The sequence below is a fragment of the Pecten maximus genome, chromosome 13, assembly GCF_902652985.1.
Source record: "Pecten maximus chromosome 13, xPecMax1.1, whole genome shotgun sequence".
NCBI lineage: Eukaryota > Metazoa > Mollusca > Bivalvia > Pectinida > Pectinidae > Pecten > Pecten maximus.
Window position 1 is genome coordinate 14,289,684 of NC_047027.1, and position 72,089 is coordinate 14,361,772.

Here is a 72,089-nt window from a genome sequence, read left to right on the forward strand (position 1 = left end):
ATCATTTCAGTAGATAGCATTCAAATATTTAATATTTTTGATTGTAAAACAATAACCAGTCTTGCTTATTCTTTTATCAATTAAATTTAATTTAATTTAGGGAAAGGGCTTAATATAAGTTTGATAACTTGTGCCCAATTCCCATGTATATATTAAGATACAATAAAATATGTTTAAATCAAATTAAAAAGAGATTCAAGGGAGAGAAATGAATGGGAAATCCATGTTAATTATCTCCCTTTGAGAGTAAAACCAGTGACAGTGGAGCATGTTACCGTTCCGATAGATATGGTAGGACGATACAGAATGTTGTTTAAATAACCTGTCAAGGGAGATCACTCTACCTAGATTTCTAAAAATTCAATTGGTGTTATTGAAAGTCAGTGGTCCTGAACACAAATTTCATTGTAAAATTATATTGATCTGATAACCTCAACAGTAACAGCCATCGTTTATATATAAAACTTAAATGCATTAAACAAGGCCATCAGTAGGCAACAGGGTCTTCTTCAAATTCAACTTTGTTAAGTACAGAAGTGAACCTGTGTTTGAAGAATGTATCAAAATTGTTGATAATTTTTTTTGTGTAACATGAAAATCAAAAATGAGAGACAAATGCTTCAGACAAATTCTTCTCAGTCATTCTGATCTGGAAGTTCTCCAAAGAAAAATTTGATGACAGACAATCATATACATTTCTTGTGAGGTGGCAATTAGCTACTATTTAATGTATAAAAAAAATCAGTAAAGGTAATGATGTTAACTCTACTTTGAACATCTAAATTTCAAAAGAGAATTACTTTGAACATTTTTTAAAACATAATTGGACAATCTGACATACCTTATATACCTTACAAATCAGTCATAAAAACAGGTATGTCATTATTTTGTACTGACAAATTAATTCAAATCCAGTCTTCAGACCACATGGAATAGAAAATGGTAATTTTCTGGTACCAATAGAAATTATTTCAATTTTGACAAGCATATTTTAAGTTTTCTTAAATATCATGAAGCAAGTTATAATTCTTCAATTAGAGAAAAATCTAAAGTATGGCCAAGGAGGCATAACCTGCATGCCCTATATCCTTTGTATAATTTGCCATTAAAACATTACCCAGTTACTGAAGGTTTGTCACCGAGTCCAAAAAACAAGTATCAAATTTCCTAAACTTACAGGACAAAATCATATTAGATCCATCAACTGTATTATAACATCTTGAAAAGAATAATAAGAGACTAGATTTAATATCATAATTTTGTTTTGGTTGGATTACAGCTCTATAAATTATATTACGAAGAGCAATATCCGAGAATGTTTACCTTATGTTTTTGGTTCTTACACGATGATCACTTATAAAATCATACATCTATGATATTGAACAAAAAATATGCCTCCAGTTCTCAAAACGACTCTCCGGTTAAATGAATGAATTTGAAAAATACCTTACATTGTGTTGTTTTTACTGTCATAATCCTATTCCTAATCATTAAAAGATATTTTGACAATTGATTTCTGCCAATTTTCAACATACAAAACTTGCATTTCTTGCATGATATTCAAGGTAAAAGAAAGTTTGATACATTTTTTTCTTCATTACACATTTTATTGTAAATGAATAAATTAAAATAGACAATTTTGTTTGAGGAAACATTGTGTTCAAATACATATTTATGTGTTTAAATAGTATATGGTATAGTGTTGGGTTGGAATTCCCAAAACAAATTACCGTATTTGACCTAATAAGGGCGCCTGCCCTAATAAGGGCGCCCCTACCTTTTTTCAAGGAAATAAATCTTTGACTGAGTGTCAAAATGGTGTTCAAAAGTAATAATTCATGTGAAATATTTTGCTACTTTATGTGTTCAATTTTCTTCAGCAAATTAAGTAACTGGAACACATGTTTTCGCCACATTTTGTGTATTCCTACAGGCTACAGATGACATGTCAGTGCAAAGAGCACCCAAAACTAAACACACATACAAATAATAACTTACCATCTTTATTTGAAGATAAAGTAAAGACTTCATTCTTGTTGATAAATAACTTTTGTTCAGAACAGAAAGCTGGTAAAAGACATTGTAAATCAATTATGAGGTCAAAGAAAACGATGTCTGATATGATCTGGGAAATCCCCTGTTTCTATAAATAGAACACAAAAGAGTTCCATTTGAACATAAATGGTGGAACACACGTTCTCTGGTCTAAAGATCAGCTGGCATGGTTTACAAGTTTACAGGAGTATTCAAGTGATGTTTAAGCTTAATATATGATAATGAATAGATATCTTCATCTGGAATATTTTTATGACTGAATATTTTACCGTTTCCACAACCTTGGGTATTCTGCTATAAGGTATAGTCTGTTTCATAAAACTTCAGAATAACTAATCTTAATAAGGGCGCCCCCACTGTCAATTACCCGCGCCCTGCGCCCTTATTAGGTCAAATACGGTATGTGATTTATAAAATGAATTGGCTTTTATATGTCTGTGTTAAGCACTTGATTTGTGAATTTTACTATTAAGTTCTTTATATATAGGATTGACATCATTATTTTTATGGTTGTGAGTTGTTTTTTAATTCACAAAGTTATGATGTGAAAACATTTTTGACAAAAATATTTCCAAAACCTAGAAATTTCTGCAGTATTGCTAATGGAACAAAGAACATATTGTACTGGAGACAAACGAAGGTTTTTCCCAGAACTATCTGTTGGGTAGGAGTGAGAGGCACTCGCATTAAAATTTGATGGGTGATGAGGGTAAATCCTGATTTTTCTAGAATACCTTATGCTAATTATATGTTTCAATATTTGATGGATGGGTAGAGGTCTCTGAGGTCTCTTTGATTTTTGTTTAACCCTTTCACCCCTACTGACCATATTGGACTTCAAATGATGAATGAATGGCCGAGTCCACTAACGTTTCTTAGGGTTGAAAGGGTTAAAATGACTTTAACTGCAAAATCACCATGGGAAAATATTACCAGGCATAATATTTTTCAAAATACATCATTAACTTAAGATTTTCCCACAGCTATGAAAATTTAAAGTATTTGCAATTCCGTTTTGTACCTAAATCAGTACAAACAACCATTCAGCAGGTCCTACATCATGCATGTTACTGCTCATAAATAGAAACCAGAACAACCATTCAGCAGGTCCTACATCATGCATGTTACCGCTCATAAATAGAAACCAGAACAACCATTCAGCAGGTCCTACATCATGCATGTTACCGCTCATAAACAGAAACCAGTGCAGACTCATCACTTGCATCCCTGTTACATTCTTAACAAATGTCAACCAAGATAAACTGTTTAAAAGACATCAACATACATTAATAAAATGTTTTTAATGGTACAGACTTGTGTATCATTATATCTTAAACCTACTTCACGTTATAGGAAGAAATCTACACTTAATGAGCATGAAATCCAGTCATAGTGGCTTTAAAGAAAAGCCAATTTAATCATTTTAACAAATCTGAAGAAAAAATATTGACCGACATCTAAAGCTAAATATTTCTTCACCCATATATAGAATCACAGCTTGTCACAATGATGATCCACGAACACTACCCAAGTGAAGAGGAATCACTTTCTAATAATTTATCATCTTCCTCTCGATTATCATCTGAGTTTTCATCATCAGCATCACTGTCTATTTTCAAGGAAGATCGTGAGTCCTGTTCGTTTTGTGTAGTTTCACTGTTGCCATGGAGATTACTGTTAGAATTTAACACCAGACTATCACTTGTCACTGTAAACAAAGAAAATAAATATTTATACCACAACTTAATATTACTCATTACACAATATTACATCCTGTGTCTCACCTGGTTTCATAGATATGATTTCAATATATTCTTTTTTACAAAAGGCAAAACCTGTACTCATTTACAAAATTATATTTTGCCATCCTGGTCTCGTAGAACATTTTTATAATAAACAGCGCTAGCTCACACTTAAACAGAAATGAAGCTAAAATGTAGTGTTTTCTGATTTGATTACATGTTTCAATATCAACATCTCGGCCAATTCTGTCACAGCTTGGAACACAATTAATGTCCTTTTAAAATACAATATTGAAAATCATCAATGGGTCTTTTGCACCTTCCCACCCAGATTTTAGTATTTCATTTGATCTTTTTCAAGTTTTGTATTGGGTTGCCTCCTATTATCAACACTTAGGCATTAACATCAATGGCATGATCTAGAAGGTCGAAACAGATATATGGTGCAGTCTGTTTGGGGTGGGTTTACTGTATCTATCACTAAATTTATTTTGAAACGTGTTAATATCTTGTGGCTTAAAATCCCTGCAACCAATCCTTAAATGGGAAATTGATTTACTTATATAAGTAGAAATTGCTACATTTTCTTCATTCACCATATTGAATATAGCAAATACATTTGAAAGCCATTAGTTTACCACCAATTCACCTTTTTATTGATTTACTGTTTGTACAAAAGAGGTCCACAGGGCCTGCATAGCTCACCTGGATATTTCTGAAATCATGGCTAAATACTTCCATTTATGTTATATTACAATCATTTTCCTACTTTTTTTAAATGCCTCTCCCAACAATGGGTTTACACCAGATGTGGTCCAAATATTGTCATTCTTCAAGAAGAAGAATTTTAGAGGTTTTTATTTTTAAAAGTTTCCCCTATTGGGACCCGACTCATTCCAGTCCCAAGGCAGACACACCCTCAATTTGTACAACATTATATATAATTAGATCTCCTTCACCCATCCTCAAATGACCCTGGCTACTGTTAGGAGGTTCAACCCGAAACAAATAAACCAATAAAACTTACAGGAATCGTTAAAGACTTGTTGAAGTTGACTTTCTGAAGTTATCTCCTCTTTGGTTTGTGGAGCACCAGCTGGGAACTGAGGCTGGATGTTGGCGATACTGTCTGGCCAGAATCTTTGCTGAACTGGCCGGTGTTGGGTCTTTGGCTTTTTGGCCTTTCCTTGTTCGGGATTACTGGCATCCAACATAGGCTGTAAGATTCTTCTTCTTGCATTAATGAACCTAGAATGTAAAGTTACAATTTAGATACTGTACAATTTGTCATATCCAAGAGCTCAGATTGCAAGAGATTGTGACAAGGGGATCTTAACATGAGGGGTAAGGTTCTTAACACAACACAAGGCTTTTCAACTAATGTTGTAATTAGATATGTACAATTTGTCATATCCAAGAGCTCAGATTATAAGAGATTGTGACAAGGGGATCTTAACATGAGGGGTAAGGTTCTTAACACAACACAAGGCTTTTCAACTAATGTTGTAATTAGATATGTACAATTTGTCATATCCAAGAGCTCAGATTGTAAGAGATTGGGATAAGGGGATCTTAACATGAGGGGTCAGGTTCTTAACTTGTCCAACACAAGGCTTTTAAGTAATGTTACAATTAGATACTGTACAATGTGTCATCCAAGGGCTCAGGTTTTCTGATTTTCAAGAATAAAAACAAGATTGTAAGAGACTGGGATGAGCAGATCATAACATGAGGGGTAAATAACCTTTAAAGATTGTCAAATTGCTAAACACAAGGCTTTTCAAGTGTTAGGCAGTTTGAGAATCTTACACCAAGGTCGAGATCTCCCTGTCTCACTCCCAAGGGGGTCAATGATAATTTTGTTCTGTTATCCTGTTTACCCTTTCATGTATCTAGTATTGACATTACATCAGTGCAAGACCATGACGACATGGGGTGATTAAATTGTCATCATACAATTGAGAACATGTAAAGAGTATGTGTAGCTTGTCTCAACCCTAGATAGAAAATCTCCCATAATGAATATATCCCTCTCCAGGGTAAATAAGAAAATGATATCTGTACATGTGTAGCTTAATTTCAACACATTACAAGACTCATAGAGCAAAAAAAAAATCAATAAAAAAAATCTGATGAATACATACAACTCCTCCAATATAGTGTTTGTTTTGTTTAACGTCCTATTAACAGCCAGGGTCATTTAAGGACGTGCCAGGTTTTGGAGGTGGAGGAAAGCCAGAGTACCTGGAGAAAAATCACCGGCCTACAGTAAGTACCTGGCAACACCCCACGTAGGTTTCGAACTCGCAACCCAGAGGTGGAGGGCTAGTGGTAAAGTATCGGGACACCTTAACCACTCGGCCACCGCAGCCCCATTATTGTGTCCCATGATATTTAATTGATATTTAATGTTGCCGTCTCTGTCTACTGTCTAAAAATTCTTATTTACTGATTGACATTTACCAGTTGTTAACTTGTAGCAGGGTCAGGTTTGTCTGTGCTGCTATCTGTCGCTTTTCATCCTCTGTTGGGTACGGATGCTGCAAAACAGGATTGATTCATACAAAATAATAATTTGGAGTTTTACATAGTGCTGTATATCACAACAACATAGTCATCCCAAAGTGCCTCACAAATCATCATCCGTTGTTACTGGGCCTTTAGCAATCAGCCATTGCTTTCTTAACTCACTAGGGAGCATGTAGCTGGAGATGATATTTCTGCACTAACAACATACACACATTTCTTGCACTGCCACATACTCATTTACAGCCAAGTTGACAGGAACACAACAGAGTATAATAGTATCTTGTTCAAGGATAGAATCGTGTGCTAGCGTCCTTCGGTCAAATAGTAGCCCTGCATCCTATCACTAGACCAATGTGTCTCAGCAAATTCCCCCGGTTTAGATAACCATGTACAGTCTACCCTCGTTATACCGCCACCTTTTGTTCTTGTTGTAATTGGCGGTATAAAGAGGGTGGCGGTAGTATCGAATTTGACAAAAACAAAACTTTGTAGGAATCCAATGTCTTTTATTGTGATCAAATCAGAAAACACAAACATTTCAATTTCAGGTACTGAACAGTAAAAGTGTCTAAACATGATTATTGTATTTGTAGTTTGGTAAAAAAAATCACTGATAGGCTTTTGTCGCATGTCTGTGATAATTTCCGATATTTTTTTTTTAATCATTCTGCAAGAGTCTATTTCTAATTATATTGTTTTGTCCGACGTTTCTAGAAATCGCATTACCGTTTCTATAGTGGCTTTTGCCTCTGTTCCGCTCGGAATATGTTGTGGTTCGTCATCGTCATCGTCAGTGTTAAGGTCCGTTTCACTGTCGTCAAAACTTGTAACGGAGTCAATAATGTCGCTTTCTGTCTGCACTTCGGTAATTTCTGTCTGTTTGTCGGCGTCAACAAATTGTCGGACAGTCAGTCTTACACATACACAATGTGAGTAGAATTCATAACTTATTTTATTACAAAACAAACATTCCTCTTGTTAATACCGATGACGATTTGATCAGCGAATAGAATCACTGAAGCGTAACTTCACCTGTGCTTGAATGGGGAAGTACGTATACCAGTTTCTAAAAATAGGACACTAAAGCGTTCCACGGCGATAAAAACATGGTGGTGAAATCGAGGGATATATACAGTGATTCGGCACATTTTTTCTTGAAAGCATATGGCGGATGGCGGTATGCGAGGGTGGCGGACTTAACGTGGGAATTAAAGAGTGCAAAAATCCGTTCTAGGGGACAAGGTGGCGGTATTATCGAGTGGCGATAGGTCGAGGGATTACTGTACATAAAGACAAGAATTCAATCGTGACTTTAAATGAAGTTTTTCACAAGAGACCAATTACCTTATATTTAGGGCAGTTCTAAAATTACCTGAGGCTGGAGGCATATTTGCAGAGACTCCCACCACTGAACAAATATCAAAACATATTCAGTGTAGGGAATACACCCATCAAATTATAGCAAAATGGGGCTTTACCCCACCACCTACCAAATTATAATACAAGTCCTTCATATCCCTTCCGCACAATAGAATAGCCTTCATAACATCAATTTTCAAAGATATCTTGCCTAACCAAATCTTATCAGGTGCTCATAGAATTCTGAGGGAACTCACAGAATTTCTGGAAATAGTTAAATTTCACATTATGGGACTCATTGTTTTCAGCAATACAGTTGAGAAGAACTCATTAAAATAAATTGTAGATTCATTACTGCAGTTTAATGTTGATGTGTTGTACAGCTGTTTGCCCCTGATCTGGATGAACTGGAGCTTAATACAAGTCTTTTACCAAAACCCCAAAATATGTTTATTGTAGTTTTTAATTAAACTTTAACTTTAATTGGTCCCGAGGTGCTCAATCTGTTGTTTCGAAAATAATTTTACATATAACAAATAATGACCTTGAACTTCATACATGAAAAGCAATCAAAAGAAAAGGTGTATGATTTTCAATTAAATTCAACGACAAGCCAACACTGATCTCTCTATGAGGACTTAATCAGGTCAAACAGAAATGACAGAAAACCAGCAGGATTGCCACCTCACACATCCTCGGTGGGAGACTCACGATATTCAAAGCTTTCTCCCACGAAGACCTCTCTAATGCAAATTATATGTCCTTAAAATTTTGTCATACTAAATCTCCCACTTCGAACACTCCCTTGGTGGGAGATCTTCCACTTGGGCATCTCTAGAGGGAGGCAACCCTGAAAACTTTGTGATCACTCACTGCTGTATATCCACTTTACCCTATACATACATATCTAGAACTTACCACTATATGTTGAAAAAGCCAGGATTTCATTATTTGCGTTGCTGATTTTGGTAAAACTCCACGTTTATTTTTCTTCTTTCCAAGAATGTCGTCTCCATCAGAATCACTTAGTAATGCTGACTGCATTGATGACTGTTGTGAAGAAACTGTCACAAAATATAAGTTGAATTCAAAATGTTAAAACATAATTTGGTTCTATTATTAATGATGGGACGATGATCGATTATATACTAATTGTTTAATACCAACTGATCCAATAACAGTAAACTTATTATAAATTTTCGGTTGATTGATATTTTCTTGTTTTAGATTAAACAAATATCATTGCCTAGAATACATATTCTACCATGTTTACTATGCAACGACAGTTTTGATTGGTTTAAAACCATGTATTATTTTCCAATAATACACGCTCGTGTCAATAATACACACTCGTGAGTCACGGCTGTTACAATCTTTCCCCTCTGAAATTGTGCATTTGTAAAGAAACATGGCGGCACCAAAACGTTTGGACTTCGGAGACCGTGTATTTTACAACGGAGAAATTTAGCAGATTGTTAATTTCTATCCACCCAGAGCACTTTGCTTAACAATATGTTGTAAGGTCTATTTCCACAGGCAACCTTTGGAGAGCATTTCTACATGAGTTGCTTGCCGACATCCCCGAAAGTTATCGAAATGGCTTGGAATTGACGTCAGCTTTTGAATATTAATTAGCACGAGTGCCTTATCGTTTCCTGTGAATTGTAACAGCCATGTAGCGATACATTTCCCGGGGTTTTGCCGTTTTTCTATTAGGCAGAGGTAGATCTCAGAACTTAACAGTACATGGTAGAATAGAAATATTCAACTTTGACTCGTGTATTGTTGCAGGATATACAACTCGGACTCGGATATTTTGCAATTTTAATTAATGACTCAGGCCTGCGGCTTTCGTTATTAATTTAATTGCAAAATATCCTCGTCCTCGTTGTATATCCTGCAACAACACATGAATCATCGTTGATTATTTCTTAAATAAAGATGTCAACGCATGATTCCCACAAGGGCTCAAAGTGAATATTTTTACCAGCAGCCTATAGGACCTTAAGTCATACAAGAGGCCCATGGGCCTTAACGGTCACCTGATTTTTGAAATATTTCAGTAAATTTGAATGAAAGAATGAATTTCAAAACAAATAAAACAAATGATAGTCAAAAATGTGATTTCCCTATAACTATAGTAAAGTTTATCCCCTCCCATGGGGCAAACGCGAGACCCCAGGGCTAAGAAATTCACAATTATGGTAAAGCACCTTAAGACCCTTCGATCTGTGAAGAGTATTTAATTCTACCGTACTTGGGCTATAATAAGAAGATTTTTAAAATTTCTGTTAATTTGACCCTTTTTGACCCCGCCCATCAGCCCCTGGGGGTCAGTCAGGGCCAACATGTACATACCATCAAACTGTCATCCCAAGCTGATATGTTAACGAAGTTAGAATGAATTCCAATAAAAATTCAACAAGTAATGGTCAAAAATGTGATTTCCCTATATACACTATAGTAAAGTTTACCCCCTCCCCAGGGGCAAACATGAGACCCCAGGGTCATGAAATTCACAATTTTGGTAAAGCACCTTAAGATCCTTCCATCTATGTAGAGTATTTGATTCTACCATATCTAAGAGTAGAGAAGAAGATTTTTGAAATTTTTGTCAATTTGACCCTTTTTGGCCCCGCCCACCAGCCCTTGGGGGTCAACTAGGGCCAACATGTACATACCATCAAAGTGTCATCCCATGCTGATAATTTGATACAAGTTAGAATGAATTCCAATACAAATCCAACAAATAATAGTCAAAAATGTGATTTCCCTATATAAACTATAGTAAAGTTTACCCCCTCCCCAGGGGCAAACGTGAGACCCCAGGGTCATGAAATTCACAATTTTGGTAAAGCACCTTAAGATCCTTCCATCTATGAAGAGTATTTGATTCAACCATATCTAAGACTAGAGAAGAAGATTTTTGAAATTTTTGTAAATTTTACCCTTTTTGGCCCCGCCCCTTAGGCCCCTGGGGGTCAACTAGGGCCAACAGGTACATACCATCAAAGTGTCATCCCATGCTGATAATTTGATACAAGTTAGAATGAATTCCAATACAAATCCAACAAATAATAGTCAAAAATGTGATTTCCCTATATAAACTATAGTAAAGTTTACCCCCTCCCCAGGGGCAAACGTGAGACCCCAGGGTCATGAAATTCACAATTTTGGTAAAGCACCTTAAGACCCTTCCATCTATGAAGAGTATTTGATTCTACCATATCTGAGAGTAGAGAAGAAGATTTTTGAAGTTTTAGTCAATTTTACCCTTTTTGGCCCCGCCCACCAGCCCCTGGGGGACAACTAGGGCCAACATGTACATACCATCAAAGTGTCATCCCATGCTGATAATTTGATACAAGTTAGAATGAATTCCAATACAAATCCAACAAATAATAGTCAAAAATGTGATTTCCCTATATAAACTATAGTAAAGTTTACCCCCTCCCCAGGGGCAAACATGAGACCCCAGGGTCATGAAATTCACAATTTTGGTAAAGCACCTTAAGACCCTTCCATCTATGAAGAGTATTTGATTCTACCATATCTGAGAGTAGAGAAGAAGATTTTTGAAGTTTCAGTCAATTTTACCCTTTTTGGCCCCGCCCCGCAGGCCATTGGGCGGTGGGGACCATATAATTCACAATTTTGGTTCACCCTCAGCCATGGAAGCTTCCTGTAAAATTTCATTGAATTTAGTTCAGCAGTTTTTGAAAAGAAGTTGAAAATGTAAATTGTTTACGACACACGACGCACGACGCCGGACAAAAGGCGATTGCAATAGGTCAACTGAGACTTCGTCTCAGGTGACCTAAAAATCTAGGCACCAATTATAAAAGTTAGTTGCCTGGCCTAGTTGTCTTAAAGTGTCTTTTTCATAAATTTATTTGTAAGCCACCAGAGCCCAGTTGTTCAAAAAGGTGATTAAGCTAATCAAAGTTTAACAACAATTTTATAATCCTGATAAAATCATTTCTGGAAAAACTAACTTGAGAAATTTTCATGAAATTGTAACACTAGCCTAGCTATTTTAAAGAATATACACTCAGAGGTTTTGAAGTAAAGGCAAAAGGAGATTTTCACTTATCAAGTGATTCAGCTAATCAACTTTCGAACAACTGGGCCCAGGTGTTTTACTGTCTTCATATATATTCTTAACAAGATTTAGAACTGACACATTTCTCCGACTGATCAACTAAAATCTATAAACAGTTGACAAGGTGTTGCGCAACTTTCAAACATGTGAACACCTTATTGAAATCTATTCTTATTTCTGTACAAATATCATGTAGGTAAATATCTTGATGATGTTGATGATGACAGAAATGCCATATGGTGAGTCCACATTAAAATTTTGTATTTATCCATTTTTATTAAAACTCAGGTTTCATATGATAAGAAATAAAGAATCAACGGAAGCCAGTGATTGGTTCCTTGATCAATTGACATGTTAAATATGTATACATAATGATTATTAAACATACAGTGTTCGAAAGTAAAGGTGGTCCGATGGTCCGAGGCTATAGAAAACCTGGTCAGTCTATGTAAAATTTCAAAGTGTTGGCCCCATTGGCTATGAAAAGTTTGAGCCCTGACATACATTACAATTCATGAAAATAACATTCCAATATTTTCTGACAATTGATCATATGAAATCAGAGCTTACAATAGAGTTTATTTTACCCATAACAGCGTGTTATTACTGGATGATGCCAGTGACATTTGCGTGACAGTTATGCTACTTTCAACAATGTTTTAAAAAATTGGTCTATGGAAAAATGACTTAGGCTATGGGATTTCAATTTTCTGTAGACATATTGTCTAAGGAATTTTCATATATAATTTCATACACTGAGTTACATATGATCTCCTTGGCATGCTCAGTATACTTGGTTTAGATGTATGATAATAATGGATTGACAATTATGACTTGCATTATATAATGCAAAATGAGCCAAAGAGTATCTTGTTTGAATTGTATTGAATTACAGCTTTACATCAGTTGCTGATGATTTTACTAAAATTGTACTTTAAGGATACAGACTCAACACGTTGTTTTTGCACATTTATATTTAGTTTAAATCTCCTATACAGTTTAGAACAAATGTTATGTAATATACATGTTTATATTGTCCTGTGGGCTGGAGGTCTTCGATATTAAAAAAGATGATCATTATAACTTCACAGCAAAACGCTGATGATTCTTTGATTATTTATAGGGTTACCCCCCTTATACCACTCTAATGGCCAAAAGGAACAGTCTGTGGTCCAATCCATTTAGTTTCTCAATAAAATTGTTTGAAATGATATTGAAATACCTGTCTGTGCCTGAGTGACCGGCGAACTGACCAGTCCTATCTGTGATAGGGGTGTGCTGCCATGGATGACCGGAGTGGCAGTGATTTGTGGTTGTACAGGAGCTGTATGGATCTAAAAAGACACTTCATTATAATAGGTGCATAATCAACACTATATATATATAATATATATATTTTGTTCAAATTAAATAAGCTTTTCTATTGATATTACATATATCAATTAATCTCATCATGACACTACATATCCAAGCACATTTCCATTGAGACTTAAACTCTTTCTCTTTAACTTGATTATTGAAGTAGTGTTCCTGCTGGATTTCAGATGTTGGAGTGCATGATTTTCAGGATTGTGTACCCTCAGACAGCCTAGAAAATTGAGGGTACATTGTACAAGGCCTATAAGCACTTATGTGTAAAATTCTTGACAGGGTTTCTAGGCACTTTCCCAAGTTGCAAAATCTACTCTATATTTTCTGGCATTTTAGTGGAAGAGGCACACCTGACCACTGTCCAGAAAAAAATCTTTATTTTTCTTTGACCTCACCTGACCACTGCCCAGAAAGAAGATATGTTTTCCATTTTTGCCTTTTCCAATAGAGTAATACACACTTTGATCACTGATTAAGACTTCCATACCTGTATAGGCTGTGCTACCAGTCCTTGCGGCGTCTGTACCATCTGATAAACTGTCCCTCCTGACACTATTTGACCTTGATTCAAGGTGGCCATGGCAGGTTGTGCCATACCAGGTTGTATCATTGTTAAATTATTTGCAGAGTTCACAACCCCGGAAGACATCACTTGCTGCATAGCCACTGGGGCCTGGCTAGGGGGAGACAACTCCTCCGGTGGAGGGTCATCAAAGTCTGAGTCAATGCGTAGTAACTGTTCACTCTGTAGTTTGCCTTTTAAGCAAGCTATGTATCGATTACAGAAGTCTTTACACAGTTCAGTAACTTTCTCCAACTCCAGAAGATGGATCCTTAATACCTGTATTGCCTTCACCATCTGAAACATGCATTAAACATCTTGTATCTTATCTGAAGCAAATATCAAAAAATATACATCAAGTAGCACATCAAATATCATACCTTGAGCAAGAGTCAAAACATCATATACTTCACCTAAAACACATGCTACAGGTGCTGCATCTCTGATCAAGAGTAATTAAGATCGACTGAAAACAATAGGCTGTCATATAAATATTTATGTATGCAACACACACATTAACAGGAAAATAGCGGGGTTTTTTTCCTGCCTATTTACTGATAACTGGATGTGAAAAACGACCCCACCCCCCAATGCTTATTCAAGGTGTTAAGCTAGAATTTGCACTGAATTATAAAATAGGTCAACATGTTACTCATAAAACGATTATAAGCATGCAAATTTTAAACATAAATGATATGTCAAATATTCCCCAATATGGTCAATTGAATTTTTCCAAAATACCCTTAATGGATACAAATTTGAATATACACTGTATATCAGTTCACATTATCATCAATTATCTTTTATAGTAATAGTACTTTCAGGCTGTTCTTACATACCAGGGTATGTCTCTTCCCAAAATGAGGCCATAACAGTGAATCACAACCATATAACATAATACTAACCAGAGCATCGAGTTCTGGATCCTCGCTAAAGAAAGGTTTACGGTCCTTTTCCTGGTGGTGAACAAATGCTTGAATATCAACATCAAAGCTATCTGAACTGGGACAGTCGGACGTCTGAGAAGCTTGCTCACACTTCTCAAACAACAAAGCCATCAGAGGAAACAATGGATGCCTGCAATATGAAAACAATCACATTAAAAAGAACATCATTCTGTAGTTTTCTGATTACATTAAACCAGTTGAGTTAGTAAAATCTGTACAATAAAGATACAATAAAAATTTCACTGATACATGTTGTTAAAACAGTTTCAGTCGTGTCAGGGACAGATCTTTTAAGGAATGAATGAATGAATCTTTATTCCCTCCTCAGATGGAGATTTTTTCTACAAAAACATTTACATATACAAATCAATACATATTAAGAGGTATAGAAAAAAACATTTACATATACAAATCAGTACATATTAAGAGATAAAGAAATTCACATATATGGACAAGGATTTACAAACATAATCTATAATAAAGCGAAATGAACTTCAACTGTAGTTTACATACTTATTTGCTTTTAAAGTGTTTTTAGATTTGATATACATCGGCATGATAAGCTTTGCTATATTAAGTATTATATTAAGCCACGCCTGACTGTTAATTTTTTCTGTAATTTCATTGACATTACCGAGCATAAATGCTAAAATATCAGAATCATCTTGGTCAAAAGACTTTACAACTGATTGTTTTTTTGTATTTACCCATAGATTGCTCGTTTTTCTTCCTCCGAGTTGATATCCCCTTCCTTAGAAATAACAGTGGGCCTGTTCATGAAAAGAAAACAAATATTATTAATATACATGTATACATTAAATATTATTTCAGTATTGCATTCCTTATACATGCCTCATGTTTAATCCCTTTTGACAATTCTTCACTATAATAATTTTCTATATAAGAATATTTTTTTTATATTTGTTGTGTATACAATAAAATATTTTGAAATCAATATTATATTCATCCAGTATTAAGCCCAGAGATCCAACATATAAACTTTTACCTCAGTAGACTACTACTAGGGGTTAAGCTTATTACCTGACGCAATATAACATTCAATGAAATAATTAATATTATTAGTAAATCATACTGGGTTGTCTTATTACTCAGCATCGCCTTATAACTGGATTTCAGATAAATATATTGCCTTATTCTGATTTTTGGGACTCTTACCAATATATTATAATATCTGAATCCTGCTTTTCCTATTTGACTAACAGAAATATGCATATAAATCTATTGATTAATATGAGACTCAGCAGAATTTTGAAATGGTTTCCAGACTCTTCCGAAAAATCCTTAAAAACATAATACTGTCAAGTTACTTACGTATTATCTGAAGGAGCGGAGGAAACAATTGTGCCGAGAACCTGAACGTCGGTGAAGGCAGGCACCAGTCCTGGCTGTACAACAGACATGGCTCCTCACACAGGCATCCCACTCTCTGTAGAACAATACAAAAGATGTTGTTTGTATAATAAGGTTGTATATCTAGTTGTGTATTAAGACTTTCTCATCATCAAACAGTGTTATTCAACTATAATGAAGATACAGGCCAGTATGGCAAAGGATATCATGTATGTATATCACTGTTATTAAATACCAGGCATATTATGATGAACCAACAAAGTTTCTTTCAACTGAAAAGTATTCTATATATTCAACGTACAGTACAACTAGTCTACGACAGGAAATCAAATCTTCACCTTCGGATCGATCACCAACACAAAGTCAGGAATTATTTTGGGTTACCAAATGGATGGGTCATTTTCAAGAAAAAGGCCTATCTCAGTATCTGTAATACAATTTATGGGCCATCTATAGACATTTAAAGGATTTTTCTGAATCATGTGGGTCATTTGCATAAATTGTGGGCCAATGGCCCCCTCCAAAATGATCCCTGCAAAGTGCATATGATACATTGTGCTAATTATTTGATAAATGACATAGTAACACAACTGGGCCCAGTTGTTCAAAAGGTGATTAGGCTAATCACATTTTAACAACATTTTTCAAATCCTGATATAATAATTTCTCGTAGAACTAACTTGACAAAACTTGACGAAATTCTGGAATTCTTAATTCTCTTTCAACTGGCTTAATTTAAAGACGATATACTCACAGGTTTTTCAACAAATGAGAAATGAAATTTTCACTAATCAAGTGATTAAGCTAATCACCTTTTGAACAACTGGGTCCTGATGATTAAGGAAGACAACTTATGAATTGTGCCCATGACCAGACCTCAACCTCAGATCTGCTGCACCTTACCGCCCAGACAGAAATACCTCCAGCTTATACCTCTGCGCCACATCGGTGTTCTTAAAAAGGAACGTTTCAATGGCGCAGTGATGGTCGGCTTGATATCATGATATGATCATAGCAGAAGTCTTCTATTAGATTGGTAATTTCGTAATTGAATAACTATTGACACTATAGGCCACTAAAAGCAAACCTTTTTTTCAGAATGTTAATGATCAAGAGGTACAGACCCAGGCTTATACATTGCTGACAATGTGTAATTATGATTGAAAACAAAAATAAGCTGTTATATATTTTCATCTGGTTTCAAAGTAAAAGTTGGGAGTTTCTCTTTTTATCATTCAAATTTTAAGTATTAAATAATCAATGGCACCCTGAAGAAACTCTGCCCTGTCTCTATATCTGGTATGTAATTTAAATTTTTCAGTCTCATGACATCTTGCAATCGTGGTGGTGAAAGTTGCTACTAAAAAAAAAAAGATTATCACTACAGGCTTCTGGAATAGCGGTGTAGGACTTGTGTTTTCTGACATGTTTCTGATAACATGCCAGAAAAATAAGGATGACAGTCGGGGAAATCTTTTATTTTTAAACAGTAATCAGCATTCACTAAAGTTATAGACAGAATCTTGAAAACAAGTTCTTCCTTGAAAATGGTCAAACAAAATTCAGGGTACTTCTTTTAAAGGGGCACTCCATGGTTTGAAGAAAGTTTCGGCTGTCAAAATTAAACTTACCAGAAAATCTCTCAAGATAAACCAAAGTTCTTTGAGTATAAGTCCTGAAAATCCTTAATTCGACCCAAAGTATCACTTATTACAGCAAAGACAAACAGTATTTTTATACGATACGCCTTTTTGTATATTTCGGCTTTCATTACATATATATATCAACACAGACACTCATATAATCATCATTCGGACATAGATTTCATTAATAGAAATTGTGCATGTTTCAGATGTCCGAACGAAGGAATGCCCCTTTAATGCATTTTTTATATTATAATTATAATTTAACATATGTAATTTGTGATTTTCTCTTAAGCTGGTGAAATAATTTGAGAAGGTCAGTGTCGAAGAAACAACCATCAACCTGTTTTGTTAATTTAATTGAGCTCAATCTTTTTTTAAATGCATTGTTACAAAGACAGCTTTGATGTAAGTAAATGTATTTATGTAATATTAATAGTAGGTCTGGTAAAGAAACAATTAATTGTCAACCTATTTAACCTATTTTTTTAATTCAATTTAAAATTTGTTCATTTTTTTTTTTAAATGTTATGTTATTATTAAGACAGACTAAGTAAATGTATTCAAGCTAGGAGAGAGCTCAACAAAGCAGTTAGAATTGTGTATAATCCATTAATTTTGTCATTTTCAAAGCAATAAAAACCAAAAGCACCGATATGCTAATTAACTATGCTATTTGTTTTCAATTTATTTAGTGCAGTGCATAAATATAGCAGTAATACCTGAAAAGTAATAATTAAATATATATATAATTATTAATCAACACCTACAAAGGAATAAAGGATTAATATTTTAATTGACATGACCCAATTATACTTTGGTTGCAAGAATGCATACACTTATCTATAAATATGATACAAGCAGAGACATATATATATATATATACAGGGACGTATAATAAGAATGTCCCTGATATATATAGCTTGCTATTGAATATTATAAATATATAAATGTACGTACAGCTAGGTATTATCTAAGGACTGGACGCCACGGTCGTAAACAATAAATCACAACAGGAAATAGAGAGGAAATCGACAGAATAATCAAAACAAACATGATCTTCGACTGAAAGTAGTTCACTAGGTCAACTCCAGCACCTCGTGGTCCCAACTATGCACAGTACGGTGTATATAGGCCATTGTAAGCAAAGCGCATCGATAAACCTAGTTGTAATATAAACCTACAATGTATGGTAAATTCATTGTTTTGGGGCGTAATGAAAGCCTTCACATCACACGCCGACGGCATCAATCGCGTACCACAACAAGTCTCATTTGGGGATGTGCCAATATCCAGCAGGATCGCCCCGTCGGATTCTGAACCCATCAATTTACAAACGGAAGTCTAATTCAACTAGAAAAATTTCACCACGAATCGAGTCATAAATTAGTTTCTAAAATGTCATAGAATTACAACACACCATTTCATATATCCTGTCATTATCGTATTGGGGAGTAAATCTAAGATTCGAATATGCATATCCTGGCATATTTGTTTCCCGTCAAACCGTGTAGACACGTTATTGACAGCTTACCTTGCTCGCCGACAGTGTCACTCTTCGTCAAAATGGCGGGCATCAATTAGGAATACTGCCCACCCAGTCACGTGAGTTATGACGTCACTAAGCGTACAGCTTGCAAGGTGCGAGCTGGTAATGCGATAATTTAAGCAGTTTTTAGCTGCAAGTTCTTAATTTGATCGAGCATATCGTTAATGCAACAATAAATGAAGGCGGCAGACTGTTTATTTATTGTTCACCACTGCTAATTGCTCCGCATTCGGACGAAAAGCTTCGATAATTTCTGGCGGGAGACCGATCGTTGTGTCCTGCCCCTGAACTTTGACAGTTCACCGATCACCTGACGAGACGTGAGATAGACATTTCTTTCTGCCGACAGAGTGGGGGCGAAATGGGTCGGGAACTGGGGAGTTTTATCAAACACGTTGGTATAGCGGATGTTGATTAGCAAAGACATATTTTGGGAGATTAAAAAACTATTCACTTTTTCATTAATTCACTGGCGAGTACACAGTTGATTCGCCGAGGAGGGTACCAGCCCATTGATTTATGACAAATGATGACAATATGATCGATCAAGAGACTGCCCTATTTTTTGAGGCCCTCAATTGGGGAAACTTTCAGCAAACTCTGAAGGGCCGTCGTGTTTATAATAACAATGTATACAAATATATAAATTTACAAATGTACGATCCACCATTAACCAGAGACTTGATATCAGGTCTGGTATATAGGTCTCTGGATTAACTAATAATTTTAATTCAATAAATATCGATATGTTAAAAAAAAGATGTGATTTGTGTAATTCGATCGGCTGTCTAATACCCTATTTATATTGTATTGCATTCACTATTATAAATCCTGAAAATAGATTTTTTTAAATCGTCTGTTTTCATAGTTTTAATTGAATTAATGTTCCCATGTTTTTATAATTCTTATTTTTTTTTTTTTAATAAATTGAATGCACACTTGCACTGAAATAATGAATATGGTAAAATTATACAGATTGATTGATATTAAACAGAATCTATAGTACATAATGTATCTTCGCTAATAAATTAAAAGCAAATTCAGATTTTAATAATTTTCATCCCTAACTTAATTTTAATGAACTTTTTCATGTAAGACTCCTAAACTTTAGAAGGAAAAATCTGTCTATAAAGAACATGCTTTATAATTATGTTTCTGGTATATGTATATATAAGCATTTTAGTCATTATTAAGGACTTTCTGGTATATGTATATATAAGCATTTTAGTCATTATTAAGGACATGAAAAATAATCAATATCTTATTGCAAAATTTGTATTGAATTCACAAAAGGTGTTATAATTGTATTATGTGATTTCCATTGCCTCCACATTAATGTTTCTTGGAACATTTTGAGGGTCTCAGAAATTAATTAATATATCTAAACTAGACTGACATCAACATCATATGTTCCTTTGTATAGTTCCTTCGAATAGTTTACCAAAATAGCAATTACTTCCTGCAGTGCAGATATGGTTTGAGAGCTGTAAAATGATAACTTACCAGAAAAAAATGCATGTACATGTGTATAAAACACATCAAATTTCACTTGTAAATTCAGTTAGTTTCTTTTTCAGAGAAAAAAGGTTCAAAGAACTGAATTTGAGAAAGCATGGAAAATATGTTTGTAACCCTTCATTCATACAAAATAATATGAGAAGTAAAGTTAACATATTTTCCTTTTAGAAGATGTTATTGAGTATTTTAACAAATTCAATGGGTTTACTATATCCATGGGTCAACAATAATAACAGTAAGCAGGGCAGCCCTAGGCCTGCAATACCACAAACTTGGTTTGGTTGTAAGGACCTGTTTTACAGGCTTACATAAATTCCAAAAGTTTGCTAAAGTTTTCTGCATAAACTTCAAATACATTAGGATTATTATCCAAATTTTAGAGATAATTGTCAGAAAACACAAAATGATGCAAGAACTAATTTTATGCTTAGAATTCCCAAGAATACAGGAAATTTCTAATTTGGACCTTTGGTTTAATGCAGAGCACGGTGTGGGCCTCCAGACACTTACAGCAGGACTGTCTCATTTCAAAATAAGGTGATTCAATGGTCTGCCAAGGCATTACAGTAAGTAGTGTCAACCCCTTGTATCAGGTAACAGGCTGACACCGATTCCTCTCCCTTGATAAAGAATAATATATCTGAGGTTATTCTAAGACTGCTGACTTTGCTGGATTTACCTCCCCAGCCAGGAGGTGGAATCTCCTTGTAGTAGCTGGTGGCTACCTCAGTAAACAAATACAGGAAGCCATTGCAAGCCCAAGGACCCAAGGACCCAATCACAACAGGAAAGTGCCACAGGAAACTCGGGCTTAACAGGATTGAACAATACGTTATATTGTCTGATATATAATTCCTACTGATTACCATACTCCTCTATCTCTGGGTTAAATGACAGGTACACATTTGAAAAGACAACAACACAATAATTTTGTTTAGATAATTTAAATATGATTTGGTAATGCATCTGTTACACAGATTTTCGTCGGTATATACATGTATATATACAAACATCATGCTGATCGTGACAATGAAAAAAGTCCAGTAAATTTCTTTCAACAACAAATTCACAAAATTAATCACATCCACATAACTCCAGAATTGCTCTCTGTCTCCAAATATCTGCAAAGGAAAAAATTAAAACACATAATTTCACAAAACAAAATAATTTCAGTTTACTGTTGAATATTAACTATTGAGATAGAGAGTTGAAACAAATGTTTTAGTTAAAACAGCAGCATTCACCAAGGGAAAATGGTAAATAAATCAATATCTAGATTTTCTATCTTTTATGATGATCACTAAAACCACACAACCTGCTTAGGTCTGTAATTATACAACCCCACTCTTAGTCCCCGGTGAGCTAATCAACTCATTTACAAGGAAGCCCACACAAAATTTATCCTTCATTAAGGGCAGGAGGCCAATACATGACCTCTTACTCAAAGACAGGGACTTATAACAGGACAAAGAAATAACATTTGAGTAATTCTAATTGGACAACAATAGATAAGGTTCAGCTTAGTAATTAGTATAGGCTTGTGCTTATTGTCTGATATATATGGAGGGTGGGTTGAAACTTTAAAATAAAATCTTTGTATTGCAAGTACTAGGTACATGTATATATAAATGTGTGTACCAACATAACACTTAAGTCAAGAGATTACATTGATTCAAAGGACCTTACATAATTATTTTTTTTTCTGAATGCATAAAAATGTATGTGTGCAGACAACATAGTGCCTGTATCTGCTATATCTGGGATTGATTAATATTAACATTGTTAATCAACTAACAAATCATTTCAAAAAGAAAAAGATTTACCGTATGGAAACCTGGTTTATGTACCAAACTACCAGTTAACTACCTAATCCTATACAAATTCTCCAACGATTTCAGGTCAAACCTCCCCTAGTTTATGTACCTACCTAACAGTCTTGACATTCTAAACAAATCCTCTGTCCTTTCTAGTCTGTATGACATATTCTTCATACACCAACCTCTGTCTAATCCTCATTAATTCATGTGTCCTTTAGTTCATGAACCAGCCTGTCTAATCCTAAATAAATCTTCCGTCCTTTAATTTCTGTATAACATCTAGTCTGTATACCCACCTAACAATGTAGTCCTATACAAATCCTCCGTCCTTTAGTTTCTGTATAACATCTAGTCTGTATACCCACCTAATAATGTAGTCCTATACAAATCCTCCCTCCTTTAGTTTCCTGTATAACATCTAGTCTGTATACCCACCTAACAATGTAGTCCTATACAAATCCTCCCTCCTTTAGTTTCTGTATAACATCTAGTCTGTATACCCACCTAACAATGTAGTCCTATACAAATCCTCCGTCCTTGAGTTTCTGTACTAAGTCTTCTACACTCTCCACTTTCTGACCGGCCTCCCTGGTAGGGGGATCTTCCACTGAGAGGACTTCCTGACGTGGACTTACATCAACTCCATAGTCTGCCACTGACTTGACTGCCATAGGTTTCTTTTTAGCTTTCTGTTGTCACAAATAAGAAATAAAACCATAGAAATTGTTTCAAAAAACAAACAAACAGAAAATATGAAAATAAAGGACCAAATATTCTAAACAAATTTTAACATTATCAAATACTGCTACTGTAAAGATAATATTTTCAAGTGGTTTTTATTTTCCTCTATATTGAAGTACTATATATTTTAATATCCACAAAAAACCCTGCCCACAAATTTTCATTTTTGCTGAATCATCAATTTTAAAATGGTAAAGGGAAAGCTAGTGGTTCATAATTTAAATGTGGCTCACAAACTTTTATTCTAAATTTTTACACTCAGTCTCAGGGACATGGACAAGCTGTTTTGAGGACAAACATTGTTCAACTTTTGGTAAATGCAAAATCAAACAAGAGGCCCATGGGCCTTAAGGGTCACCTGAGATTTGAAATATTTCAGTTAACTAAATTGACCCTTTTTGGCATCAACCATCATTTCCTGGGGGTCGGTCAAGGCAAACATGAGCACACCATCAAACTGTCATCGCATGCTGGTAATGTTATCCAAATTATAATTAATTCCAATAGAAATCAAACAAATCATAGTCAAAAATGTGATTTCCTGATATAAACTATAGTAAAGTTCACCCCCTCCCCAGGCCAAGGGGCAAACGTGAAACCCCAAGGTCATGAAATTCACAATTTTGGTAAAGCACCTCAAGACCCTTCCATCTATGAAGAGTATTTGATTCTACCTTATTGGGTCTTGAGAAGAAGATTCTTGAAATTTCAGTCAATTTGACCCTTTTTAGCCCCGCCCATCAGCCCCTGGGGTGTGGGGACCATATAATTTACAATTTTGGTTGACTTTTAGTCATACAAGCTTCCTGCCATATTTCATTGAATTTGGTATATGGATTTTGGAGAAGATGTCGAAAATATAAATTGTTTACGGACGCACGACGGACAAAAGGCGATTAGAATAGGTCACTTGAGACTTTGTCTCATGAGACCTAAAAACACATAAATTCTATCCAAAACCGTTTTAATTAAATCAATTTTGATAATTTCTGTACACCACTAACTTACCATTATATTAGGCAGTGTGGCATATCGTGGTTCATTGAGTCGGAGATCAGCTGTTAGTACAGCAGGAATGGACACTTTTACTGTTTCTAAGCCGCCATCAATTTCTCGTAAAATATTCAATTTGTTGTCCACTTTTTCCACATTTGAGGCAAATGTTCCCTGCAACAAAGATGAGGATATGTAAAGAAATCATGTCAATTTTGTTAGTCTCTGTAGGGGTGTAAAAAATCCACTGGTCCAACATTCGGGACTACCAAATTTTCAACTTGGGCTAGTGAAAATTACAGCCATACTAGCCCAGGGCTAGTGACATTCCCATTACGTTTCAGCAGAAAGAGAAACATTTAAATTGATATCTGTTCACAGGGGTCCAAAACACACTTTAAAACCTAAAACCTAAAAATTCTTAGCAACGATCTTACCTAACTGTAACTGAATAATATGGAGTCTTTTGTGCCAAATTTATCATGCAATATCTCGTACAACATACAGTTTAGACTCGAGGTCAGTCTACAATATAATAGGGCCAATCAACACAACGTTTACACAGTATCAGGATATATACTTGTGACTGATCTGACAGCAAAACAAGCCAACGATATACAGTCAACAACAAGTACATAAAACTTGCAACATATCCGAGGCCAGTCTGATATCATGATATTTACACAGTTAGCTAATGTCATATGACAAGCTTACGTCACAGTTAGCTAATGTCATATGACAAGCTTACGTCACAGTTAACTAATGTCATATGACAAGCATACGTCACAGTTAACTAATGTCATGACAAGCTTATGGCAACCGACTAAAAGTAACACAGCCAGTGACATACACATGTAGGCTGATCTGACAGACAAATAATTATTATTATTGTCATACCACAAACTTACAACATACCTGAGGCCAATCTAAAAGACCAGCGGTCATCTGTCCAGTTTGGTTACAATCATCATCAATAGCCTGAAAATATTAAATAATGCATCAACATAAAAGAAATAATAGGCCTAATAGCAGATTACATCACAGGGACATGTATAAATAAATATTTTTATGTTATCCCTCATTACATTCATCTGAACATAAAATAATTAGATTCAAATGAATAACAAACACATAAATGGGATAACAGCCCGTTGCTCATTTATTCACATAAAACAATGATGTCAACACCCTCTTACACAGAACAAAAATAAACCCTGCTAACCGGCATATTACCTATGGCTATATAATTACTCTACTTTTCGAGCAAAAAATGACGAAGAAAATATCTACGTAACAATAAATCAATGTACGTGGTTAATCTGGTGAGCAATGAACTCGAAAGACAGCACTATCCACGTGCATGCCTTATATAGCCTTACACTACGTGACATCCACCCTGATTGGATGTCCACCCAGGTGCGCTATGCACACGAATACTTCTGGAAACAACCAAATTAACTTCATCAATATATATGCGATTTACAGACAACATGTGTGGGAGTGTTAACAATAATCACACAGTTTATTATCATATCTTCACATCCTGGATATCTTACCTGTTTTCCTAATACAACAAGGTCTACCTTCTCCTCCTCAACAATCTTGGCCAGGATTTTAGACACATGGAATGGCTGAAGTGTCTCATAATCTTTGGGCTCTACTTTAACATGTATGGCCCGATCAGCTCCCATAGCTAGTGCTGTACGGAGAGTTTCCTGTGTTAAACAACATACGACACAGTTCATTATCTTTAGTCATTGAGAGAGAACAAGTTTATTGAAAACACGTAACAAGAAAAATGGATGCATACAAGGAGTGGTCACTCCTGAGGGTGGTTACAAATAGGGTGACCAATGTACTTGAAATTTCAAAGAATGTCCTCAATAAGGGGTCTAGAGACTCACTCTGGCTCACTCTACACCTGACTACGTATATATACTCAATAACTGAATAAGCTATTGAGCAAAACACTCCCTCGCTTGGTTGGTACGCAACCTGATAAGCAAGTATATCTTACCCAGGTACCCCGTTCCTTCACCAAGAAAGAACTCATCAACAGTAATGTTGGTTATAGAAACAAAGTAATTTTGTTATAAGGAACCAGGTGTAATAGACATTTTTAATTGTGTTAGTGAGATGTCAATTAAAGCATCTTAGCATCACACACATTGTTTAATTTGTGGTGTCACCAATTTCAGAGAATGAAACTGATTGAGAATATTAATTGCCATGACCGATTCCACATCAAATGGTCTTAACCACATGCTGTATTCATGAATATGCTTGCTTGCCTAGCACTTCCTATGAAATTGATTGATTTCTTTAAAAACATTTTCATTTCATTGCACCAGAGGCTCGTTCAAACAAAAAATTCTTATTCATTTAAGAAAATTCATACTGATGTAGGTAAGATTCTCTAAGACATTTTATCAGTTGTTGGATTTGCCTTGATACATTAGAGACAAAAAACTTCAACAGTTAACGTTACAGACCTGGCTTTGTTGGGGTCCACAAGACACAGCTATGACCTCGGATGCCAGCTTCTTCTCCTTCATCCTCATTGCCTCCTCCATGGCAATCTCGTCAAACGGGTTCATACTGTGCTTCACTCCATCTGTGACCACACCCAGTTTGTCTGGTTTTACACGCACCTAAAAACATATCACCAATTTTGATTGATGGATATCATAATATATAATAATAGGCAATAAAAAGTGGAAAGATAGACCAGTCATTACTTGGTAAGTAAAATATAAGGTATAAGTAGGGTAGCAAGAATTAATGTCATTGGTTGGTTTCAGCCTTAGTAGCTGTGACTAATGACAATCTGCTGACAATAAAATGCTATCATGATGAGTGCAGTCAAGAGTGAGCTTCAGACCATTCTTTCAAAGAGAATTGAGTTCAATATGCAGGGATAATATCTGTTGTGATATAGTTGTTTTAAAATTGATGTCATTGATGGCATGATGCCCCCCCCCCCCCCCCCCCCAATCTGTTCCCTTCAGCAGCTTCTAAACAGCTCATGTTGATTGTAGACCTTGTAAACAGTATTGAATAAGGATTATTTATTTTCCACAAATGTTGCTAGTAAATAGACATGGAAATAATCAGTTTGATCTCATGATCAGATCATTGATAAAATTTCGTTCTTTTAATTATTATTGCAGTTCCGTCTGACTCTGCTACTGCCATCCTTGTTGTTTATTCACTTGAGTATCAAACTAGTGAACAAGGGGTTTAGGGTTGAAGAAAATGAAATGAGTACAGTACAGTTACTGCATATTGTATAACTTGTCATTCAGGTGACATTAGAAATCTAGTACGTATACGCATACCCATACAATCTGGAAAATAATTGAGGATGCGACGGAATGTTTAAAAGGTACCTGGAGTTTTCGTTAGTTAATTCAAAACGTTAAAACATATCTTGTTGTATGTGCAACTAAAGGAGGTAAACATGTAAACGATTATTTAGACATTTCTGCGTTGCCGGTTGTTTGTTATGAAACTGCCGACCATGTCCTGTAAGTGTGCTAAAGCGTCAATATATCTTCTCATCAGTCGAGATAATCTCACTGAAGTATTTCGAGACAGCTCACGTTAAGAATAAAATCTTACCTTCACAGCATAATCTATAACTCGCTTACACCCAACGAGTATTCTCAGAGACATCTTTGCAGGTCGTTCAACCAGCAGCAAGTGTGACCTTTGTTCCCAAGAAGGGAGATACCGGTATTTTCATATCAAAAGCCTACGGGATAGTAATGTAGGGGTAATTCAACTTTCAACAGATATTGATTACCACCAATAATATAATACTAAAATTGGAAAATTGGAAAACTATAATAACTCACTCAAATATTATTATTTTAAATTAGAAATCTTCTATTTGGAAAGGTTTCATAAATAATGATTACTCCCTATCAATTAATACTTTTCATATGTAAAGAGTTCCTGCCCCTTAGACGCTTTAACCGCACGTGTTATTTTACTAAGTGAACTAAGCGTGTAAATGACGCTATCAGCTACGCTACTCTCGTGTTTGCAGACGACGGTGAGAAGGCTTTGCGAATCTCTCTTTCGCTCTGGTACAAAGCCTTATCTTTATTGAACTCCCAAAGAGTCACATTAGATGTAAGATACACGTCTTTTACAACAGCAACCCTGTCGATACAGCCACGATTCATTTAATGATGTGATAACATGCCCAGGAATTTCCACCAATTTTGCTGTCTAAGTGACTGAGGTCACAAACATATCGCAAATATAATAATGTAACAGGAAATGGGAAATGCAACAACCAGATCTAATCTGGGACTTGAACCGAACCTTGGACTCCTAACTGTATAATAGTAATACTAATACATGTAATATCCTTTATTTAACCAGGGTTACATATCTAGACAATGTCTAGTTTATAATATGGCCCTGCATGAAATATATATATACGCATAACCCAAATAAAGAAAACAGTATATATAAGATGTAATTTTAAGTTTACTCGAGATAGACACTATATATATATATCTATTTGAGCTACCCGGCCACCAGCAATCAGCCCAGCCTGGCCTGTTCATCTTCATTCCTTTGACCCCGAAGACACGTGAGACTCTATACCACCCTCAATGGATATTTTACTTGGGCACCAAATATGTAGAGTAGAAAAAAAATGCAATGAACAGTTCAGGACTCGAATCCAGGACTTCCAAACTCTAGAAGGACACTTGAACCATTTGAACTACCTGGCCACAGACATTCAGCCCAGCCCAGTTCCACTATTATAGAATATGTGCTTGGCCACTGACATTCAGCCCAGCCCAGTTCCACTATTATAGAATATAGGCTTTTTTGAGTTATTACTTACATTTGTAACGGTTTAACCTGCTTGGTTCACCGTTGTCCTACTCTCCAGGGTTCCTGCGTAAGATCGCCGTTGGTGCTACTTCGTTGCTAGTGTATAAAACAACCAAACAACTACTGCGATTTAATGATATTTATTCCCAGACATTGTTTACATGAGACATCAACAGAGAGAAGTGCGAGCATTATGTGGGCACCCGTTGATACATATTCCGCGCTGGCATAACATGAAGTTAATTAATAGATGGTAGTTGGCACACTCTGTGGCGTGACAATGTCCGACTGTTGGCCCGGCGTTCCCTGGCACTCCCCGGCGTCAGTCCGTACGCCCGGCGTACATGGCGACAGCCCATGCCCGCCTACCTACGCTCCAGTCAGCACCTCGCCCGTTACAGTCCACCGGCCACCTCACTAAAACGAGTGCTATTTATAGATGTCGTTTGCTCTCACCTGTTGACCGGTTGTCGTAGCTACAGATGTCTCAGAGACTCCCGACTACTGTGCACGGGTATATATAGCCCCGAGCCCACATAATACGTCGCAATCCTTTACATGTAACAATACAGATAGTACGGACTCAATACTAATACAGGTAAATATATACAATACACGTGCAACAAATACACGATCATTACACTACCCCCGCCTCAAAAGCGTTGGTCGTCCCGACCAATATAACAAAAATAATAGTTAACAAATTCAAAAAAATGTTCATACAATTCAAGTACCTTTCTTACTAACTCTTTTCCGTACAGTACACAAAAATACACAACGTTCTCACTCCCCAGAATCATTCTCAACTTACATCACATACATACTCACTCACAAGGCATAGTCAATAACTAATATAGATACAAAAAACATTTATACTTATATATATACAAATACAATTATACACAGAACTATACAAATCAACATAAATGCATAACGCTTAGATATATCCCCCTCCCCTAATGGTGGAGGTCCTGTCCAACGAAGCAGGAATGAAAACATGTCCATTAGGACTCCCGCTTCCCGCGATTGGCTCATTCCGTGTGCTGGTACGTCCCACGATTTCACTTTGTATGTCCTGGCGTTACTCGCACTCCTCCCACTTAATTGGTGTGGAATGCCACAAAGGTGATATGACACTAGCATTCACAATAAACGCCCTCATAGATATGTCGGGATCTGTCCCGATGGACAGTTCCGCCGCTTCCTCAACATTCCCTGGCACTACAGAAACAGCAGCTGCATTGTTAGCCATGACCATGACTGTGGTAGCTGGCGTAGCCTTTGCTGCCTTTGCTGGTGTAACAGTCGTGGTTGCACTTGTCACTTCCGACCTCGAAGAGTCCGAGCGCCGTTTCTTAGGCGGGGTAAGGTCGAGGGCCTTGGATGGATGTTGCCGTTCTATATGGCGCCGCAAATCCCCTTTCCTGGACAGGGTCTGCTCACAATACTCACAGGAGACTCTTTTGCTGATTTCCCCTGTCTCCCCCCGGCTCCTGTCCTCCCTAACGGATGGTTCTACCCCGAGTCCTCTCTTCGCTCGTTCACATCCCACGATGTGTTGCTGTAACAACGCCATAATTGCTGTCAAGATACCTCCCACACGCCATGCATCAGAACAAGTCCACCGTTCGTGAAGAATATCTGGAGTAGGACATTTCTGTAAACTAGACAAAAAGGATGCATTATACCCCCCCCATCCAAAATTGTCGTTTCACTAATACAATACAAATTCTTCAAATCGTCGCGGTAACATTCGTGTACACGTCGGTCTTTGATGATCACCGTGTGCCCACATATTATTAATATCTAAACCGCTCTCTTCGCTGTAATCTTCTTGGTGATCTTCTATGATGCTGCCTTACTCTGTGTTGAAATTGTCATGCCGTACCTGGTTTTATACCGTCACTATGCACCACTTGTTTCCATCCCCCTGTAACAGGCTGTACCTCGTACGTCACATCTGAGATTACCCTTGTGATGGTAAACGGCCCGCGCCAAAACGTAGTTAGCTTGAGGCTTGTGCCGACCTTAACCGTAGGGAAGTATACCCAGACGTCTTCTGGTTTGAGTTTTTGACAGTTTGCTCAAGAATGTTCTGAGCATCTCCTTTAGTGTTCGATTGAAGCGCTCAACCATGGCATCACTTTGAGGGTGATATGCTGTAGTTCTCGTCTTCTGTATTGCGAGCATCCTACACATTTCCGTAAACAAAACGCTCTCAAACTGTCGTCCTTGGTCTGAATGAAGGGATAATGGCGTTCTGAATCTTGTTACTATTTCTTCTACCAAGATGGTAGCAATCGTAGAAGTTTCCTGATTCAGCATCGCGAACACCTCTGTCCACTTAGTGAAGTAGTCGGATACCACTAAAATGTACTGATTTCCACTTTCAGTTCTCGGCAGCGGTCCCATTATGTCTATGGTGATTAGCTCCATTGGCATTCCGCTCTGCAGAACTTGCATTGGAGCCTCAGTTGCCCTACCTCTCTGACACTTGTCGCATCCAATAATCCATTGGCGCATATCTTTCTGCAGACCAGGCCAATAGTAGTGTTGACGTATTTTCTTTAAGCATTTCCGAATGCCCAGTTGTCCCCCAGTGTGGCTGTCGTGTGTTTGAGTCAATACCGTGACTCGCATTTTCCTAGGCACCAGAACTTGCCATAACGCTTTCCTCTTCGTTGTATTGTTCCATTTCCTGACAACGACTCCAATCCGAAACTGGAACAGCTCAAATTGTGCCCAGAGAGAGTTTAGCTCGCATCCGCTAGAATTCACCTCTTTGCAATCAGGACGCCTTCCCTGTCGGATCCATTCGCCCAGTTGCCTTACTGTTTCATCTTGTTGCTGCGCTTCTTTAATAAGCAACTGTGAATCCACCTCCGTGTTTGCGACACGAACATGGCTCCATCCAGTTTTCCCGGAAGTCTTTTCGACACAGTGATCACACGGAACTCTACTCAATCCATCTGCGTTTCCGTGATCTTTTCCGGGCCGATGCTGAATTTCAAATTCATACGTTGACAATGTCTCAATCCATCGTGCGGTTTGACCTTCCGGGTCCTTCTTCTGCATCAGCCATCGCAGTGCACTATGGTCTGTCAGGATAAGGAAGCGTTTCCCTGTAAGATAGCGCCGGAAATAATGTACAAAGTACACGACAGCTAGAAGTTCCTTCTTTGTCACGCAATAACGCTGGTCGGATTTCGAAAGCGTTCTATTTCATTAAAATATCGCCTGTTCTTTGCCGTCCTGTACTTGCGAAAGCAGGATCATTACACATTAAACAATAATATATTCACAATTGGCTGATAATTACTTATAGATAATGTAAAGATTTTCCATCAATAGGTGGTGGAGATCAGTATTGGTGTTTTGATTAATTAAGATTTTCTTGTTTGACCAATCGATTGAGTAAGAAATCTGTAATCAAGTTTTGCCAGAAATGCTCACATCATGATAAATGAACAAATATTAGCTGATTAGTATAACGTGATAAATATTTGTCACAAATGGCATGATTGCTTGATTGCGAGTGTCGCTTACCTATAATACAAGCATTAAGGTCACTGAAGCAACACATTAAGTACTATGAAGGAATGTAAGAATTAGCATTTAAATACCAAAGAAAGATAACAAAAAATTAATAAATTTTAATCAATCATCAATAGAATAGGCAATAGATCAGGAAGTTTCAACCTATTCCCATCACTAGCGGAGAGTCACTCAGTTAGGTACACACTCTTATAGACAGAGGGAATTGAGAAAAAAATAAATTTATTGTTAGAGTACAGACAGAGATCCAGGAGTGGTGGGTTCATATCCTGTCAATTTCGAAGGGGATGTGATGTTACCAGGCATGTTAAGAACATTGGTTACTACATAATACCAGTATCAGCGACAACATTTGCAATGCGGAAGTAGTGACTAAGTGGTTTAACTGAATGCAGGATTGAAATTTGTTGTCATTTTAGCTTTTTGAATATTTTCTTGATTGATATTAAAGAACTGTTGACTGCTAACCTGAGTTTCAGTTACCAACAGAAGCATGCTATTTGATTTCCTCATACAATCAGATTAGTTGATATTTGTTGTGACTGATAATTTCTCTGTTACAGGTTTAAGTGATATGGACCAGTGAAAGTCCAGGAATGATCAAATGTCCACTTCAATAGGTCAACATGTCAAGTCTGTTTTCCAAAGTAGCTTTCTATCCAACATTGGTTTACAACATCTTCTTATCCAAGGTGACCAGTAGGAACTGGTATGACCGTATTGATGAAACTGTTCTCCTTGGAGCTCTGCCTCTAAGAGGAATCACCAAGCAGGTAAAAGTGTTCAAATTAAACCTTTATTACTGAAATCCATCAGTTATTTTTCATCACTATGTCGTGTTTCATCGTCATTGCATGAGAGTACACAAGTCGGAGTCAATTGCTGCATACACAATTTATTTTTTTTGACTCTCATTCTATTTAGAGTTGTGTCCCTTGGAAAAGACTGTGTTACATGTATCGTGTCCCCTTTTATTGCCATTTCTTTGTGAATGAGTTACTCAAGGGATGATTTTATCATTTAACATTAAGTAAACTAAATTATGTCCCTTTATTATATTTTCTTTTACCAAGACAATGCCTTTTTCTGGGGGCTTTTTGGGGCCGTTAATATTATAGGCCCCATTCCCGATTGAAATTAATTCAAATTTAAGCCAAATTCCCCAAATTTGAAGTTTGCTTCTGAAAAAAATTATTCCCAATTCATCAATTTTCTTCCCAAAATGAGACAAAAAGGCCCCTTCCTAAACCAGTGAGAAAAAGCCCTGACTGGACTAATATTTGTATTTTTTTTCTTTTTCATTGATTTTCTGAGCATACTACTGTTCACATTGTATACTGCTACCATCATATTAAATAGTAAGACTCTGCTTTTCTTCCTCCATATATAATATACTTGATTCATTTTTAGCTATTTCACTAGTTTCTATTTACGTAATTTCATGCTCTGTTGATTACTTTCCCAGTTGGTAGAGGAAGAGAATGTTCGAGGTCTAGTATCTATGACGGAGGATTTCGAGATGAGCCAGTTTGTAAATTCTGAGGAGGTAAAAGTAGATTCTTTACAATGTTTATTATGTATATTTTCGATACTACAATGAAGGTACTATATTTTGGAGGTAATGATATGTAGAAAATAACAGTATTTGATTGTTGTGAACCATTTTATTTTTCACTTGTTTGAGATTTGGCATTCGTCTAATTGTGGGCAAGATACTGTTGATTTGGAAGGAAAATTTTGAGGAGTGAACTGACTACAAATTTGGATGTTTAAATTTTCAACCAAAAGCCAACAAGCATCAATTATTATAACATAATGCTACATTGTAAATGGAATATTGAAATTAAAGCTGTTTTGCCCATAAAATTAGCTGCATTAATATTTTTTCAGTTGATTTTTATTTCTCTATGTTTAACAGCTACAGGTTAAGTGTGAAATATATGCAAGTCTATCAGAAACAAAATTAAACCCTTGTACAATTTGTAACCCCAGTAAATACTAGCCGTAAGATCTCTCTATCTCTCTCTCTTAAGCTCAATCTGTTGAGCATATACTAATAAGAGACAGGTTTGATCCCTAGTGGAGGCAGTGATTTAAGTTGAATTAATCATTAGCTCTGTTACACATTATTTGAGTACATGTTTCTCCTTTTCCTGTCAGGAATGGTTAAATGTTGGTGTCAAACAGCTGCGACTACAGACAGTTGACTATGTTGGGACCCCTACACAGGAAAACATCAACCGGGGTGTCAACTTTATCCTTCAGCACAGAGATCGTCGGGAAAGTGTGTATGTCCACTGTAAAGCTGGTAGGACCAGGAGTGCAACAGTAGTCGCCTGTTACCTTATCAAGGTTGGTTGGAGTTGTCTCCCCTAGCAAACACTAAGGGCGAACTTGATCTTACAAAACACAAGAGGGATGGCACCTACTGAATTAGAAGGACAATTGAAAATAGGCTGGAAACGTGCAATATATATATATATATATATATATATATGGGGCAAAGAAGTAATTCAAACAGTGTGGACAATGAGGCTTGTTAAATTTTCGAGGCAATCTGCCCCTTTATCAAAACACAAAAAAATACAAATACAATCACATAATATATATAAGAAGTACTGGAAATACAATAAAATACAATAAGAATAATGTTTTAGTAACTGGAGAAACAACAATGAACCCTTCGGCAAACGTTGGCCGAAGGCGGATACTAGCGTGACTGTATCATGTTCAACACTAGAATGCTATGCGACCAACGGCAGAGATATTTTGAATTCCCCTGCACGTGAAAATATATGGAGGAGTTCAAAGATGATTCGTCCGTAAATACTGCTAGTGGACGACATTGCATTGATATCAGATTTCAGAATAAAAATGTTGCATTATCGTCTCTACAATGATTGATTAAATATCATGTACAAAGTCTGAAAAACTTTTGAAAAATAACTTAGATAATAAGAATTATAGAGAGTGGTGTGAAAAAAACTACTACGAATATTTATCAAGACTGAGAATACAAGAAATACAAATGCCGAAGTGTCCCTTCAGGACGCTACGGGAAAAGTGCAATATATATATATATTACAAAGAGGTTTTGTCTAGTTTTTCTTTTCTTTCTTTCTCTTTTTCTTTTTCTTTTTCTTTGTGTATTACTTCATCCATAAGGCTCATACTTAACACTTTTATTATATATATTTTGTTAAGAAGTAAGCTGTTTTGATTTTCATTTCTTTGGAATATTCTTTGGTCAAAATACTGTAGGTTATATAGACAGGTAATTACATGAGGCAAACCACTATTTCATAGACTTAAACAAGTTTCCCAATAAATATTTAAGATAGCAAATTGACAGGTCTAACCACTAGATCTTTTTATCTTCCTTGGATTTCAGAGGAACTGTTTACTTGTCACCATTCTAATAAATTAACGATTGAATTGACACAGTAGCTCAGGTTGTATTTCTTAAGAAAGACTGGAGAGACATTTCTCTAACTTCAGACATACATTGTAGGCTCCCCTTGTTTCCTTGTTGTGCCCATATGATTGATGATCAGATTAGGAAAACAAAATGGTCGACGACAGGCAACCATCTTAGATTTTGACAGCTAAAGTTTGTTATCGCTATTTTGCAGAAAGTTCTTCTTAGATCTTTCTTAGATTTCATGTAAAGATTTTCCTTGTTATCAAATTATTAAGAGGGAAAGAGGAAAGAATTAAAGGGAAAAGTAGAGAAAAGATCAGCCTTACATAGAACCAATCAAGACCATTCAATGGTGGGTGCTAAGATCCCTCTGGGATATTTTTTATTTCATATAAATTACCATTATTTGACAATAAAACTGGCTGTACCTTGCATATTTACACTAAACACTGAGCAAACTGTAAGATGACCACATGCAGTCACTTTGGTAACCGGGACCCGGCCGGTGTACATATTTTATTTGGGAGAGTCTCGTAAATTGTGGGAGCACTGAAATAATATCAACACGACTAGTACCCATATTAGTATACCAGACACAAGGTCAGTTACCAACAGCTACAGCAGCAGTTCTGAGGGAAGCGTATACATACGTAACATCCACATCCAAGTGGACATTATTTCTGTTGTCAATTACCGCATTAAGGTTTATTGGGCTAAATAATTAGATTAATTAGACACTTAATTGTGGCAATATATGCAAAAATGATTACTTTGGTCATTTTACTTTTCTTTGAAAGTGGGTGTAAGTTTGAGCTGATAAATGTTCATAATGCTAGTGTTCACGGTGGTTACCGTACGTAGGTAAGCTTTTCCTCTTATGGTCGATTAAAAGAAAATAATCAAGATGCAATTTTGCTATTTCCTCATTAAAAATACAAAATAATCATATTATTATAATCATCAAGTATTTATTAGAATGATTTTAAGTAAAGTTTTGTACTAATCTGTGTTAGTGTTATTTTCATACATCGTTCTCGGGACCTTCCGGGCATCATTTTTGGTCAAAAATTTTCATGCGCAAAATATATGGATAGAAGTTTTTTTCAGCATTTTCAGCCCCAAAAAGTACCTGCGCAAATTACACGAGGTTTTACGGTACCATTTCTACTTATCTACACTAGACATAGATTGGCTTATTACCAGACATAGTCATAAGCTTATTGCTGAATAAGTTTCAGTGCTATGTTGATATAACATTTATAGTTGATATGAATGCCACAGCTTTGCAGGTAAGCAACACATGTAGCACTAACATTTAATACAAAGTGTGTGTTTCCCTTGGTGTTTCCCTGGGTGTCTGTGTCATTTTGCCAGGTAGCTGTAGTGTTGTCTTTATTCTCAATTTATTTTTTTAAATTTTGTCAACAGGCTAATGGATGGACACCAGTAGAAGCAGTAGAATTCATCAAGACAAAGAGAAGTCATATCTGGCTAAGAGATAAACAACTAAAATCAATTGATGAATACTACTCCAACTGGAAAGACTTTAAGCCAGTAGATGGAGCCTGAATCGCCAAAGTATTGACAGAGCTCTATATTTATGTCTGTTTGTGCTAAGATTAAAATGGCCGGCAATTAGCTTTTTGATTTATAAGTGTCTTTGTGAAAGCTGATCAGATTCTTTTCAATGTCTGTTGCCATGTTTCGTAATATGAACAGAGCTTCCCATGGCTTTCCGCTGGCTGCTTGTTAATCCACAATATAACGCAGGTGGTTTGATATGGGCCGGTCCTACCTGCAATCTGATCAAAATAAAGATCATCATTTTACGCTTTGTTACAAAGATTTGACAATATGTGGTCAGTAAGAGGTTTTGTTAAGATGACTTTACAACCTTTACCTGGTACATTGTATAAGGATCAAATAATGTCAGAACTTCTTCAAGAATATTTATGAATGTTTAGTGATTGAAAAGGTGATCATTGACACTATTAGAGGTGGGATTTGTCATTTGAGTGTATGCATACATTTGCATTAAGATTTTCAGTAATGTAATATTAAAAGGCTTTGGTGCTACCTTGGACTTTATGCCTGTGTTATTGTAAACTTTAACTCCCTTTTAATTGGTATCAAGTTAAACATTTATTGAAACCAAATGTTAGTTATGATTCACAAGCTCTGGAAATTGGTTCCATTTAGTTAAGCTTTAATTAGTTAATGTTGACTATGTGGATCATGACAAAAAATGGTGATGAATTATAGGATTGCCATTGTGGGCTCTATTGATGTTGTAATATTGTTAACCATTGAGCAGGTCTTTCTGTGCAGGTTCTTGTTTAGTTTTGCATGTTGAAGTATTTAATAAAGGAACATGTATGATATATACTGTAGTTTGTTGTTGTTTTATGGGAAAGTACTGATGTTACAGTGTGCCTTATAGCCTATCAAAGTGATTTAGCATGTAACACAAAACTCAGTGCCGAGGGTACACTGTGTAATTTTGCATGAATTCATTCAAACTAACTTTGTCCATACATGGACCTCTAGAGAAATTCTTGATTCCAAACAACTTTTGGCTTCAAACCTTTGATATGGTGATCTTTGCTTTTGGTCCTATGATTCCATGTAAGATTTCAATCACTTTTGCATCTAGTATTTCGCTTTACATTGACATAATATCATGCACTTCCTAGTTTTGCTCTCATCAAACCTTCATAGAGTCATGGATCTTGACCCATATTCAAGGTAAAAGGGTAAAGTTTGTTGAAACCTTTAAATGACTTCTGGTTAACTTAAATCCCTGAAAGCAGGATGTTTTGCTGGTAGGTTCCTGGGAGTGAGCACCACAAACTTTAAGAAAAGTGATGACCTTGACCTATATTCATTGGGTTGAATTTGTTAAAAACATACAAAAGTCATAGAATCATATTTGGCTGGTAGATGTTTGGGATGGAGCCAAACAAAAATTGCACAAACCCATGGTCCCAGAGGTAAGATTTGTCAAAACATTTAAAGGACTTCTTCTGATTAACTGAAAGGCCTGGAATCAAGTTCATTTGAATTTGATGAACAACAGAGAATCATCAAACATGTGAAGACCGAGTGTGCATTGCAGACATACTAAATTGGTTATGCTTCTTATTAGCCCACCATCATCAGATGGTGGGCTATTCAAATCGCCCTGCGTCCGTGGTCCGTGGTCCGTGGTACGTCCGTAAACAATTCTTGTTATCGCTAATCCTCAGAAAGTACTGAAGGGATCTTTCTCAAATTTCATATGTAGGTTCCCCTTGGTGCCTAGTTATGCATATTGCATTTTGAGACCAATCGGAAAACAACATGGCCGACAGGCAGCCATCTTGGATTTTGACAATTGAAGTTTGTTATCGCTATATCTGAGAAAGTACTGAAGGGATCTTTCTCAAATTTCATATGTAGGTTCCCTTGGTGTCTAGTTATGCATATTGCATTTTGAGACCAATCAGAAAACAACATGGCCGACAGGCATCCATCTTGGATTATGACAATTGAAGTTTGTTATCGCTATTTCTCAGAAAGTACTGAAGGGATCTTTCTCAAATTTCATATGTAGGTTCCCCTTGGTGCCTAGTTATGCATATTGCATTTTGAGACCAATTGGAAAACAACATGGCCGACAGGCAGCCATCTTGGATTTTGTTAATTGAAGTTTGTTATCACTATTTCTCAGAAAGTACTGAAGAGATCTTTCTCAAATTTCATATTTAAATTCCCCTTGGTGCCTAGTTATGCATATTGCATTTTGAGACCAATTGGAAAACAACATGGCCGACAGGCAGCTATCTTGGATTTTGTTAATTGAAGTTTGTTATCACTATTTCTCAGAAAGTACTGAAGAGATCTTTCTCAAATTTCATATGTAGGTTCCCCTTGGTGCTTAGTTATGCATATTGCATTTTGAGACCAATCGGAAAACAACATGGCCGACAGGCAGCCATCTTTGATTTTGACAATTGGAGTTTGTTATCGCTATTTCTCAGAAAGTACTGAAGGGATCTTTCTCAAATTTCATATATAGCTTCCCCTTGTTTGAAAAGTACTAGAGGGATGTTTCTCAATTTACACATATTAGTAAAAGGAAGGGAAAAATAGAGAAAAGATCAATCTGACATGGAACCTATAAAGATCGTTCAATGGTGGGCGCCCAGATCCCTCTGGGATCTCTTGTATTTATGTCTTCGGAAAATTTTAACCAGTTAATTAAGGCCCTGTATTTAAGGTACGGGTGCCCTCTATTAATCACTGTCTGTTCATCCTCAAATTTTGTTCCTAGCTATACATGAAACTTGGTCAATATGTTCAGTTCACAAAAATACACACTCAACTAAATAGTCAAGGTCAAAGACATCAGGTTCAAAGGTCTATATCAAATTTTGTATCTTTTCACTGATGAACATTTTATTATGACATGATGAGGCAAAGTTGTTCAGAATTAAACAAGAAGTCTACTGACCAAAGGTCAAGGTCAAAAGTCAAGGTCAAAATCTGCAGTTTTTTATTGATGAATATTTTGTTATGAGACAGCCATATGTTGGTCGGAATTCAACAAGGAGTTATCTGACCAAAGTTCCATGTCACTGGGTCAAAGGTCAACTGTCTAATGGTCAAAATTGATGAACATTTTGTCATGGCCTGATTGAAGCAAAGATGTTCATAATTAAACTAGGAATCAACTGACCAAAGGTAAAGATCATTGATCAGAGGTCTTGGTCACTGGGTCAAAGGACAACGTCACTTTTGTAGCTTTTCAGTGATGAACATTTTTATGATACTTTGAAGAAATGTTGGTCAGGATTAAACAAGGGTCAACTGACCAAAGCAAGGTCAAACTTTGTATCATTTAATTGATGAATGTTTTATGCCATTATGGTTGGATTTGTACAAGGAGTCGACTTGTCAAGGTCACTGGGTCATAGCTCAAGGTCCAAATTTGTATCATTTTACTGATGAACTTTTTTGTGGTGGCATTATGAAGTAAAGGTAGTCAGAATTTAACAAGAAATCAACTGATTTAAAATCAAGGTCACTGGACCATTGTCTTGGCAAATTTTGTATCTTTTTAGTGTTGAAAACTTTATCTTATTTCGAAGTTGGTCAGAACTAAACAAGGAGTTAACTGACCAAACAGCCAAGGTCATAGGGTCCAAAGGTTTAAGGTCAATGTCAAGTTCAGTATTTGAACATTTTGATATGACATTATGAAACAAAATTGGTCTGAGTTACAGGATACGTCAACTGATTAAAGAACAATGTCATTTGGGTCCAAAGTTCAAAGACATTTTTTTTCAAAGATAAGTTTTGAATTCCAAATGCTATTTAATATATATGGCAGAGGTCTTTCTGATGATTATGTATGGGGATATATCACCACAATGTGGGGCCCTTGCTGACCTGTCAATTGTCTTGTTGTATTCATAATTTTGACTTGAAGATTGACCTTTGAACCGTAATCATTGACCTTTAACTATATGTCAAACATTGGTGATTGCAATGGCCATTGCCGCCGACTAGAATCATAGGGAACCTATGGACAGAATTTGAGGAAAAAAGCTACCCATCACGCTCGAAGAGATAATGATCAGGTCTGACTCTGATTCATGTAGTTTGATCAAATGCAAGGTTGCACAACTAGTAACTAAGGGGAACATTTGTACAAACTTGCGAAAGATATTTGCATTTTGCTAAGTATGATGACAGTTTGGGAGATGTCACAAAAAGGAGTTTATTTGTCCTTGTAAATGATAATAAATTGTAGAGTAAAATTAACACTTCTTAAATAAATGTTGGTTTTGTTATAAGTACTTTCGAATATTTTCTAAAACAGTGACTACTTAGTGCTCTATCTCCAGAGTGTTATACATGAAGTGTGTAAAGAATATGAATCTCGCCTTGTTTGGGTTCTAGAAAAATATTTACATTTTTGGTATTTGATTTAGTGCTTTTTGCATAGTAGTTCACTAGAGAGTCACACGATTTTATCAGCTCAGATGATCCAAAGGAGTTGAAGCAGTTGAGATCCCCACAACATAATCATACATCATCAAACAAGGTATTAGCAAATGGAACATAAAGATTATTTTAATGTTTGCTCAAATATACCAGATGAGCGATACAGGCCCTCTGTACCTCTTGTTTTATGTTTGGTAGGAAGTGATATAAATCATCTGATCTTAAAACATATCTCTACTTAAAACGTTAACAACGACATGTTAGGCTGTATGGTAAACGTGGTGATATCACATCACCTATAAAGTGTCCTTATTACATACAGCGTATTTAGGTAATTAAATGACAGAAATAGTATGACATATTGATTTATGATATTGTCACATAGTCAATTTACATAGGGTTATTCAGGTTTGCATTATTTCCCTTTCTTGCTTCAAGTGTAACACTTCAATTTGTGAGTTACCTCTATATCAGTCATATACTTGACTATTATTATTATACTTTATCAAAATGTTTACTGCCATTTTAACAACAACGGAGATTTATTGTACTTATCCTATTTGGAGAAGAAAAAATCAATGGAAACTAATTCATAGCATGATATCAATTTTTGTTTATGGTATATAGCTTATAAAGCTTAATGATATTGCATTGTTCAGTAAAATTCATTCGGTTTACCTGTGGAAACATTCAACAATTTTCTAAGATACTGACTATTAAGTGATCTATCTACAGGATGTTTTAGTCTGTATAGGATAATCATTGAGGCATGAGATCCAAGCAAGATTACATTTTTGATATTTGCTGCCTTTTGCAAAAATCAACTAGAAAGCTATATATATTATCTTATTCTTATTTTCATTTGGTATGTAGCATAATATTTGAAAGCAGATCTTTACTAAAAACCTAAACAACGATGTGAGCTTACCACTAAACTGTGAGGTAAACATTGTATATAGTACATCCCCTATGTTGCGTTCTTGCTACCTATTTGAGTCATGATAGAAATAAGACCAACTCAAGGTACCTTTCATTTCACAAATTTTATTTATAAGTGTTCTCATTCAATTGGATAGTACGAGAGCCTATGAGTGTCAGTAAGATAAAATATAGTTAACTAATACACATTATAACGCGAAAAAACACGTTATTACCGAAATAAAGTAGCTGATTTGCGTTATAACGCAAAAGAAAGGCGTAATAATGAATAAAATACGAAATAACCCAAACCAGATGCTATTTGCTATATCAAAACCTCAACAACTAAAGCACTACTAAGTTAGTTTCTGCATATAACTCATTTGACAGCCTCTAACTTAAATAGAAAACATCCCCTTTATTTTGTTGTTCTTAATATAAATCTGGAGCCGTGGTGCGGCATTCGTCGTCCATCGTCCGTCCAACGTCAACTTTTTCCTTTAAACAAATTCTTCTTACTAACCGAGAGGCCCAGGGACTTGATTTTAGGCCTGTAGCATGCTGAGGTGAAGGACTACCAAGTTTGTTCAAATGAATGGCCTTGACCTCCATTCAAGGTCACATGGGCCAAATAGGCTTTAATCTTGCAACAATTTCTTGTCAATAACCAAGAGGCCCAATGAGTTAATATTGGACCTGTATCCTTGGATGAAGTGCTACCAAGTTTGTTCAAATTAATTACCTTGACCTTCATTCACGGTCACATGAATCAAATAGACTAAAATCTTCAGACGACTTCTCAAAAGCAAACAGGCCCAGGGTCATGTAGCATGTTGAAATGAAGGGCTACCAAGTTTGTTCAAATGAATGGCCTTGACCTTCATTCAAGGTCATGTAGGTCAAATAGGTTTAAATCTTGAAACAATAATTTCTCGATAGCCAAAAGACCCGATATTAGGCCAGTAGTATACTGGAATGAAGGACTAGAAAATGTATTGACATGGATAAACCTAGCCTACTATGATATTTGAATAAAGAGGTAATCAGCATAATATCTGTAGAAATGACCTAGATCAACTTCAAAGTTGCGGTATAGCCAGATGAGCGATATAGGCCCATTAGGCCTCTTGTTATTGCAAAAGTTATCATTCAATTGGATAGTACGAAAACCTTTATGTCAATAAGATAAAATACAGTTAATTGATACACGTTATAACGCGAAAAAATACGTAATTACGGAAAGAAAGCCGCTTATTTGCGTTATAACGCTGAAAAAGGCATAATAATGCGATAAGATACGAAATAACGCAAATCCGACCACGTAATAACAAAATAATAAAATAGCGAAATAAAGCTAATAGAAACACGTAATAACGCGAAAAAACACGCAATAACGTAAATCGAAACACGAAATAACGAGAAAACAACACGTAATAACGCAAATCAAAACACGTAATAACGCGAAAAAACACGTTATAACGAATTCCATGCCTATATAAACTCATGCATAAGACGCATTTACACATTCTGACGACGGATGAGATTAACCGAAACATATAGGTGTACTTCCGATTGGTATTTAGCAAAAAAGAAATATTGTGAATACTAGCTCAATCAGATAGAGTTGCTATTAGCATTTTCAGAAGAACATCTGTAGAGATTCATTAAAATCATGAAATTAAACTCCTAATATGTGCGAATAACCCTTAAGTAAGACCATTTGATCTTGGACTCTTTTCAGAATATGTCCCGTATACAGTACATAACCAAGTCAACCAAGCCTACAAATGGTAATGTATGTGTTTATCATTTTATTTCCTGTTCATCAGCCTGTAACTCTTTTGCAATAACAAACACATACGAAAGTTGTTTAATGTGATTCATAATCGAAAAAGTTGATATTTGATATATCAAAACCTCATCAACTAAAGCACTATTAAGTTAGTTTCTGAATATAACTCATTTGACAGCCTCTAACTTAAATAGAAAGCATCACCTTTATTTTATTCTTCCTAAATATAAATCTGGAGCTGGTGACATAACGAGGGCTGATTGATAAGTTGTGAGCCTCATATTGAAGGATTTGAATTTTCGGACATACGGTGTATTGTATTATTTTTCAACATTCAGTATCTATAAACGTTTGCCAGCGGTGTTTAAGGGCCTCAATGCTACTTTTAAAGAACCCCTTTTTATTGGCTACATGTATGACGTCATCATCGGACTGAAAGTGCGTGCCTGTTTTCAGTTTTGGAAATAGATGAAAGTCTGATGGAGCGAGATCAGGTGAATAAGGCGGATGCTCAATCAATTTAAAGCCACAATCGTGAATGGCAGCCATGGCAATGACAAACCTTTTCACCCTAACCCTAACCGATTTTGACCATTTTGCAAAAGCTGCTTGTCTTGTTTACTTTAGAGAGCTACCTCGTCGATATAAACTAAGAAAATGAGATCAGTCCTTGGGTACACGGCCCTATATAGTCAAAGAATAGTAGGATTCTAAAGAGCATCCTAGAGTACCTCCTTCAATACGGGGCTCACAACATATTAATCAACCTTCGTATGTATATTTTCCCATGAGTAAAGCTTCCTTATAGCACCTGTACGTGAGTGCCACTATATCAGTGTCTTGTTCTACTTACAAAGTGTTTATAGGCGTAACAAACAACGCCTTTCTTTATTATAAGAGTACTTAAGTAGTTGCATACGTGTACATATCACGAAATGCATATAGATAGATTTTGTATCATTCAGTAATTTCAAAGCATCTCAAGGGGTACTTCCTTAGTTTCCAGTTGTTAAAGAACAAAACGGAATATGTTGGAAACAATTATTTTGTACATTATTTGCACGGGAGAAATGGTTCGATTCTTGAACTGCAATAGTTGTTTTTCTAGCTCACCTGCCCGAAATGCAAGTTAGCTTATGCCGTGGTGCGTCGTCCATCCGTCTGTCCGGATGAATGGCCAAGGTCGACTAGTGAGGTACAGTGTTTTGTCTGTCAATTTAATTGTGGGGTGCACGGCACAAGCCGATCAGAATTTCAAAATCTGTTTTTATTTCCGTTCATTTCGTCGCTAAGAAAGCACATGCGCAGTGAGATTTCATGTTGATTTATGGGTAAAAAAAGAGAAAAAAAGTCTTCTGTAGGCGACAAAGATATTATGACGCAATGAATCGGTAAAAGCACCCCACAAGGATGTTGAGTGAGTACGGCCGTCCGGCCGTTCGGCGTCAACTTTTCCCTTTTAACAATCTCTTCTCATTAACCAAGATGATGGTTGGCCTGTAGCATGCTGGGGCAAAGGGCTACCAAGTTTGTTCAAATGAATGATCTTGACCTTCATTAAAGGTCACACGGGTCAAACAGGCCAAAATCTTCAAACAACTTCTTCTCAATAACCAAGAGGTCCAGGGACTTGATATTGGTCCTGTAGCATGCTTGGGCAAAGTACTACCAAGTTTGTTCAAATGAATAACCTTGAGCTACATTCAAGGTCAAATGGGTCAAATAGGCAAAAACTTCTCAATAACAAAGAGGCCTAGGGACTTGATATTGAGTCTGTGGCATGCTGGGATGAAGGGCTACCAAGTTTTTTTTTCAAATGAATGAACTTGAACTTCATTCAAGGTCGCATGGGTCAAATAGACTAAAAATCTGCAAACGACTTCTTTTCAATAACCAAGAGGCCAAAAGGACGTGATATTGGCCCTGTAGCATGCTGGATGAAGTGCTACCAAGTTTGTTCAAATGAATGACATTGACCTACATTCAAAGTCACATGGGTGAATTAGGCTAAACTATTTTAAAGACTTCTTAATAACCTAGAGGCTCAGGGACTTGATATTGGGCCTAAAGCATGCTGGGGTGAAGGGCTACCAAGTTTGTTCAAATGAATGACCTTGACCGTCTTTCAGGGTCACATGGGTCATATAGGCTAAAATAATTTAACAACTTCTCCAGAACCAAGAGTCACATGGACTTGATATTAGGCATGTAGGATACTCGGGTGAACTGAAGGGCTACCAAGTTTTTTCAAGCAAATGACCTTGACCTACATTTGAGGTCACAAGTGTCAAGCAGTTTTAAATCTTTAAACAATGATTTTTCGATAGCCAAAAGACTTTGAGACCTGATATTATGCCAATAGTTTGTTGAGATGAAGCACTAGCAGAATATTTATTGACAGGAATAAACCTAGCTTACTCTGATATTTGAATTAAATGGTAATCATCATAGTATCTGCAGAAATCTTCTAGATCAACCTCAAAGTTGCTGTAGATCCAGGTGAGCGATACAGGCCCATTGGGCCTCTTGTGTTTTTTCCCCCATAGGTAAAACTTCCTTATAGCACCTGTACGTGAGTGCCACTATATCATTGTCTTGTTCTACTTACAAAGTGTTTATAGGCGTAACAAACAACGCCTTTCTTTTTTATAAGAGTACTTAAGTAGTTACATACGTGTACATATCAGTGTCACGAAATGCATATAAATAGATTTGATATCATTCTGTAATTTCAATGCACATCAAGGGGTACTTCTTTAGTTGCAGATTGTTAAAAAACAAAACAGAATATGTTGGAAACAATTATTTTGTAAATTAAATTGCTTCAGAGAAATGGCTCGATTCTTGAACTGCAATAGTTGTTTTGTCATAATCTAACATTAACTTATATTCATATAGGAAATAAAGATGAAATAAAACATTACCATAAAACTGAATTTGGTATTAACACTAAACCGTTCACTGATTCATTTATGTCATTTGAAAAAAAATATTTTTGTTGTTTGAGACTGCTGAAGAGATTTTTTTTCAGGATATGCGTTGTTAATTTGTACATGCTTTTAAAAAGTGCATATATATAAGTACCTTACCAATCATGTTAAGATGTTTATGTAGATATGTTTAAACAAAATATCAATGATTGAACCATGGCTCTAGTTCGATAGTTTTATTCACCAGTGCAGCTTACGTTTTAATAAAGAAAATTTTGCGATTTACATCTACCATATTTAAATCATTTTTCTTTTTTTTTTTTATCATGATCGAATATATAATGCCCCAAATATATCATATTGATATAGGGGTTTTAAATCACGCCCTCTGAGATAGGTGATTACATAAGACGATATTTCAGTTCGTCATCTGATCTTACCTGATAGCCATTGCATGCCTACCACCAAATATATATAAATACGTGTTGTACAGGATAACGCGAAGTTGTCTGCACCCAACTCTAGAGCATGGAGCCACCATGGCCAGAGAGGATGCTGCTCATAGTGCTATTTACACTCCTGTGTTACGTAGACGTCGTATCAGGTAAGTATGAAATGATCATTATATTCATTATTTAGTTAACATTCTTGTTTTGATATTTTCTGATAAAAAAAATATCAAAAGAAGTGAAATCGTAATTTTTGAAGCGAAACCCACAACGTTTTTACACAGGTGAATATTATTTACCTTATATAATGACAATGTTTAAGTTGTTTATCATTTCTAACATTTTGTAAGTTATTACATAAATCCTTAAGAATCCATGTAGCTCGGGGACATAAAATCTGTTATGATGATATCAGTTTATGTGATTTTATAAAGTAAACACACCATACAAGGGACATGAAAATGATAGGATATGCGGCATTTCCTGTAAATATCTGCACTCTTTTCATTTCATGTGAGTAAAGTTGATTTGGAAAAAAAAAGTGTCTGGAGAATAAATAGGGAATGGGGACACAATTGTGATAAACGGTGGGTCTGGCACCCCGGGTGTGATTAGCGGAACCTGTTTACACAGACAGTTGTGGAGGTACGACAACCTAAATGTCCTGGAGTTCAATCACCTTTCCAATTTCCATTCAAACAATCTTACAAAAAACGTGGAAACTGGTAAAATCATTCAGGTTAACACAGCGACCATCGAGAGTGCATTGAAACACCCTGGAATCACATCTGGAGGATGAATGGCCTTTCATTTTGAAAGTCATTGATGGGCAATCTTACGGCGTCACTAAATGAACTGAAATGTTTCCTTGTGAAGAAATTAAACCGACATTATATTGCTACCTTACTCAAACATACTGCGAAAGACCCCTAAGAAGATAAGATCCCTAATTTAGTCGCCCCTTACGATCAGGAAATGCGAACAGCAGGTACTTTTTTACGCCCGACCAACGGATTTCCACCATATTTGTTTCGATGAGCATATTTGGATACAACGGAAACAAAAGTATATATGAAACAAGTTTGAAATTATTTTGCTATAGCCTTATCGGTCCTTTTCAAACTAAAGTAGAGCATTGATTGTCATTTGGAAACATGTTGTCATTTTGTTGTACCCTTTTATACCATTGACGTATCGATACAATAATGCCTTCTCTTTATCAACATAGGTCTTACCAACCAAGTTAGACTTGTGGGAGGTACATCAAAGTATGCAGGCCGTATAGAAGTGTACCATAACGGTGTTTGGGGGACTGTCTGTGACCGCTACGCAAACAATAACATCGCTGTTGTCGTTTGTCAGCAGCTTGGATTTCAAAGGTCTGTTTATTAACAATGTGAAAAATATATCTGCTGTTGTCAGATTTTAATCTTCTTTATTCGTTATATTTTCTACGTCTATATCTTTATAAATGAAGCTAGTTATATACAAACGAAAAGCTATTTTCACCTATTTAGTGAAAGACCGTTGTACTTGAAATTTCAATTTGCTGATTTGTTTTGTTTTTGTTTTGTTTTTGTTTTGTTTTTGTTTTTTGTTTTTTGGGGGGGGGTGGGGGGGGGGGTTTGTGTGTGGGTTTTTTTTTCTTTTTTTTTGTGTTTTTTTTTTCAATAAACCTTTATATTGTAGACTAGCCAATAACTTTCTGTATGCCTTTTGTTTTTCAGTTCTGACGAATTTTTGGCCTTTTGTTGAAATATCAGATATTTTCTTTATTCTAGATATCTCATAATCTACTAGTTTGTATATTGATATCAGTATATAACAGGTACTTGTGTATCTCACTTTTTATTAATTTGTTTTGCCATTGATACCAAAACGGAGGTCTCTAACTGCTCTATACCATTTTTCTCATGTATTGTCAAAAAACAATAGGTGTAACTTGGTAGACTGGCGTATAAAAACACTGGACATATATATTTCCGTTCCCATTGTAACTAGGATAGAGACCAATGGTTGGAAACAACGTTGGCTCATAGTTTGATAAATCCGCAAATTGGTAGATTAAGTTTAGAAGGAATGTGATTATATTTGTTGCGTTTATGATATCCGACGTTAGGGAAACGGGGCCTCTGATTGAGTGTTTCGTTGAAAGGTTTAGAAATAGGTTGTCCAGAGGGAAACAGTTCTAGCTTGCGCTGTGGGATTTATGCAATTACATAATTAATTATTTTTGATTGTTTCAGCGATGTGGCAATCATCAGGACAGATGCATACTACGGACATGGTACGGGACGAATCTGGATGGACAATGTTAGATGCACCGGCCGCGAGTTGTCATTAGATGAATGTTCATTTAATGGTTGGGGCAATCACAACTGTGGTCACCGTGACGACCTGTCTGTCATCTGCACAGGTAGGTAAAACATTGATGACATATTGTATTTATTCCCTTCGTAACGGAGAATTAAGGTTTCTCAACCAATTTTGATGGAAACCTGTACAGATGATAAGTACGTAACAAGGTTGTAATTTATTCATCATTTTAATGCTTTACACTGGATCAGTACCTACATATTAGTAGTTGTGTATTTGCTATTTAATGCTTCATTTCAATGTTTTTCCAGGGACTTAAATCCGTTTTATGATATCCAAGCTTGTATAAATAGAGGTTACACAACGAGTGGTTGTTGGATATGGAATTTACACTGTATTTCAAACGAGCAAGTTATTTGTAAAAGTTAATTACTTACGAGTGTGAAATAAATTCAATATCCAAAAATCACGAGTCGTGTGACCTGTTTCTACCACGATAATTTCCGCTTGAATCAAACGGAAAAGTGACCAAGTGTTATTTTGCGCGTGTAAATTAGGTGTACAGGTGACAGCCTGGACCCGGTGATGTGACGTCATTTGATTATTGATGACGTCAATAATAATTGCAGCTCGGGTCAAAGTTCAAATTATTGACCAATCAAAAAGCCGGAAGGTTATATTCCACTAGTAATATATATATCCAACAGTCGGGACATTTATACAATGGCTTGAGAGTGGAATAACACAGCGTATTGTGGTAGAAACCATTATATACATTTATTGTCACTTAAATACACTTTATGTTGAATCGGGGTTTTGTTTGATTTGGTTTGGTTTATTTTGTTTAACGTCCTATTAACAGCTAAGGTCATTTAAGGAAGGCCTCCCGTGCGTGCGACATGTATGCGTGTGGTGAGTGCGTATGTGTGTTTTGGGAGGCTGCGGTATGTTCGTGTTAAGTCTCCTTGCGATAGGCCGGAACTTTTGCCGATTTAAAGCGCTATCTCACTGAAACATACTGCCGAAGACACCCAGAAGCACACCCCACCCGGTCACATTATACTGACAACAGGCGAACCAGTCGTCCCACTCCAAACATGTTGAGCGCTAAGCAGGAGTAGCAACTACCCAAAACCTTCCTCACAGCGGCGAACGCTCAACTAAAGGCCAAAAGTGAGGCATTGTCAAGGGAGACATTAGGAAGAAGAAAGTTGTTAAGAAAGAAGAGAAAAGATAAGATCCCAAGTTTAGTCGCTTCTTACGATCATGCAATGGGGGCAGCAGGTACGATTCTTACGCCCTACCTGCAGGGCAGTCGGGGTTTTGTGCTAGTTCTAATTTGGCCTAAAGTTATTATTTAGGATATATTTCTATTTTGATGATATGGATGCATATGCCTATGTACTATTATGAAATAATCTTGCAAGTATTAAAAAATACATTCAAGCGTTCGTAGGATCATTTCCTCTATATAACATATTGCACGTTCCAGTAACAATATAGACAAACAACGCATTCAATCTATGGAGAAATGCGTAGCATTCCTACCACTATGAAATTTGAAAATCTAATATGGGATTACTTTTTTCAGTACTGTGACATAATTGAGTTGGAAAACATTAACTATACTTAATAGCTTATGGCATAAATTGTCTTTTCAATGAACGTTCTTAAATTTCTTAATTGGCAAATTTTAACAAAACTTTGAAAAGATATTGGTTTGAGATTCCTTTTTACACACAATGTTTTCATCGTTTTTCGTTGCCATTAACTAGAGAAATCAAACGTATTTTACAACATTGGTTTTCATAATGCCATTTTGAATAAGTGTATAAAGAAACAGTGTGTTGCAGAAAATTTGTCTATTGTTATTCTTCCGACATACATACAATGGTAAATTGCTTGAAAAGTATGGGAAGAAACGCTAAGCATGTTTTTGTTCAACAAAATTTCGTTAAAATCCATCAGCGAATGAAGTCAGTATAATTGACAGAAAAAGAGTTGAATATACAAATGTTATGATATTGCTTCTCTTAAATTCCACGGGCAAACATGCTTTGTAAACATCATGCAGTAAGTAAATTCTTTTTATTTGTGTATATAAAATATAATTATTCGCTGGGTATCTATTTTGGGCAATATATAATGTTCGCAAATATCCGTCAGTTAAATATTAACTTCTATAATGTATCTGACATGAAATTTGGAAAGTTAGACCAAGAATGGTAATTGTTTAATTGAATTTAAGTGATGATTAATGATTTGTACTTAGGTAAAAAAAATGGGGGAAAATATCATGTTTATGGCATTGAACCATCCGATATATAAAAAAAATTTATGAAACCGAGTTGAATATACTATATCATTTTACCTCTAGGCTATGTGACTCGACTATATCCAAGTCGGGGTAGTTTAAAAGGAGGTACTGTCGTCACAATTGAAGGAGCAGGCTTTTCCAATAACAGCTTGAACCATTTTCCAGGAACAGAACACCTTGGAAACAAGGTGTATCTCGTGAATAAACATCACATATTTCCATGTGCTGTCATTATTCAAAAAACGTCAACATCAAAAATAATCTGTGCTACGTAAGTGGATATTTCACAACTTTATAATATACGACCTGTTCTTTAATTCAATCAATTGTTTACACTTATCCTAATATGTAATATCTAAACAACAATTAGTTGAAAAGAAAATATTTCCAGACTGTCTGGTGCCAGCTGATCAGTTGCTATGATCTTGGGTCTTTGCGTAATGTATGAGTGGCAGTCAGGTCAACTGTATATTAAAGATGTAAACAAATGTAAGATCAAACTGCGCACTTTGGAAAAAACAGAAACATAGTAAACTGAGGAACACCACTCAGTCTCGCACCTATGTTTATATGAAAAAACTAAACCCCAAATATTGGTGAAGTTTGGTGTGACTTGGCAAAAATCTCGATTCTTTATTATGCTGGCGTTTTAATGTAAATTTAATTTTAACATTTGGGTAAGTATCCTCTCAAAGAGCTTAACAAATCAAAACCACATAATAATCGTTTTATGTGAAACTTTCAGTAATTATTTTCATTTTCCATTATTTCTTTATATCCTGTTGATGGCGTAATGTAAATGGTTTGGTGTTGCTATGTTGTTTAAGAACACCCCCCTTTCTCTCTCTCTCTCTCTCTCTGTCTCTCTCTCTCTCTCTCTCTCTCTCTCTCTCTGTCTCTCTCTGTCTCTCTCTCTCTCTCTCTCTCTCTCTCTCTCGTTTGGACGCATAATACGGGGTTAATTGCTATTTCATTTTACTCTGCTTCGATTCAGCGTCAGTATGGCCAACGACTATTACACCGTTCAGGTGTCTGTGGATGGAAAAGATATACCAAACCTGGGTATCTACCGCTTCCAGGTATGTCTGTCGTACACGTAGTTCTCGAAATGTTAAAGCCAAGATCGAACATAAACGTAATCCAGGATCAGCCATCAGTTTGGAATGCTTTCTAGGCAATGTTACTGAATATTTTGTTTTATGTTCATGGGTTTATCGATTTTTTGTATTAAGATTATCAACTAGTCATGAGTGTCGAAATCGTTAGAACTTGCATACGTTTTGATATTGAACAAAATTCATACCAGTGTCGTGGGAGGTAGTAACGCTATTTCGAAAACGAATACAAATTTATTCTGATTTGCTGTTGTTTCAAAGACATCATTGTTCTTAATGTTGAATATTTCCATATCTTTATGTACCTAGCACTAAACAATATTGTATTACTAATTGTGTTGTTTAGCATGCACCTGTGTCTAATATGAAGCTGTCAATTGGGGCTTGATAATAAACTTATTGCACGGTATTGTGGACAAGTGCCAAATGGCATTCCAATGTCTATGAGTAGGTCTTTTGTACCTCAGTCTTATGTCTTATGGTGAACAACATAACCAATAAGATTACATTGGGTATAAATGCAAACAAGGCAGTCTTACACAGCCATTTCTTCTATGGTCAGTACAAACATCATCACGGAACCATGCCAATATACACCTATGCTGTCATGGCCCTCAAAGAAAATTAATAAAAACAACTCTTTTTTGTGTGTGTGTGTTTTTTTGTTTTTTTTTTGCTATATGCACTGGAAGAAAAATAAATCCCGCAAAAATACTTAACAGCAAATATATCCAGGCAGACGCTTGAAGGTAGATGTACGATGACCCGTATCAGACGTAATTGAGTGTTATAAAAGATTGATGTTGTAAAAATACTTAAGAGTAAACGGTCATGTACACTTTGTCAAATTACTTATGCACAACTACTTCAATGAGTAAGCTGAGAAGTAGACTTTGTCAATTTAGTATATGTACAGCAACTTCAACCACGCAGTTGTAATATGTCGCTGATACGGGCCATCGTATAGATGCCTCTTTCGACAAAGGCTGTATACTGAAAGGTAAAATTCTGCAGATACGTTTATATCACTCACGATTTTGATAATTGTTAACACTGTCCTTGATAATTCTAATTCAGTTTCTTTTTCTTACTTCACTGAATAATCAACAATAATCAATATTATTCGCTACGTTATAATGTCAACAATTACCATTGATAAAAAGAATTATGTGAATAGATAATTGCACTTTTTATTTTCCCTTTCCCTATACTTTGTTATGATTCACATATTTCGTTGATTATTATGAAGGATAATCTTTTTATTTGCATTTTAGCCTCGATCTGATTTTACACCAACAATCAAAGGAATAATTCCTTCATCAGGACCCCCTGGTATGTGTATATACTTATCACAGTATTCGAACGAGAACTAGATTCATTTCCTGCAAAAAGTCATTCATGTTATTATCGAAATTTGGTTATTTATCAGAAGTCCTGTAGAAACATGAAACCTGAAACTGTTGTACACATATTTGCTACTAGAGATTTTTACCCTGTTTCATACTTATCATTCTATGTATTTCTACAGGGACATTAATGACGCTAAAAGGCAAGATCTTTACCTCTAAATATGGCTTAAATTCCAGCACAAATGGAAGGAACGAGGAAATTTCAAGGTAAATATCAATTAGTTGGCAAAAGTATATTAACGCATTTTGTATGATTGCTTGGTCGCGTGACACAGTGGTAACAGAGCTGCCTTTCGCCTAGGTGGGCTAACAGGGGTTATTGATATATGTTGATATAACTTGTTTGGCAATTGTTGTAAAATAGAGTTTGCATTTACTATGTATTTCGTTAATATCAATCTTTCCACATTGCGTTATCATTTTAAAGAAGAAAATTTGAGTTGATAGCGTAGACAATTCAGTAAAAATACATTATTTCAAATCAGATATCATTGGAATTATTTTTGTTTTTCAGAGTTGTTGCAGGTGGCGACATGTGTGATTTGAATTCTCCAGGTGGACAAACGTAGGTATAAAACGTGTTATGAATAGAATTATATGAGGATATCTACGTAGTATGTGACTATTTTGATAACAAATCGAAATGAATCATACACTGTTTTGATTTATACAGCTATGGAATCGTACTGGACAGCAACGGGATATCTGAAAATGGTTTTATGATATGCAAGCTGAGTGATGATGGAACAAAAATAGGTAAATTATTTATGATGTTGCAACATTTCATCCCATCTTAAACCAAAGTTAATAAAGCGATTGTTTCATCAGAAAATATTAGACTTTATTCAAATTAACAGTTGATAACTTTAAAGGTTTCTACCATGATAAATATTTCTATATTTTATATTTTGAGCAAAGCGCGGTTTCAGTTTGTATATATTTTCGTGATGAGGCAAATACTATGACTTTTAATTACTAGAATACTTCAATGTATAACAGAATAAATAGCTATACTAGCCTTGGTAAAATTAATAAATATGCTTCCCAAAATAACATATAAACATAATTCTAACACTACTCTATTGTTATCGAAATCTTCAAACTAATTGTAATTAGTTATGATTACTGACATATACAATGTCACGCAGCTCTTTCTGGTCTTCTGTGTGTTGCTTGGAACGAACAATTTGAAAGCCAAGTTTAAGCTAACTAGATTTACAGTAAAGCATGCGTTTTTGTTTCTCAAAGTAGTATCTACGTTCTCAAATGAAAATAAAAAAGCGTACACATGTACATTATTACATTATTTTCAGGAAACATAAATGCCAGTTTCCTTTTATCGGTGTTGGGAAGGTGAGTCAGTTTATGAATTTAATCATCTTTACAATCACATGTTAATGTAATGTTAAAGGTCATCACTATGCTTGTATTGGTTTTGTTCTTGAGAATGAATTCCCTCATTTGTTGCAAATCTGTTATGATTACTGCTTTAGTAGATGCAATCTCAATACTCGTAATTGAACGAAACTTTGAAGTTCAAGAGTCCATACCGGAAAAATGTATTCACGCCCTACATTTTTTCTGCTTTCAGATCAAAGACCGATTTAAATCTGTACAGAGTTTCCCGCAATGGCCAAATATTCATGTTCCAGAGCCATGCAGGTATGAAGTTACATAGCAGATACAGATGATTAAATTCAATTTGGGTAAAGGCTAAATTCCCCATATCCTTATTCGAGTAAAACGTGGTATGCTGTTTATCGAGTAAGTTTAAATAACGATTACTTCGGTTTTGAAAATAAAATAAAAATATTTTATGTATTTACTTTTCACATCTAAGCATGAGATTTGGAATTCTATTTCAGAAATCAATACAATTTCTCCACTATCCGGTAGTACAGAGGGCGGAACACTGATAACCATATCGGGGAAGTTTTTTAAAGAGACCAGGTCTAACGCTGTTGTCAAGATCGGAGGTTCGTATGTTTTATTACAGTATAACATTGATATTTAATGTACTTCAACTTGAATGAATTCATGTCCTCGGCCCTATGTGAATACCATAAAGCTTAATTGCATTTCAAACTTATTTTAGGTACGAATTGCCCCGTAATCCAGATGAGCGGTGCACGTATTATATGCCGGACTGTTCGGAAACCAAACACAACTGAACGGTTAAACACAGGTATTTAAGTAACGAATGTGTATGCATAATAGATTTATGGTTTTAGATTTAATTTACATAAATCTTTGTTGGAATAATCCTAGTGTAACTTAACTTGTTCTGTATTTAGCCCTTACGAAATAAAAGTTTAAAATTAGTGACAACGAAAGCCAAGTGAATTCTTAATAAAGAACAAATATAAACGATTGTATTTCCGATTCAATTAAGGAAACAGAGGAATCATGGTCGAGTCCTGGACTAACACAGAGGCTAGCAAGTATAATCTCGAAATGGTGAAAACACTAAATGAGACTTGTTCAGACTACCAAGTAAGGTTCACAGATACTACAAACATCCCTGGAGAAGGAGGCATTTTCAAAAAGTTTGTCAGCCGCCTAAAAGGATTTTTCCTGCCTCCTTTTGATGGTAAATACCAGTTTGTCCTTACTTCATCTGAGGGAGCACAACTTTATCTGAGTACGGATACAGAGGAGGAAAATATGGTAGGTTTGTTAAGTAAACAAGTAAGAATGTTATTTCCGTAAAACATATTTATTTTTCGATAATATATTATAAATTTGTATTTAGGTTCATATACAATCTATTCTCTCTTCATATTTCAGCAATTGCTAACATGGAGGGATTATATTGGTACCGCCACATCTAATGCAGTTTTACTACATTCAAATCTAAGGTTAGTATTAACAAAATCAAATCTGTATTTTTATTTTAGTGGAAGAAGACTTTAATAATCCTATGAACACATCTTCATTATCTTTATTTGCTTTAGTATAGTTATTAAATTTCACGGATTGATATTTTGCGGTTGTCCATGCTGGATATAGTTCGCAGGTAATAGATTTCGAGCAATCACTCCTGGTAAACATTCTGTTTTACACGTCTACACATATGTTTATACATGCATATATATATAATTATCGGGAATTTAATCCCCGCTTCATTTAATGACCGCGAATGTTCCAAAATTAAACCTCCAGTAATATGACAAACTATACAGTAGCAAGTTGAAAGGTGTAAACTACTTGTTCATATACAAAATATTACATTTTAACATTCCCGCAAACAGAAAAAGAAATACCCTTCAAAATATAAATGCAACAGACCATATTTGAACACGTATTTTGAAAGATACTAAGACTCTTTCAAAGGGGCTCATTATATTCGTGACCTTCGGATGGAATGTACTTATCCAACATATACACATATATGTAAGGAAAGAATCTTTTTCAGTTTTTGCCTTAGGTAAAACTGTCTCGCAACAATCCATTTTCTTCTTCTTCTTCTTCTTCTTCTTCTTTTTTTTTCTTTTTTTTCTCGGTTTTTTTATTTGTTTGTCTGTTTGTTTCTGTTTCTTTACTGAAGGCGATATTGTGAAAAATCATTAATTTTTTCGACAAACTGTAAGTTTGCACAAAAATTTCACTCCATTTATATACTTGCGGAAAGAAGAAACGTTTGCTTATTTTCGATAGTTATTAATCTTACATTATTCTTTGATGGTGTATTCAATAACCATGGGGAACATAGACCTGATAGTGTTCCTGTGGCATGAAGGCCTAGCAAGTTTGTTTAAATGAATGACATTGACCTACATTTAATGTCACATTGGTAAAATAGACTAAAATCTTTAAAATATCTTCTACTCATTAACCAAGAGGCACAGGTTGATATTTGGTCTGTGGTATGTTTGGGTGGAGGGCTACAAAGATTGTTCAGATAAATTACCTTGACCTACATTCAAGGTAACAGGGTTCAAGTACGCTTATATATTTCAATATTGATTTCGCGATATTCAAGAGACTTCGACACTTGAAATTGGGACAATAGTACGTTCGAATGAAATATTGAAAAAAATATTAACATGAATAAACCTAGTCTACTCTGATATTTGAATGCATGGTAATCGGCATTGTATCTGCAGAAATGACCTAGATTAACTTGCTCAGGTGAGCGATGCAGTCCCATTTGCCCTCTTGTTCTATTCATTTTACTACCATTCCTAAATTGATAAACGCATTCGTTCCCTTGTGATGAGAACTGTCTTTTCGTAGAAAGGCGAACGATGTTATAATTACATTATTGTGATACAAATCCATATTTATGGTCATATTTTGTGTTAGTTTTACTGGTTTTGAGTTAGAAATATAGTTTCCTTATTATGCAGGTATTCTCTGTTTTTTGACATTATGCGATATGTTGTAGGCTGGTGATTTGTGTGGTGATTTGTGTCTCTAAATCACCCAACTTTGAGAATTTTCAGTTGAAACCTACGTTACCATACATGTAACACGCTTATTATTTCAATTTCAGTTATTACATGGAAGTGTTATATAGACAGACCACTAGATCACAAGCCATTAACTTAGCAGTTCGGTATTTAGACAGCAAAGTCAACCATTACATGGCCGGTCACGTGATACAAGAAGAACAGGAAATACAACTCTATTCTTCTCTTTTAAAGGAGCAACAGACTATAACAATTTCAGATATCGATAACAAATCTACTGTCTACGAAGAACAAGAAATAATCGTGGAGGAATCGGGCGGACTTTCGGAACCTGGCAGATTTCGTCTTGGGATGTACTCTGTGTATACAGGTATATCGTTATATTTTGATTTGTTTTTCTTACACATGTTCTTACTTAATTGGCGCTTATTGTTATTTAATGCGGTGATTTTGCTGGGTTTTTTCCAGAAAGTATCTCCGTTGGAGTAACGGACATTGGTATGATGAACGCATTGCAGTCTCTTCCATTTCTTGATGCATCAGAGACTGTGTTTGTCAACAGGTCTTCACATGGTCAAGGATACAAGTACTCAATAACTTTTATATCTGACAGAGGTAATTCATTTTAAAAATATTAATAAATTAGCATTCAAATAAAAATATATAAATCTGATTTAATATCTGTTTTCGATATTTTATAATCAATTACAACAGACTTTATATATAATAGTTAGTCGTTAAACGCAAGGTATATGTAAATGTCATATAATCTCGCTTGTTAACCCGGATGGAAGTGTGTGAGGGTCTTGGTGTGAGAGGAAACCGCAGTACTCGAAGAAAACACACGTGGTTTGGCAGGGGACCACTAACCTATTCACGCCTAGGTGAAAGGCAAACGTGTTACCTCTGTGCCATCCGACCACTAATCAACCGAGGGATATAGCCACTGGGTATATCAAGCACCCTAGTTAGTTATATCATATTGATGCAGAAATAGGCGAATACCATCTTTTTTATCTGAAGCTGTTTATAATGAGAGTACACACCGTTCGTTTGTGTTATAGTTAGATAACCTAAAAACATATTCAATCTATTAAATATCTAAGGATCTATAGTTTGTATTTTTTACCGATTTCGAGAAATATGTGTTTCTGTTATATTACCAAGGTACACATTTTTAAATAATCTTATTTCGCGATACATTTTCGTTTCAATTGATTATACTTTGGGTACCTGAATTGATCATTACTTTGAACTTTTTAAATTGAGTTAAATATCGCTTAAATTTGTGTGCGAGAAAATAAGTACTTTACAGTAATCTCCAAACGAGGCTACGGTTGAATAGAAGTTACCTTCTTTACCACTTTTTCTTATTCTCTGTGTTCTTTGTTAGCTTAGTAATTCCAGTTGGTAATCAATGGGGATTGGTTGTAATTCCGTTTTTAACGTTTACGGAGCAGTATATATAAATACAAACTAACACAACGTAGCTTTACAAAGTCATTATGATCTAACTGCATATTTTATTTGGAGGTTACTCACAAGAATATCAAATATTCGTGAGTTTTCTTAATAATATCATATTCGGATTCCATCATTGCAGTTGTACCAGCAGATTTTTAATCGGTGTCTTCCTGAAGCGAACAACTTTATTTGTAGGTAATTTTCCTGTTATCGAGTGGAAAAGACTGTCTGGTGAAGTTTCAATTCAGATCAATACAATACAAGATGGAAAACCTAGTGGGAGTCAAGTTGGGCTGATGATGGCAGGTATACCCGCACCACTCATTGACAGCAATTCATCACAATCACAGGTATATATATTTCCTTCATTTCTATTACTCTCTAACAATGGAGAATACATAGTGGATATTATACTTGTTTTCACTGAGACTGTTTAAATGCGATGTCTCCATCACAAATCTAAATATATTGTCTGTCTTATCAAACAATGCTCCGATATTTTCTGAAATAAGAATGTCTCCACGACCATATCTTGTGAAACAGGAATAATGCCATCCACAATGCTATTTTAATAGAAATAAAGTCCTTCAATATTGACGTTAAGTAAGTTATATTATGTAATGAGCATCATTTTAGCTGTGACGTTTAGTCCTATCACTGTTGGCATGCGGAAGTGGCAGCTTTTAACTAAAATACCATGTAGCCGCTTATTTTCGCTATTTCACGAGCGACGTGGTCGGCAAAAATTTGATCCGTTAAATAAGATGACTCAGGAACATATTGCCCGTGGAATAAACTGCAGGTAAGGTTGTCGTCATATTGTACCATCATTAGCAGACTAGGCCATTTCCAATCAAGCAGGGTTATTTGGATAAGTGTAATTCTTCTTACTGGTCGTGATAAACATGTGCTGTTTCAACACGCACGTAATCAGCACTTTGTAATTTGACATCGGATGCATAATTCGCGAAAAATTGACATCTTCTTATAGACAGATCACGAACTTTTGATAAGTTCAAAATTTATTTTCTGTTAAATGGCTCGCGCAAAAACCGGCTATACAGTAAGGGGTATCAATGAAATTAAAAGATTATATGACAATCAACTCAGATTTCAGACGCTTTGGAGAAACTGTTCAGTCCTCGTTGTCCACCTTATCTGACAGATCCAAAGGGGAAAGTCCTTCATTACAACATGGAGGAACATGCATCACTGCCGACGTATATGTATTGGCGAACAAATCAATACGAGGCATTTTGTGGAATCTGGATGTTACGGAATCCGTACAGTCTTTATGATGGCAGATATTCAAATATCCCGAGTATCTACCTTACGATAAATCCTATTGTGAGTAGTTCACCTGAATATTGAATATTGTTTATATATATTGTAATTCTAACATTTTCCCCTCTACGATTCCTGTAGGAAGAATTATTAATACTTTCCCTATTTGTAGTGCGTTGTTACTTATTTTGAAAACAGCATCAATGAAAAATCTCACCTTTGTTCACCCAGTCAGAAACATTTGGACAAATCCGCTTTACCTATTCATCAAGCTCGATAGGCTGTCCAATGATGCCTCTTCGATTTTACTGATTTCACACTGTTTTGATTTGATACCTATTTTGATTCATATTTAATTATAAATGTTACATACAAATTTTATGTTTTAACAACTGTAATTTGTTTTTTTTACTACATGGGCCCCATTGTTCAAAAGATGATTAGGCTAATCACAGTTTAACAAAAATATTAAAATCCTGATATAATAATTTCTGGTAAAGCATACTTGACAAAATTTCATGAAACTATAACAATTGTCAGTCTCTTCCTACCTGCTTTTTTGAAGAATGTAAACAAATATGATTTGAAATAAAGGAGAAATGAGATTTTCACTAATCAAGAGATTAAGCTAATCACCTTTTGAATAACTGGGCTCAGAACTATAACAATAACAACGATTCTGAAATGTTAATCGACCAGTTATGTTAACATGTCACTGCTATTTTTGACAGTTCTGTGTGGCATATAGAGGAATCGTTAGATACGTCTATATGTATTTCGATTATATCGACGGTGACGGCAGAAAGATAACACGTGGATATAATTTCTACGATCTGATGATAACGGCAGATCCAAAAGAGTACGTACAGATCACATCGCAATACAAACGGCAATGATCTTGTGCCATGTCAGTAGACTCTGAATAGTATCCGTATGATGTATGCAGATGCATGTTACTAATTTAGCGCGCACTCGAGTTTGCGCATTTTTGTTAATTTGACATTATAGCGTTATGATGAAATAGACTAGGATATGAACACAATACAAACTGAATTAGTCATAATTACGTATAAAGTGATATTCACAACAAGCGCTTAAATTTGTTTAATTGAAACAAGATCACTCATTCTTCAATCAAAATATATTTTTATGGTGTCCGAGATACAAAAATGTTACAAAAATGAAAAATGTGTATTTTATTGATGATGTTATGTGATATATTGTTATCAATATGATTAACTCAACATATTTGAATGTTTTTTCAGGTGGGTTTATGAATGCTACAACTTACAAAATACCATAACGACAATATATCCTGACGCTACAAATATTGTTTTGCGAATACTACGTATAAGTCGGACAGGAGATATCCTTGTAGATGAGGTCTATTTTGGAAAGCAAGCTACGTCGTCTGAGACCGGTGAGTTTTGTCCAACTACACATTGATCGAGGTCGTCAAACGTTTTGTTTAACGTCCTATCAACAGCTAAGTTCATGTAAGGACGTCCTCTCCAATTTGAGAGAAGCATAAATGTGATGTAAGTGTGCGTGGAGGAAAGGGTGCAGTATGAATGTGTGTGTCGCCTTGTCATAGCGCGAAACTAACGCCGACTTCACTGAAGGATACAGCCGAACACATCCAGCAGTACACATTATCAGCTCGCATTATACTGCAAACAGACGAACCAGTCGTCCCCCTAACAAAAGTACGGAGATTTTATGGATTCGGTTGCAACACATTCCTGACAATGACATAAATATCTATGTTGTGTTCGCTAGCAAACTGAGATACCAAAACAATTTTGAATGTATTTTGACCGACATGGCCTGCTCTTTCTGCGATAACGACCACAATGTAGTCGGGTGCATTTCACATTTTCTTCGCCCGTCCGTTAAGTTTTGTTATGCACTTACTAAATTAACGTGATAATGATATTTTGCAGGAATGTTCGTTTTAGGTCAAAATCTTTGCGATGCGGTTAAATTGAATTAAGAAATCTAACATGTCTGTCTTGCTCTTCCCTCGATAAGTGACACAAAGTGACACCATAATTCAAACGTCTGTAGTGTGGGCATGCTAGCTATCAAGTTGATTTAAATAGAATTGACAGTGGCACGCTTTAAATGTGATATAGATATAAAAAGTTAGCAATGTCAGCCAATGTGGTATCTTCTTTCTGCTTTTCTGTTTCTCCTCATTAACGTTGTTTATGGCTTTTCTAGATGATGTAAATAACAGACGTCTCGTTTGCTCTCCTAACGGCTTCAAGATAACCGATGTTGATGTAAAAAAAAACGAGAATAGTTACTATGTAACTCTAACTTCGATCTATGGAGGGCATCGGTTTCCATTATTTACGGTCGACAGCTCACAGGTAGGACAATAGATACCTTCCGGTATGACTTTTCTGTTGCAGTTTTAATTTTGAGTTGACGTTTGTAATTGGTTACATTTTTTTCCCAATTACAGTTGCCGCAAGATGCAAACGTTACTGTGACAAGAACAGTCGCAGCATCGCCCCCATTGACAGGAACCTTTGATTTGACACTGCAAGGTCAGACAATAAAGTGTAGGTAGTTTATTTTTATAACAAGGACGTTGACAGTATACTATGGACTATTGGGTAACGACATAAATGATGGCGATGCAAACATTATGATTATTAATTTGTCTTTGGCAATAAATCACATCTAATTAGTCATATTTTGATGATAGTAATACTTTGTATGCATACCACTTGTCCGGGTTTTAGTGATCACAATATAAAGTAAATGTACGAGCGATTGTTAACATTCACAATATATGTGATCGATGAAGTAGAAGAGGATTCATCGATTTAAAGTAAAAATGACGATTTCTTTTTACAATTTACAATTCTAAAATGACATAAATATCTATAGCTCTACCACATCACGTTATATTGCCTGATGTTAACATCTATTACATATATGTCTTTTCTCCGTGAATGGCTACTAATTCTCGTGAAAACAAATGTGCTCCAGTGGCTGACGCCAGTCACTGACAACTACATTTTCCGCTTTATTTCAGCGATACCCATTGAAAGTGGGCACAGCGAGTTTGAAACAGTCTTGCAGGGATTTACAAATGTTGGTGTCATTAAGATGATATCCTCCTCTGTCAATCTATACACCAAACGCTGGATATTTCGATTTGACACATATCCTGGAAATATTGATCTTATTCAAGTAAGTTAATTATATAATTTGCACTTTGTGGATGTGTTCAAAGTTGTGAACGTGTTATGATATTTTAAACACATCGAAAGCACAGCAATTAATTGGTGGTTCGGTGGTAGCGTTTTAACTAAGTCACTAGGGTGTGTGACCTCAACTACATTATTTGTATATTGTTTACTTATAGAAATTTAACACGTTCCTAATTAATATTTTTTCTCAAACGGATAATATTGTAAAAACCGAATTGATATTCCATTACAAATCGATACAGGCATATCGATGTGTGTACTGTTAATCAATCAGCAATATTTCTTCTATCGGAAACTAACGAATATTAATATACGTATTACGATTGTTGTTTTCTGTATGACATTTTTTTAAATTTTTTTTTTTTCATATTTTCTATATGACTACCATGCTTCAAGAGCTGAGGGTTACTCACTTTTGCGATTTTAATCTTAGTAAAGTTGAATACACATTTCCCCTCAACATTTAATTGTTCTTATCAGCCCTTCTGTATTGATGTGCCTTTAATTATGTAGTTAATATGTTGATAACATGTTGTTCAAATCTGCACATTTCATTTTCATTTAAGATGAATTCTAGCTTGGTATCTGGAGTTAACCTGCGGCCAAACGTGTATACTGCAAGACACGCCGAATATAGAATAGACCCGCTATATGGTGAGATGCTGCAGACACCCCACAATGCACCACAGGTATGGTGATTACAGCTGTGAACTATAATGAAACATTTCCTTGTTAAGTGAATATACTTTCTTATATCACAATCGACTTATGTTTTTATGCATGACATTTCGGTGATCACCAGTGAAGTGCATGCACAAAGAGGTGTTAAGTGTACGAAATTGTCTTTTTGTCTACTGTATGTTTTTTCGTATTTGTTTTATTTTTCAGCAGTTTTCATACAGTGTAATGTACACAGTATACTACTGTATTCAGAAGTAATAATCATTATTACAGTATCATAAAATTCGAACACACATACCCACACACCTTGCTCCACATTCAACAGAGGTGGTAAGCAGTGTGTAATTATCACTTGTGTAGTAATCGTACACCTGAACCAGATACACATGTCTTCCGTTAGAATTTCTTTTTATGAGATGATTTTGGCATATTTACTAGTTAATTAGCTTATTTAATATATTTTTTAGCGGTTTTTCATTGTCACGATTGTGATGCAATATGAACGATGGCGTTACGTTGTGAATTGAAAATTGCGTAACAAAATGGCTGCTCTCTTTTGAGCATTCACAGTTTAACTTTAAAATCCGTCAATATCTATGTTGTCTCAGTTATGTGATAAACGTATCTTTTTGTTTTTATTTCATGTGAGATATCATGAAACTCGTCCGTCTCGAAGTTTCAATATTTGCTAGCCATGAATCGCAAAGATAAATATTTCTAAGACTCGTTTCATAAAATCTTATATGAATTGAAAGCTCATTTAAGATCCTATACATCACGAGTACATACAATACGTGTGTTATTATGATGCCTCTTTATTCCAATTTAGGTAACAGTTATGATAAACGATGTCCCTTCAAAATGTACAGGGAACTGTACATTTGAGTGGTTGAATAGCAGTACACCGGTCATCCATAATGTGTCCCGAGTGCAAGGTAATTATTTATCAAAAACATTGTGTGTTTGTGTGTGTGTGGATGGGGTCTTCATAAAGGAAAATATTAGTTGAAGATGAAACATTTCATCAGTTCATATGACTGGTATTTTGGTTACGCGCAATAATAAACTGCTGCAGTAATTGATACTTAAAACAATGTAATGGAAACTTGTTTCTAATTGTAGATATTTGAACTGTAATGTCTTAGTGTATCCTAAAGTATAGATTTGTAGTTATATTTTCATTACATCCCGTTCAGAATATATTAATGCAAGCAATCATTGTATTTCAACATTATGTTACATTCATATATATAAATTGCCTTGCAGAACCACCATACACCACGATACTCATTTCCGGAACAGGATTTAGTGAAATTCCGAGTAACAATAATGTGACGATTGCTGGGGTTGTATGTACTGTAACCATGGCAACCGATGCAATGATCATGTGTGAGGTTGACAACGTTCCTAGTGGTGAACATACTGTTGTCGTAGTTGTCGCGGAAAGCGGACTGGCCAAGTATGGAGACGGTAATCTCACAATATATTTCAGTATAAAAATCGACAGTATCAACCCAACGAGGAGTGGACTTGGAGGTAAGTTTATAACATCATGTACTGTAATATCTGAAATTTACCGGAATAGTTCCCATACAGATGGTTCCGGCAGTTAAAAAAGAAACGAAAAATTTACTTAAATAGCTTAGGCGGGGTATACCTAACTGTTAACCGTTTGTAACCACATGTTTTCTTTGTCTGTCATTTTAGATTTGACTTTCGGAATGCAAAAGTCAGTAAACCATTCATTTGAAAACCATATTTAGGTATTTTCTTATTTCTAAAAATGTAGATTTATCATAGTTTACTCTGAGAAGCCTTATAATGTATTATTTCCATGGTATATTTTAGGTTCGGTGAAACTGTTCATTATTGGAAATGGATTCAGTGAGAATTCGTCCGTGACAGTCGGAAATCAGACCTGTGATAAAATCTCAGTGACCACAACCACTATAATCTGCCTGGTACCACCAACGGTAATGATACAATACATAGCTAGTTAGTACAGGTGACGCTTTGATTAGCAATTAACACCTAGGTGATTATAAATATTTACTTCTTAAAATATCTCTAGTAATTGATGTTTGTTATAAATAGCATATTTAAATTTGTATAGAAATGTCAAATATCTCAGCAAAAACTGTTTTCATTATATTTACCAACATTGAACTTAATGCATCAAATTTTGTAGATTGTTGCAGAAGTTGTACCGGTCAGAGTAGAACAGTTTGGTGAACTGGCTGTGACAGCAGACAAACATTTTACCTACGATGAATATCCGACACCTCGAGTGTCTAGCATATCACCAACAACAACTGGTGTGTCAGGTAACTAGTCCCAAAATCATACGATCATACACTGTATCAACAGATACTGTATTTAGTTAGGCAGATTTAGAATACAATTAGGTCATACAACAAACAAATTCACGATGTTCATATTTAGAGATCTACGTAAGTTTTGCAAGAGTGGTTTTTAATTTGTTTAGCCACGAAATGAACTTTTTCAAAGAAACAATTAAGGTGTTTATCAATAAAATATATTATACACTAACATATGCACATATTGCATACTTATTGCAAATAGTACTTTTTTTAACTGTGTAAGTAATGGTACACATCAATAATGAAACGAATAAATATGACATGATGATTTAGTAACTAGCAAATTTCTTTGTCATCTGCAGGGGGAGATACAATCGTTATAACTGGTGATGGCTTTGAAGTTGATGGCAATCTTACGTTACTGGTCGAACGCACCGAACTTAACATCACATTCTACAACAACAGCTTTATAACGGCGGAGTTGCCTCCCTTCCGTCCAGGACGTCATCACGTGAAAATCATTGTGGGAGGAAATGGAGCTGCTTTAACATGGTATGAACGAGTTTTGTGCATCTCCTCATTAAGAATTCTATTACGACCTATTTGGGTTCGGGTCACCTCCTATTATCCATACTTTAGGTCCTTAGCATCATTGACGAATCCCTAAAGGACGAAACCGCCGTATGATGCTTGTTTAATTAATATATGCTCTAATGCATCTAACTCTCAATTTGTTTGGAAATATGCTAATATATGTGACTTTTGTACAGTCCTCACAAATGATACCAATAACCTATATCCATTAATATAGTGTGGATGCCATACACCTACCATTCAAACAACTATGTAACAGTGGGGAGTGCTATACAGTATCGCCTGACGAGCCCAGTCTAGTAGATCTTGGTGGATTAAACGCGTAAATCCTCGAAATCGAGCACATTTTTCTTTTTTGTTGCTATTTCACGCACACATGTTTAAATTTTAGTGTCTTATTATGTAAGAGGGAATACAGTAGCGTCTCAATATTTAGCAAACAATCAATACTTTTTTTCAGGAAAAATGAACTTCCGTCAGTCACGTATGTACTAGAAGTGAACAGTGTGAATCCACTGGTTGGTTCTCTGTTCGGCGGCACAGCACTTACTTTAACAGGCGCTGGTTTTGCACCTGGTGTCAAGGTCAATGTCGGGACACATAGCTGTGAGGTAACAACGTTGATTGATGACCAAGTCGTCTGTCAGATAGAGAGAATACGAACCGTCCATAGGGTAAACAACCATGGAAATCATCCGGGTGAGTTTAAGATAAAATGTGTTTTATTGCAAGATCCCGCCAAATTATTCAGTTTGAGTAAAGGAAAACTGAAACCGTTTTCATTATTTTTGTTTCTTTTTTAGGACAAATACATAAACAAACATAACACGAAAATCAAATTATTATAATACAAATACGAATTGCATGTAAACAAACATTTCATGATCATAAACGCAAGAAAACATACCTAAATACCTTAAAAGAATGATGTTATGTTCGTCCTTTGTGACTGCCAATAACAGATATTGCATATTTACAACAGTTTCTCTGGTTAATATGCTTAACTGAAAGATATAAGAGAAAATTGTCAATTGGCATTAAATTATTGCTTTTTAGCTTTCGGAAAATATTACTACTGGAGTCCTCAGCATGTGAAGATCTTGGTTGGTGACGTGGTTCGCTGGGACTGGGATTTCCCCTTCTACATCACCACAATGAAACCCAGGGTCGAGGAAACGTACAACCTGACGACAAAATACGGCAAGCCTGGAGGGTTCTCTAGTGGAGGCGTTGGTTCATCAACAGGTATCAATTATTTATATGTCATGCAATTATCAATTATATTTTCTTTAATGCAAAATGGTCATTGCTGATATATAGTTTCAACGCAGTTCCTCTTTTAGTATTAAACCAAATTGAACAAATTTATATCTTATAAAAAGGTGCAAATATCGTACACGAAAAGAACATTCTTTATAGAGATGAAAACTACTGCAGAAAACATTTTGGCGATTTCGTAAATTGTATTAAGTCATGTTAATACGCTTGTTATTGAAAGGTTTTCTCATCTATAATTTGTATGGAGAATGAGGTCACTGTGACATGTGTTTTGTTTAATGATGTATGTTATTAGCTTTGGTCAAATTCGTTAAATCCGTCAAACAAATCTATACTATTTTGTCATTCCAGGTAGATTTTGAAACTATTTTTCATACCAATTACAGGGTTCTATTCCCGTGAATTCAGTAAAGTAGGGACGTTTTACTACTGGAGTGGCCATATTGACGAATACAGTACCACGTGGTTCCATGGATCTATAGAAGTGAAGGAAAGAACTTCTTATCTTGCTGATATCAGTGTTACTCTTGCCGACTTCGATGCTTTTTATGACGGAACAGCCAATACGACAACATTAGGTTTGTACATTAACTTCTGTATGATGCCTTATGACCATCTCCGTACCTGATACTTCTCCTATCTAATATGCTGTACCTGACGTTCCAAGCTTTCCACTGTTCCTCATCCTGTGATACAACTCCCCTTGGTGCACTGCTTCTCCTCTTCTCCTACTGTTCCTACCAATCAACTCTCGCTTTGGCTCCTACTGATCTTTTGATAATTTTCCTTTGATTGATCCTTTCTCAACTCATTTTCCCTCTGCGGCCGCTCCTGTCCCTGCTGCTTCTGCGAATCCTCATTTTTCTCCCCTCCTTATTGCCTCACTTGTTTATCATGTTCCTCGACCTACTCCTCTCTGTGTCCTTCTAATAGCTTCTGTAGCTGTTTTTATCCCTGCTACTCCTACAAATACTGCCGTTGCTCCGCCACCTAACATAATAACATTCAGAGTATGTGTGTCTTGTATAAATTTGGACGTTATGTATGCTTTTTTGAGTGATGACAATATAACTATGCAATTAAAAACAATAAGGTATTGGTTGATATCGGTGTGATGGTGCAAATGAAGTTTTGAAGTTCGACAGGATAAACAAACTTGTTAAAATGTTTGCTTGTTGTATCTATTTATTCATAGACTTATGTTTACTTGCAGATTTAAGAACTTGTTCCGACACAACCGTTACTAGGGATAACTGCTCTGATCCTTCACCTGTCGATTCAACAAACACTACAAAGTTTCAGTTTGCTTTCTGGACATGCGCATCACCTGTCGTTGATAGAATAAGTCGACAAAACGGTACCACTAATGATGAGATACTCATATCAGGTAACGGATTTTCTGATAAAAGTTGTTCCAATAATGTAACATTCGGAGACTACATATGTATGGTGTCCAATAGTT

General features: G+C 35.7%; 3 protein-coding genes across 7 annotated transcripts; 1 reads left to right on the plus strand and 2 right to left on the minus strand.

Moving 5' to 3' along the window:
- Window positions 1–2,460: 2,460 nt before the first annotated feature.
- LOC117341195 (homeobox protein PKNOX2-like) lies at window positions 2,461–19,487 on the minus strand. Of its 3 annotated transcripts, none has more exons than XM_033903054.1 (10): window positions 19,216–19,487; window positions 16,000–16,114; window positions 15,375–15,437; window positions 14,626–14,797; window positions 13,646–14,017; window positions 13,010–13,121; window positions 8,604–8,749; window positions 6,261–6,337; window positions 4,825–5,045; window positions 2,461–3,763 (listed from the first exon to the last, which is right to left on the minus strand). In XM_033903054.1, the coding sequence occupies exons 2-10, from the start codon at window positions 16,086–16,088 to the stop codon at window positions 3,579–3,581; spliced, it is 1,437 nt and encodes a 478-aa protein (XP_033758945.1). In that variant the 5' UTR covers window positions 16,089–16,114; window positions 19,216–19,487; the 3' UTR covers window positions 2,461–3,578. The 3 variants fall into 3 exon arrangements, with proteins under 3 accessions (XP_033758945.1, XP_033758947.1, XP_033758948.1); XM_033903056.1 differs by lacking the exon at window positions 19,216–19,487 and adding an exon at window positions 18,866–19,192; XM_033903057.1 differs by lacking the exon at window positions 19,216–19,487 and adding an exon at window positions 18,642–18,826.
- A 2,189-nt stretch (window positions 19,488–21,676) lies between these two features.
- LOC117341196 (electron transfer flavoprotein subunit beta-like) lies at window positions 21,677–28,046 on the minus strand. The gene is made up of 7 exons (XM_033903058.1): window positions 27,921–28,046; window positions 26,792–26,950; window positions 25,856–26,014; window positions 25,215–25,277; window positions 24,315–24,473; window positions 23,070–23,254; window positions 21,677–21,869 (listed from the first exon to the last, which is right to left on the minus strand). The coding sequence occupies exons 1-6, from the start codon at window positions 27,972–27,974 to the stop codon at window positions 23,084–23,086; spliced, it is 765 nt and encodes a 254-aa protein (XP_033758949.1). The 5' UTR covers window positions 27,975–28,046; the 3' UTR covers window positions 21,677–21,869; window positions 23,070–23,083.
- A 253-nt stretch (window positions 28,047–28,299) lies between these two features.
- Window positions 28,300–38,515, plus strand: LOC117341197 (phosphatidylglycerophosphatase and protein-tyrosine phosphatase 1-like). 3 transcript variants are annotated; one of them, XM_033903061.1, is made up of 5 exons: window positions 28,300–28,356; window positions 33,275–33,484; window positions 34,177–34,257; window positions 34,872–35,063; window positions 37,561–38,515. In XM_033903061.1, the coding sequence occupies exons 2-5, from the start codon at window positions 33,338–33,340 to the stop codon at window positions 37,699–37,701; spliced, it is 561 nt and encodes a 186-aa protein (XP_033758952.1). In that variant the 5' UTR covers window positions 28,300–28,356; window positions 33,275–33,337; the 3' UTR covers window positions 37,702–38,515. The 3 variants fall into 3 exon arrangements, with proteins under 3 accessions (XP_033758952.1, XP_033758951.1, XP_033758950.1); XM_033903060.1 differs by having other exon boundaries at window positions 28,306–28,390; XM_033903059.1 differs by having other exon boundaries at window positions 28,315–28,436.
- The last annotated feature ends 33,574 nt before the right edge of the window (window positions 38,516–72,089 follow it).

Excerpts from the sequence above, each read along its gene's own strand:
- LOC117341195 (XM_033903054.1), bottom strand. The coding sequence starts at position 16,088 with ATGTCTGTTGTACAGCCAGGACTGGTGCCTGCCTTCACCGACGTTCAG. Across the intron at positions 14,018-14,625 it reads ATCCAGAACTCGATGCTCTG|ATGGTGAAGGCAATACAGGT; the intron begins GTTAGTATTATG and ends TGCATGTTTCAG. Across the intron at positions 13,122-13,645 it reads TGGTAGCACAGCCTATACAG|ATCCATACAGCTCCTGTACA; the intron begins GTATGGAAGTCT and ends GTGTCTTTTTAG.
- LOC117341196 (XM_033903058.1), bottom strand. The coding sequence starts at position 27,974 with ATGTCTCTGAGAATACTCGTTGGGTGTAAGCGAGTTATAGATTATGCT. Across the intron at positions 26,015-26,791 it reads GTGGACCCCAACAAAGCCAG|GAAACTCTCCGTACAGCACT; the intron begins GTCTGTAACGTT and ends TGTTTAACACAG. Across the intron at positions 23,255-24,314 it reads CCACACTGCCTAATATAATG|AAAGCTAAAAAGAAACCTAT; the intron begins GTAAGTTAGTGG and ends TTGTGACAACAG.
- LOC117341197 (XM_033903061.1), top strand. The coding sequence starts at position 33,338 with ATGTCAAGTCTGTTTTCCAAAGTAGCTTTCTATCCAACATTGGTTTAC. Across the intron at positions 33,485-34,176 it reads TAAGAGGAATCACCAAGCAG|TTGGTAGAGGAAGAGAATGT; the intron begins GTAAAAGTGTTC and ends TTACTTTCCCAG. Across the intron at positions 34,258-34,871 it reads AGTTTGTAAATTCTGAGGAG|GAATGGTTAAATGTTGGTGT; the intron begins GTAAAAGTAGAT and ends TTTTCCTGTCAG.